The following is a 71,785-nucleotide window of genomic DNA, read 5'->3' as shown; positions in this document are numbered from 1 at the left end:
TTGAAAGATTTTTAAACCTTTGTGGTGAATGGAAAGGATATTGCTATAATGATTGGTGTAAATATGAATTTACAATTATAAATTTACAATTTATGACCTGTAAATTGAATGACCTGAGAAGCAGTGCATCCTGGTGGCTAGAGCCCGGGCCTGGCAGGCAGAAGGACCTGGGTTCTAATCCCGACTCTGCCACTTGTTTACCGCGTGACCTCGGGCAAATCACTTCATTTCTCTGGGCCTCAGTTACCTCATCTGTAAAATGGAGACTGTCAGCCCTATTGTGAGACAGGGACTGTGTCTCTTCACCCCCTCCCCCCTTCTCTCTTCCCCACCCATGCCCCATCCCAGTCCTCTTGTCCCACCGCCACCCCTCATCCCCCTCTCCCCGTCCAGGGCCCCGCCACCTCCTTCCCATCCAAACCCTCCCCTCCCCCCGCCCTTCCCCCCCTCCTCCCCTTGCACCCACAGCTACTTTCAAGTGTGGCCTCTGGAACCCCCGCTCTATTACAGGCAAGCTACCTTTCATCCATGACCTTTTCCTCTCCCGCTCTCTCCTCCTCCTCGCCCTTTCGGAAACGTGGCTCTCTCCCGAAGACACGGTCTCCGCCGCCGCTCTCTCCGGCGGAGGCCTCTCCTTCTCCCACTCCCCCAGACTCACCGGTAAGGGAGGAGGCGTCGGCTTCCTCCTCTCGCCCCGTTGCCGCTTCCGCACTATCCCTCCTCCCCCCTCCCTCTCCTTCCCCTCCTTCGAAGCCCATATCATTCGCCTCTACCACCCACTCCAGTTACTTGTCGCCGTCATCTACCGCCCTCCCGGTCCCACCTCCGACTTCTTCGACCACCTTGACCCCTTTCTCACCTTCCTCCTCTCCTTCTCTCTGCCCGCTCTGATCCTCGGAGACTTCAACATCCATACGGATGTACCCGACGACTCCTCTGCCGCCCGCCTGCTATCCCTCCTCGACTCTGTCGACCTCCTCCTCCACCATACCGCGCCCACTCACCGACTCGGTCACACCCTCGATCTCGTCATCTCCTTCCGCTGCACTATCTCCTCGAAATCCCTCTCTCTGACCATAACCTTCTCACCTGCCTCATCTCTCACACTCCCTCCCCCTGCAAATCTTCGCTACTGCCCCACAGAGACCTCCGCTCTCTCGATCCCATCCGTCTTTCCAATAGCATCTCGCCTCACCTTGCCGCCCTGTCCTCTCTTCCCACTCTCGACGAGCGGGTCTCCGCTCTCAACTCCACCCTCTCTACTCATCTCGACTCTCTCGCCCCCCTTTCCCTCCGCCGCTCTCGCGCCACTAACCCACAGCCCCGGATCACCTCCTCCGTCCGCCTCCTACGCTCCTATGCTCGAGCCGCCGAGCGCTGCTGGCGAAAGTCCAAGCACCGAGCCGACCTCACACACTTCAAATTTATCCTTTCCTGCCTTAACTCTGCCCTCTCCTCCGCCAGGCAAAGCTTCTTCTCCTCCCTCATCGACACCCATGCCCGTCACCCCCGCCGATTGTTCCGGACCTTTAACTCTCTCCTTAGGACCCCTGTTCCTCCCCCTCCCCCATCTCTCACCCCCGATGATCTGGCCACCTATTTCCTCACGAAAATCAACACGATCAGGTCTGAGCTCCCCAAAGTCACCCCTCCGCCTCTCCCCTCCCCCCCAACGACCCCCTCCCCTACTTTCCCATCCTTCCCTGCAGTATCCTCAGAGGAGATCTCCTCCCTCCTCGCAAGCGCCACCCCCTCCGCCTGCGCCTCGGACCCCATTCCCTCTCACCTTCTTAAAACCATCGCCCCTGCCCTCCTCCCTTCCTTAACTTCTATTTTTAACCACTCGATCTCCAAGGGCTCCTTCCCCTCTGCCTTCAAACATGCCCACGTCTCCCCCATCCTAAAAAAACCCGCTCTCGACCCCACTTCCCCCTCCAGTTATCGTCCTATCTCCCTACTACCCTTCCTTTCCAAAATCCTAGAACGAGTCGTCTACGATCGATGCCTAGAATTCCTTAACTCCCATTCTCTCCTAGACCCCCTCCGATCTGGCTTCCGTCCCCTCCACTCTACCGAGACTGCTCTCTCTAAGGTCACCCGTGACCTCCTTCTTGCCAAATCCAATGGCTCCTACTCCATTCTGATCCTCCTTGACCTCTCTGCTGCCTTTGACGCCGTCGACCATCCCCTCCTCCTCCATACCTTATCTCACCTTGGCTTCACGGACTCTGTCCTCTCCCGGTTCTCCTCTCACCTCTCTGGCCGATCATTCTCGGTCTCCTACGCCGGAGCCTCCTCTCCCTCCCATCCTTTAACTGTTGGAGTTCCTCAAGGGTCAGTTCTCGGCCCTCTTCTGTTCTCCATTTACACTCACTCCCTCGGTGAACTCCTCCGCTCTCACGGCTTTGACTACCATCTCTACGCAGATGACACGCGGATCTACATCTCCGCCCCTGTCCTCTCCCCCTCCCTTCGGGCTCGCGTCTCCTCCCGCCTCCGGGACGTCTCCACCTGGATGTCGGCCCGCCACCTAAAACTCAACATGAGCGAGACTGAGCTCCTCATCTTCCCTCCCAAACCCGGTCCGCTCCCAGACTTCTCCATCACCGTGGATGGCACGACCATCCTTCCCGTCCCGCAGGCCCGCAATCTCGGTGTCATCCTTGACTCGTCCCTCTCGTTCACCCCACACATCCTATCCGTTACCGAGACCCGCCGGTTTCACCTCTACAATATCACCAAGATCCGCCCTTTCCTCTCCACCCAAACGGCTACCTTACTATTACGGGCTCTCGTTATATCCCGGCTAGACTACTGTGTCAGCCTTCTCTCTGACCTCCCTTCCTCCTCTCTCGCCCCGCTCCGGTCTATTCTTCACTCCGCCGCCTGGCTCATCTTCCCGCAGAAACGATCTGGGCATGTCACTCCCCTTCTTAAACAACTCCAGTGGTTGCCCATCGACCTCCGCTCAAACAAAAACTCCTCACTCTAGGCTTCAAGGCTCTCCATCACCTCGCCCCTTCCTACCTCTCCTCCCTTCTCTCTTTCTACCGCCCACCCCGCACGCTCCGCTCCTCTGCCGCCCACCTCCTCGCCGTCCCTCGGTCTCACCTATCCCGCCGTCGACCCCTGGGTCACGTCCTCCCGCGGTCCTGGAACGCCCTCCCTCCTCACCTCCGCCAAACTGATTCTCTTTCCCTCTTCAAAACCTTACTTAAAAATCACCTCCTCCAAGAGGCCTTCCCAGACTGAGCTCCTCTTCCCCCTCTACTCCCTCTGCCATCCCCCCTTTACGTCTCCGCAGCTAAAGCCTCATTTTCCCCTTTTCCCTCTGCTCCTCCACCTCTCCCTTCCCATCCCCACAGCACTGTACCCGTCCGCTCGACTGTATATATTTTCGTTACCCTATTTATTTTGTTAATGAATTGTACATCGCCTCGATTCTATTTAGTTGCCATCGGTTTTTACGAGATGTTCTTCCCCTTGACGCTGTTTAGTGCCATCGTTCTTGTCTGTCCGTCTCCCCCGATTAGACTGTAAGCCCGTCAAACGGCAGGGACCGTCTCTATCTGTTGCCGACTTGTTCATCCCAAGCGCTTAGTACAGTGCTCTGCACATAGTAAGCGCTCAATAAATACTATTGAATGAATGAATGAATAATTACCTTGTATTTCCTCCCATGCTTAGTACAGTGCCTGGCACATAGTAAGCACTTAATAAATACCTCAGTTATTGTGAATAGACAGTTTTGCAGTGAAGTGTCACAGCCTGGACTCCATGTGGAAGAAACTGTGGAATGAGTCTTTGAATCTCTTACATGAGCAGGAAAAGGCCAGGCTAAAGTGCTAACTTTTTTTTTAATGGTGGTCGTTAAACGCTTCCTATGTGCCAGGCACTGTACTAAGTGCTGGGGTAGATACAAGCCGATCAGATTGGACACAGTCCTCGTCCGACATGGGGCTCGCGGTCTCGATCCCCATTTTCCAGATGAGGTGACAGAGGCCCAGAGAAGTGAAGTGACTTGATCGAGGTCACACGGCAGACAAATGACAGAGCCAGGATTTGAACTTGACTGAGCCCTATCCCAGACCGAGTCTCCCTTTTCCCCTGCTCCTCCTCCCCTCCCCATCGCCCCGACTCCCTCCCTCTGCTGCACCCCCTTCCCCTCCCCACAGCACTTGTATATACTTATACGTATTTATTATTCTATTTATTTTATTAATGATTTGTATATATCTATAATTCTATTTGTTTTGATGCTATTGATGCCTGTCTACTTGCTTTGTTTTGTCGCCTGTCTCCCCCTTCTAGACTGTGAGCCCGTTGTTGGGTAGGGATTGTCTCTCTCTGTTGCCGAATTGTCCATTCCAAGCACTTAGTACAGTGCTCTGCACAGAATAAGCGCTCAATAAATGCAACTGAATGAATGAATGACTGAGAGAACCTGCTCTGTTGCGGAAGTGAATGGTAACAGCTACACGGACCTGTAGAAAGGGGATGGAGAAAGTGCCCGGTTCCTGAGGATTCATTTAATTCAGTAGTATTTATTGAGCGCTTACTGTGTGCAAAGCACTGTACTAAGCACTCGGGAGAGTACAAAAGGGCAATAAATAGACCCGTTCCCTGACCACAAAACAGAGAGCAAAGCCCATCTATCAGTTGACCTGTGCACTTACACTGCACCTAGGCGGGTCACAATGTGGAGGGAGGGCCTGTCAATCAGACAGGCTTATTTTTTTATATTAAGAGCACTGTACTAAGCGATTGGGAGAGTACAATAGCACAATAAACGGACACATTCCCTGCCCACAACGAGCTTACAGTCAGAAATAAATAACTGACAGATATGGATGAGAGTGCTGTGGGGCTGAGAGCGGGAGATGAATAAAGGGAGCAAGTCAGGGCGACTCAGAAGGGAGTGGGAGATGAGGAAAGGGGGCTTAGTCAGGGAAGGCTTCTTGGAGGAGGTGGGCTTTTATTGAAGGCTTTGAAGAGAAGGACAGTGATTGCTAACCTCTAATCTTCTCACTGTCCCTCCATCTCATCTATCTCGCCACCGACCTCTCGCCCACATCCTCCCTCCGGCCTGTAACGCCCTCCTTCCTCCTATCAGGCAGATGATTGCTCTCCCCCACTTCAAAGCCTTATTGAAGTCCCATCTCCTCCAAGAAGCCTTCCCTGACTAAGCCCCACTTTCCCTCATCTCCCACTCCCTTCTGTGCCGCTCTTACTTGCTCCTTTATTCATCCCTCCTCCCAGTCACACAGCACATGCTTATTGCTCTGTGTATATCTGTATTATTTATATTCATGTCTGTCTTCCCCTCTAGATTGTGAGCTCGTTGTGGGCAGGAATGTGTCTGTTTGCTATTATATTGTCCTCTCCCAAGCGCTTAGTACACTGCTTTGCACTCAGTAGGCGCTCAATAAATATGAATAAATGAATATGAGGAGGGAGGGCGTCACTGGCCAGAGGCAAGGTCAGGGGTCGGAGGCGAGAAGGTTAGCGTTAGTGGGGCGATGCTATCTCAGTGCTCAGCACAGTGCTTGGCACGTAGTAAGCATTTGAAAGATACCATAATAATATTATTATTATTGAGAAATTAGGGTGGCCATTGTCAGCTGTATGACTGTAGGCAAGTCACTTAACTTCTCTGTGCTTCAGTTACCTCATCTGGAAAATGGGGATTAACTGTGAGCCTCATGTGGGACAACCTCATTCCCCTGTATCCCCCCCAGCGCTTAGAACGGTGCTCTGCACATAGTAAGCGCTTAAATACCAACATTATTATTATTACTGACGGCATTTAGACTCACAGTAAATATGATTGAATGCATGAATGAGTGAATGCTGGACATTTAAGATGCAAATGACATGATGTGTGCTAAATTGGACACACAGGGCAATAATAATAACGTTGGCATTTGTTAAGCGCTTACTATGTGCAGAGCACTGTTCTAAGTGCTGGGGTAGATACAGGGTAATCAAGTTGTCCCACATGAGGCTCACAGTCTTAATCCCCATTTTGCAGATGAGGTAACTGAGGCCCAGAGAAGTGAAGTGACTTGCCCACAGTCACACAGCTGACAAGTGGCCTAGCTGGGATTCGAACCCATGACCTCTGACTCCCAAGACAGGGCTCTTTCCACTAAGCCACGCTGCTTCTCTAAGATGAGGCCGTCCCATACACCGTTCTGAGGCAGTTCGCTGAGTCTCTTCTCCAGGGAGACTCCACATCTTTTGTGTTAACAATAATAATAATAATAATAAGGATGGTGTTTTAAAAGCGCTTACTATGTGTCAAATACTGTTTTAAGCCCAGGAGTAGATAGAAACTAATCGGGTTGGACACTCCTCCCCATCCCCCATCCGCCCATTCATTTATCGTATTTATTGAGCGGTTACTGTGTGCAGAGCGCTGTACTAAGCGGTTGGGAGAGTTCAATACAACAATAAACAGCCGCATTCCCTGCCCGCAAAGAGCTTATGGTCTAGAGTGGGAGAGACAGACATTAATAAAAATAAATTACAGATATGTTATTTATGACGCTTTAAGGTTCAGGGAACATTTTATTGTCCTGTGATTAATTGAAGAATGATGGCATTGATGTTTGTAAAGAGGACTTTTTTCTGGGCCTGAAATGCGTGCGAACCGTTCGGCTTTTTCACAGTATTGTTTTCTGCATTTTAAGAGGTGAAATAAAAAAGTCCCAGCGATAGGATTGCTATGAAAAAAGGGAAAATTTGGACTGGTTTGTAGACACTCCCTCTTCCCCCACCCTCGCCCCCCAGCTTTTTTGCTGTGCCCATGTCAAAAGTTTGTTGAAATAATACATTTTGGTTTTGGAAGCTTTTCAGGTGGGATTTGCATCAGAGGGAAGTCAGCGGATAATAAATATTTCTGGTTGCTCACACCATAGTTATTTCAGGAGCAGCGTAAAGGACAGGGGTAGAGAATTACTCCAACCTATGTATATGTCTATAATTCTGTAAATCGATTTTGATGGTAGTGATGCCTGTCTACTTGTTTTGTTTCGTTGTCTATCTCCCCCTTCTAGACTGTGAGCCCGTTGTTGGGTAGGGAGTGTCTCTATCTGATGCCGAATTGTACTTTTCAAGCGCTTAGTACAGTGCTCTGCACACAGTAAGCGCTCACTAAATACCACTGATTGATTCATTGTGGGCAGGGAATGTATCTACCAAAGAAAAGCAGCATGGCTTAGTGGAAAGAGCCCAGGCTTGGGACTCAGAGGTCATGGGTTCTAATCCCGGCTCCGCCACTGATCAGCTCTGTGACTTTGGGCAAGTCACTTCACTACTCTGGACCTCAGTTCCCTCATCTGTAAAATGGGGATGAAGACTGTGAGCCCCATGTGGGACAACCTGATTACCTTGTATCCACCCCAGCGCTTAGAACAGTGCTCGGCACATAGTAAGCACTTAACAAATACAATCATTATTATTACTCTCCTAATCAGTGCAGTCATTCATTCATTCCTTCAATCATATTCACTGAGCGCTTATTGTGCACAGAGCACTGTACTAAGCCCTTGGGCAAGTTTGCATTCATTCATTAATTTAATCATGTTTATTGTGCTTACTGTGTGTAGAGCACTGTACTAAGCACTTGGGAGAGTAGCATACAACAATAAACAGATATATTCCCTGCCCACAACGAGCGTACAGCCTAAAGCAGTAAGCGCTCTATAGATTGATGATGGATTGATGGATTGATGACCTTGGCGTGGCTCAATGGAAAGAGCACGGGCTTTGGAGTCAGGGGTCATGGGTTCGAATCCCAGCTCTGCCACTTGTCAGCTGTGTGACTGTGGGCAAGTCACTTCACTTCTCTGTGCCTCAGTTACCTCATCTGTAAAATGGGCTTTAAGACTATGAGCCCCACGTGGGACAACTTGATTCCCCCCTGTGTCTACCCCAGCGCTTAGAACAGTGCTCTGCACATAGTAAGTGCTTAACAAATATCAACATTATTATTATTATTATGATAATAATATTCTACAGATGAGGGAACTGAGGCCCAGAGAATAATAATAATAATGATGATGATGGCATTTGTTAAGCACTTACTATGTGCCAAGTACTGTTCTAAGCGCTGGGGTAGATGCAAGGTGATCAGCTTGTCCCACCTGAGGCTCACAGTCTTAATCCCCATGTTACAGATGAGGGAACTGAGGCACAGAGAAGTTAAGCGGCTTGTCGGAGGTCACAAAGCAGATAAGTGGCAGAGAGGGATTAGAACCCAGGTCCTCCGACTCCCAAGCCCGGGCTCTTGCCACTGAGCCATGCTGCTTCTCTTGGGGATGATGGAGTGCTTCGCCGCTCCAGAGAAAGGACCTGAAGGATGAAGAATATTGGCCAAATGTTGGCCAATTTCAACGACCCCGAAATGCAACAGTCCTAAAGCCCTCTAGACTGTGAGCTCGTGGCGGACAGGGAAGGTCACCGCTTATTGTGGCTCAGTGGAAAGAGCCCGGGCTTGGGACTCAGAGGTCATGGGTTCTAATCCCGCTCTGCCACTTGTCAGCTGTGTGACTTTGGGCAACTCACTTCACTTCTCTGGGCCTCAGTTCCCTCATCTATAAAATGGGGATGAAGACTGTGAGCCCCCCGTAGGACAACCTGATTACCCTGTAACCAGCCCAGGGCTTAGAACCGTGCTTGGCGCATAGTTAGCGCTTAACAAATCTCATCATTATTATTATTATTATTCTCTGGGCCTCAGGTACCTCATCTGTAGAATAGGGATGAAGACTGTAAGTCTGATTACTTCATATCTACCCCAGCGCTTAGAACAGTGCTAGGCACATAGTCGTGGCTCAGTGGAAAGAGTCCGGGCTTGAGAGCCAGAGGTCATGAGTTTGAATCCCTGCTCTGCCACCCTGTCAGCCAGGTGACTGTGGGCAAGTTACTTCTCTGTGCCTCAGTTACCTCATCTGTAAAATGGAGATGAAGATTGTGAGCCTCATATGGGACATCCTGATTACCCTATATCTACCACAGGCTTAGAACAGTGCTCTGCACATAGTAAGCGCTTAACAAATACCAACATTGTTATTATTATTAGTAAGCACTTAACAAATACCATCATTATTATTATTATTCTCTGGGCCTCAGTTACCTCATTTGTAGAATTGGGAAGGAGACTGTGAGCCCCACATGGGACAACCTGATTACCTTGTATCTACCCCAGCACTTAGAATAGTGCTCGGCACACAGTAAGCGCTTAATAAATACCAACATTATTATTATCGTTGTAATGTACTCTCCAAGGGCTTAGTACAGTGCTCTGCACACAGTAAGAGCTCAATAAATACAATTGAATGAATGAATAGGTGAACGAGTGAGCCGTGCGGGCCAAGGCCAGTGGGGCAGCAGCTGGCACAGATGCGCAACAAAGATGGCTTGAAGGAGAACAGGGACTTGACCCCTCTCTCCTTTTCTTCCTCCTCCTCCTCCTCCTCGGCCCAGCTCCTAAGCAGCAGCAGAAGGATTGTGGCCGAGTGAGGAATATGAGAAGCAGCGTGGCTTAGTGGCAAGAGCCCGAGCTTGGGAGTCAGAGGACATGGGTTCTAATCCTGGCTCTGCTACTTGTCAGCTGGGTGACTTTGGACCAGTCATTTCACTCCTCTGTGCCTCAGTTACCTCACCTGTAATATGGGGATTAAGACTGTGAGCCCCACCTGGGACAACCTGATCGCCTCGTATCAGATGTACATCACCCTGATTCTATTTATTTGCTATTGTTTTAATGAGATTGATTCTATTTATTGCTATTGTTCTTGTCTGTCTCCCCCGATTAGACCGTAAACCCGTCAAAGGGCAGGGATTGTCTCTATCTGTTACCGATTTGTACATTCCAAGCGCTTAGTACAGTGCTCTGCACATAGTAAGTGCTCAATAAATACTATTGAATGAATGAATGAATACCCCAGCACTTAGAACAGTGCTAGGGACATAGTAAGCGCTAAACAAATACCATCATTTTTTTTCTAATCCCAACTCCTCCACTTGTCTGCAGTGTGACCTTGGGTGAGACACTTCACTTCTCTGGACCTCAGTTCCCTCATCTGGAAAATGGGGATTGAGACTGTGAGCCTCACGTGAGACAGGGACTGTGTCCAACCGGATTAGCGTGGATCCACCCCAGCATTTAGTGCAGTGCTTGGCACATAGTAAGTGCTTAACATCCATCCATCACTAGCAGATAGAGCTTGGGCTTTGGGGTAAAAAGGACCTGGGTTTTAATCCCTCTCCGCCACTTCATTCATTCATTCAGTCAGTCAGTCAGTCAGTCAGTCAGTTGCATTTATTGAGGGCTTGCTGTGTGCAAAACCCTGTACCAATTGCTTGGGAGAGTCCACTACAACAACAGACACATTTTCTGCCCACAGCAAGCTCACATTCTAGACACACTTTACTGTGTGACCTTGGACACTTCTCTGGGCCTCAGCTCCCTCATCTGTAAAATGGGGATTAAGAGTGAGAGCCCCATGGGGGACAGGGACCAACCCGATTAGCTTGTATCTACCGCAGCGTTTAGAACAGTGCCTGGTACATAGTAAGTGCTTAAGAAATACAATTAAGGGAAAAAAAAGCAGCTTCAGAAGGCCAGGCCCTGTCCAGCTCATCTTCTCATTCATTCAGTCGTCTGTATCGAGCGTTTACGGTGTGCCAAGCATTCGTTCGTTCATTCAGTTGAATTTATCGAGCGCTGACTGTGTGCAGAGCACTGTACTAAGCGCTTGGGAGAGGATGATAGAACAAAAAACAGACACGTTCTCTGCCTACCTTCTCCATTCTTCAAGGCTGGGGGCAGAGAGGGGGAGGGACGGGTTGGCTGAGGAAATTTTGCAAATGCGGTGCAGTGGAAAAGCAAAAAAATGATTCATGGGGATGGGGATGGGAATGGGGATAAGGATGGGGATGAGGAAGGGGTGATGGGGATGGGGATGAGGAAGGGGGCTCACTCCCATCCCCCACTGTGCAACATTAGCTCCTCACCTCACCATTTGCAACTCCCACCATCTTCTGCCACCCCAGAGATTCAGCCCCCTCCCTAGCTCTTTCTGGTCACACCTCTAATTTAATCTATCAATTTATGCCTCGCAGCACTAATGGTCCCATCCATCATTTCTTTATTTATTTATACTCATTCATTCATTAGATCGTATTTATTAAGCTCTTACTATGTGCAGAGCACTGTACTAAGCACTTGGAATGTACAATTAGGCAACAGATGGAGTCAATCCCTGCCCAACGACGGGCTCACAGTCTAAACGGGAGAGACAGACAGCAGAACAAAACAAAACAAGTACTCTGGCCTAGATATCATCAAGATAAATAGAATCATAGAGATATACACATCATTAACAAAATAAATAGAGTAATAAATAATATAAACAAATATGCAAAGTGCACAGGGAGTGGAAGGGGGAAGAGCAGAGGGAGTGAGGGGGGGGGAAATGGGGAAAGGAGGAGGAGCAGAGGGAAAGGGGGGGCTCAGTGTGGGAAGGCCTCTTGGAGGAGGTGAGCTCTCAGTAGGGCTTTGAAGAGGGGAAGAGAATGAGTTTGGCGGAGGTGAGGAGGGAGGGCGTTCCGGGACAGGGGGAGGACGTGGCCCAGGGGTCGACGGCGGGATAGGCGAGACTGAGGGATGGTGAGGAGGTGGGCGGCAGAGGAGCGGAGTGTGCGGGGTGGGCGGTAGAAAGAGAGAAGGGAGGAGAGGGAGGAGGGGGCAAGGGGATGGAGAGCCTTGAAGCCTAGAGTGAGGAGTTTTTGTTTCCTCTGAAGGATGATAGGCAACCACTGGAGGTTTTTAAGAAGGGGAATGACATGCCCGGAGCCTTTCTGCAGGAAGATGAGACGGGCAGCGGAATGAAGAATAGACTGGAGCGGGGAGAGATGGGAGAAAGGGAGATCAGAGGGAAGGCTGACACAATAATTCAGTCGGGATATTATTATTATTATTATTATCATTAACAATAATAATCCTGACTCCACCACTTGTCTGCTGTGTGATCTTCGTTGGGCAAATCATTTCACTTCTCCGGGTCTCAGTTACCTCATCTGTCAAATGGGGATGAAGATTGTGAGCCCCACGTGGGACAGGGACTGCCTTGTATTTCCCCAAGTGCTTAGAATAGTGCTTGGCACATAGTAAACCCTTAACAAATTCCATGATTATTATTATGATTATAGAGTAGAGGGAGACACAGATGTTAATATAAAGAAATACCATACTCAGTCATTCAATCATATTTATTGAGCGCTTACAACATTACGTCCATATCGTAGTGGCCTAGTGGATAGAACCCGGGTTTGGGAGTCAGAAGGTCATGGGTTCTAATCCAGATCTGCCACTTGTCTGCTGTGTGACCTTAGCCAAGTCACTTCACTTTTCTGGGCCTCAGTTCCCTCATCTATAAAATAGGGATTGAGACTGTGAGCCCCCTGTGGGACAGGGACTTGTTGGGTAGGGACTGTCTCTTTCTGTTGCCGAATTGTACTTTCCAAGCACTTAGTACAGTGCTCTGCACACAGTAAGTGCTCAATAAATACGAATGAATGAATTTGCTTGTATCCACCTCAGTGCTCAGTATAGTGCCTGGCACATAGCAAGCGCTTAACAAATACTGTTATTATTATTATTGTCAATATTATTGTCTGCCGTGTGATCTTGGCCGAGTCACTTCACTCCTCTGGGCCTCAGTTCCCTCATCTGTGAAATGGGGATTTAGACTGTGAGCTCTATGTGGGACAGGGACCGTGTCCAACCCGATTTGCTTGAATCCACCCCAGCGCTTAGTACAGTGCCTGCCATAGGGCAAACGCTTAAGAAGCAGCATGGCTCAGTGGAAAGATCTTGGCCTTGGGAGTCAGAGGTCATGGATCCTAAACCCAGCTCTGCCACTTGTCCGCTGTGTGACCCTGGGCAAGTCACTTCACTTCTCTGGGCCTCAGTTCCCTCATCTATAAAATGGGGATGAAGACTGGGAGCCCCTTGTGGGTCAACCCCATCACCTTGTTTCGCCCCCAGCGCTTAGAACAGTGCTTGGCACATAGTAAGCGCTTAACAAATACCTTTATTATTATTATTACCACGATTATTATCAATATTATTGTCTGTCTTGTGATCTTGGGCAAATCATTTCACTTCTCTGGGCCTCACTTCCCTCATCTGTAAAATGGGGATGAAGACCGGAAGCCCCTTGTGGGTCAACCTGATCACCTTGTTTCGCCCCCAATGCTTAGAAGAGTGCTTGACACATAGTAAGCACTTAACAAATACCATCATTATAATTATGATTATTATCGATATTATTGTCTGCCATGTGATCTTGGGCAAGTCACTTCACTTCTCTGGGCCTCAGTTCCCTCATCTGTAAAATGAGGATGAAGACGGGGAGCCCCTTGTGGGTCAAGCCCATCACCTTGTTTCACTCCCAGCGCTTAGAAGAGTGCTTGGCACATAGTAAGCGCTTAACAAATACCTTTTTTATTATCATTATTATTATCATTATTATTATTATTATTACTACCATGATTATTACCAGAATTATTTTCTGCCGTGTGATCTTGAGCCAGTCACTTCTCTGGGCCTCAGTTCCCTCATCTGCAAAATGGGGATGAGTCCTGGGAGCCCCTCGTGGATCAACATGATCACCTTGTTTCGCCCCCATGGCTTAGAAGAGTGCTTGGCATAGAGTAAGCGCTTAACAAATACCTTTATTATTATTATTATTATTACTACTAGCATGATTATTATCAATATTATTGTCTGTCTTGTGACCTTGGGCAAGTCACTTCACTTGTCTGGGCCTCACTTCCCTCATCTGTAAAATGGGAATGAAGACGGGGAGCCCCTCGTGGGTCAACCCCATCATGTTTCACCCCCAGTGCTTAGAAGAGTGCTTGGCACATAGCAAGCGCTTAACAAATACCTTAATTATTATCATTATTATCAGGATTATTATCAATATTATTGTCTGCCTTGTGACTGTGGGCAAGTCACTTCACCCCTCTGGGCCTCACTTCCCTCATCTGTAAAATGAGAATGAAGACGGGGAGCCTCTCGTGGGTCAACCCCATCACCTTGTTTCACCTCCAGTGCTTAGAAGAGTGCTTGGCACATAGTAAGCGCTTAACAAATACCTTTATTATTATTATTATTACCATGATTATTTTCAATATTATTGTCTGTCTTGTGACTGTGGGCAAGTCACTTCACTTGTCTGGGTCTCACTTCCCTCATCTGTAAAATGGGGATGAAGACGGGGAGCCCCTTGTGGGTTCAACCTCATCACCTTGTTTCGCCCCCAGCGCTTAAAAGCGTGCTTGGCACACAGTAAGCGCTTAACAAATACCTTTATTATTATTATTATTACTACTCCCATGATTAGTATCAATGTTATTGTCTGTCTTGTGGCCTTGGGCAAGTCACTTCAATTGTCTGGGCCTCACTTCCCTCATCTGTAAAATGGGGATGAAGACAGGGAGCCCCTTGTGGGTTAACCCCATCACCTTGTTTGGCCCCCAGCGCTTAAAAGCGTGCTTGGCACACAGTAAGCGCTTAACAAATACCTTTATTATTATTATTATGACTACTACCATGATTAATATCAATGTTATTGTCTGCCTTGTGACCTTGGGCAAGTCACTTCACCCCTCTGGGCCTCACTTCCCTCATCCGTCCAATGGGAGACGGAGACGGTGCGGCCCACATGGGGCAGAGACCCCATTTCCTTGCCTCCACCTCCGAGTTCGGTCAAGTCCCTGCCCTTTAGTAAACCCTTAACAAATGCCATCATCATTACTATTATTATAAAGACAAATAAAATAAATAAGAATTCTCGCTGGAAGGGCTGGGCCCTGTCTCTTTAAGGGCGCCCCCCCCCCCGCGGGGGGGGGGGCGTTCATTTCGGTGACGTCACGACGCCCTCCCCGCCATCTTTCCCGCCCGCCGCCTTAATAGGACAATAGGGGCCGGCGCGGGGGGCGCGCACGCACGGGAGGGGGCGTGTACGTGCGCGCCGCCCCCCGCCCGACGCGCGCAGGGAGGGGGGCGTACGTGCGCGCCGGCCCCCGCGCGCACGCGGCCCGTATGCAAATGAGGCCGATGGAGGAGATTCGGGTCCTGGGAACGGCGCCTGCGCAGAAGCGCTTTCCACCTTCCAGGACCGCGGGAGAGGCGCTCTGCAAAAACCAGCGAGCTGGGAACGGGACTGGCCGGGGTGCGCAACCTTCACACCCACAACACGCCCACCCAGCACGTTCCTGAGCCTGGAGAGCAGCTCTTTAAAAGGTGAGTGACTTTCCAACTCCCCCCCTTCCTCCCCCAAACCTCTTCCCCCTGCTCCCAGCTTGCTTTTTTTGGAAAATCCAATGCCCCTTTTCCCACTCCCAGGCAGGAAGTTTTGCTGGGAAAAGCGGGGATTTATTGATTTTTTTGTTTTTCCTCCTCCACTCGAGCTTTTTTTTCCTTGGGTGTGGAATTTTAGCAGTCAGAAAGTAGGGAGGGGGAAGTTTGCAAAGAATAAAATAAAGAGGGGGGGGTCGCAGGACTTCAGGAGGCGCTTAGGCAGTAGGAGGAGGAGTAATTGAGGAGTATTCGTGCATGCAGTGGTGTTTATTGAGCGCTTCTTGGATGCAGAGAGCTTGGAAAGGACAGTTTGGCAGCAGAGAGGGACGATCTTTGCCCTACAAGGGGCTCACACTAGTAGTAACCACCAGGGCCACGTTGAAGGGGAGCTGCAGAGGCGTTGCAGAAAGGAGCCTCCGATTGGACTTTGCAAGCGCTCAGTACAGTGCCCTGCACCCAGTCGGGTTCAGTGTACACGGTTGCATGAATGAGTGAAGAGTCAGGGCTTAATAAATCCCGAATGCACCCCCAAACCGGTCCTTTTTGGGGGGGAGTTATTTGGGGCAGGATGGTCTTTGGGTGAGCTGGGGCTTGAGGGGCGGGCTGGGGTGCAGAGATGGGGGGTGGACAGTGTGTCTGGTGGGGGGGAGGAGAGTTTGGGGGGGAGCCCCGAGTTGTGGGTGTTTTTTGGGGGGGTTGGAATCCCTGACACGCGGTGTGCGAGGCCTCATCCGCTCAACTCCGGACAGATGCGGGGCCCACAATGAGACGCAACACGCGGCCGCTGCAAAACAGAGCTGCAGTGCCAACCCCCCCGGGCCCTGCATGCACGCATGCAACTATGCATGCATGCACAGATGCATGCACGCATGCAACAACGCCCTCCCCTTTATTTCCCCCCCAACACCGGGCTGCATACACCTGTAGCTTTTGCATCCAGGACGCAGCCACGACAGGGGGGGGGTTTGCAGAGGGAGAGGGGGTGGGGGGTGCGCAGTTGAGAAATGCACCGGGATTTAGGGGAAAATTGGGTTCTTTTCCCGCTTTTGAAGGCGGGGGCGTCCCCAACGTGGTCGGGAGCGGGGGAGACTCCCCACGCTGGCAGGGTGTCTGACGTGACACGTGCCCCGAGAGCTCCCCAGCCTGCAGTTTTGCTTTGAGTTTAATCCTCGGGCTTGGGGGGGGGGGGGGGGATCGGAGGCAGGTTTTGGGGGGTGCATTTTGCAGGTGGGTGGGCAGAGATTTGGTTTAATTTTATTTTTTGGCGGGGGGGGGGGGCGCGTCTTAGACGTTCTCCAAAAGCGAGAAAGAAACTTGTGCCTGGATGCACCGGATCTTCAGGACCGGCTGCAACGGGATTGCAACTTGCAGGAAAATCCTGCTCCCTTGGAGCAAGAAGGGGGAGGGGTGGAAGGGCTTCTTTTTTGGTGGGGGGATAAAGGAGGGGAAGGGCGTCAGACCCTGAGCGAAGCGTTGGCCGTGTCCCCGATGGTGCACGTAGGCAGAGCCCGGCCGGACAGAAAACAAAGAGAGCTGGGCATGTGCTGGGAGCCAGCTCAGCTTGCAAACTGCTGGCTTGGCCGGAGATGCAGCCGGGAAGCATGCGGTTCATTCATTCCCTCCTATTTATTGAGCGCTTACTCTGTGCGGGCCACTCTATTGCGAATAATGACGATGGTGGTATTAGTTAAGCGCTTACCGTGTGCCAGGGACATACTATTGATTGAGCACTTAATGTGTGCAGAGCATTCTAATAATGATGATGGTGTTAAGCGCTTACTATATGCCAGGGACAGAGTATTTATTGAGCACTTACTGTGTGCAGAGCACTGTAATAAGGATGATGGTGTTAAGCGCTCACTATGTGCCAGGGACATAGTATTGATTGAGCACTTACTGTGTGCAGAGCACTGTAATATTCATGATGATGATAAGCGCTTACTATGTACTAGGGACATACTATTTATTGAGCACTTAATGTGTGCGGAGCACTGTAATGATGGTGTTAAGCGCTTACTATGTGCCAGGGACATAGTATTGATTGAGCACTTACTGTGTGCAGGGCACTCATAATAATAATAGTGGTGTTTGTTAAGCGCTCAGTATGTGCCAGGGACATAGTATTTATTGAACACTTACTGTGTGCAGAGCACTCTAATAAGGATGATGGTGTTAAGCGCTTACTATGTGCCAGGGACATAGTATTGATTGAACACTTACTGTGTGCAGAGCACTCTAATAATGATAGTGGTGGTGTTAAGCGCTCACTATGTGCCAGGGACATAGTATTGATTGAGCACTTACTGTGTGCAGGGCGCTCTAATAATAATGATGGTGGTGTTTGTTAAGCGCTCACTGTGTGCCAGGGACATACTATTTATTGAGCAGTTACTGTGTGCAGGGCACTCTAATAATAATGATGGTGGTGTTTGTTAAATGCTTACTGTGTGCCAGGGACATAGTATTTATTGAACACTTACTGTGTGCAGAGCACTGTAATAAGGTTGATGGTGTTAAGCGCTTACTATGTGCCAGGGACATAGTATTGATTGAGCACTTACTGTGTGCAGGCCACTCTAATAATAATGATGGTGGTGTTTGATAAGCGCTCACTGTGTGCCAGGGACATAATACTTATTGAGCACTTACTGTGTGCGGGGCACTCTAATAACGATGGTGTTTGTTAGGCACTTACTATGTGCCAAGCGCATAGCATTTAATAATAATAATGTTGGTATTTGTTAAGCGGCGCTTACGATGTTCCAGGGACATAGTATATATTGAACACTTACTGTGTGCAGAGCACTGTAATAATCATGATGATGGTGTTAGGCACTTACTATGTACTAGGGACATAATATTTATTGAGCACTTAATGTGTGCAGAGCACTGTAATGATGATGATGGTGTTAAGCGCTTACTATGTGCCAGGGACATAGTATTGAGCACTTACTGTGGGCAGGGCACTGTAATGATGATGGTGTTAAGCGCTTACTATGTGCCAGGGACATGGTATTGACTGAGCACTTACTGTGTGCAGGGCACTGTAATAATAATGGTGGTGTTTGTTAAGCGCTTACTATGTGTCAGGGACATAATACTTATTGAGCACTTACTGCGTGCAGAGCACTCCAATAATAATGGTGATGTTTGTTAAGCGCTTACTATGTGCCAGGGATATAGTATTTATTGAGCAGTTACTGAGTGCAGGGCACTCAATAATGATGGTGGTGTTTGTTAAGTGCCTGCTATGTGCCAAGCGCATAGCATTTAATGATAATGTTGGTATTTGTTAAGCGCTTACTATGTGCCAGGGACATAGTATTTATTGAACACTTACTGTGTGCGGGGCACTGTAATAATGATGATGGTGTTAAGTGCTTACTATGTGCCAGGGACATAGTATTTACTGAGCACTTACTGTGGGCAGAGCACTGTAATAATAATAATCATGGTGTTTTAAGTGCTTAGTATGTGCCAAGCACATAACATTTAATAATAATAATAATGTTGCTATTAAGTGCTTACTATGTGCTAAGGACATAGTATTTATTGAGCACTTACTGTGTGCAGAGCACTGTAATAATAATGATGGTGGTGTTTAAGTGATTACTATGTGCCAAGCACATAGCATTTAATAATAATAATAATAATAATGTTGCTATTAAGTGCTTACTATGTGCTAAGGACATAGTATTTATTGAGCACTTACTGTGTGCAGGGCACTGTAATAATAATGATGGGGTTTAAGCACTTACTATGTGCCAAGTGCATAGTATTTAATAATAATGATAATAATAATGTTGGTATTTGTTAAGCACTTACTATGTGCCAGGGACATAGTATTTACTGAACACTTACTGTGTGCAGGGCACTGTAATAATGATGACGGTGTTTAAGCGCTTACTATGTGCCAAGTGCATAGTATTTAATAATAATAATAATGTTGGTATTTGTTAAGCACTTACTATGTGCCAGGGACATAGTATTTACTGAACACTTACTGTGTGCAGGGCACTGTAATAATGATGATGGTGTTTAAGCGCTTACTATGTGCCAAGCGCATAGCATTTAATAATAATGTTGGTACTTGTTAAGCGCTTACTATGTGCCGAGCACTGTTCTAAGCGCTGGGGGAGATGCAGGCTAATCAGGTTGTCCCACGTGGGGCTCGCAGCCTTCATCCCCATTTTCCAGATGAGGTCCCTGAGGCCCAGAGAAGTGAAGTGACTTCCTCAAAGTCACCCAGCTGACAAGTGGAGGAGCCGGGATTAGAACCCATGACCTCTGACTCCTAAGTCCGGGCTCTTTCCACTGAGCCACGCTGCTTCTCTGTGTGCAGGGCACTGTACAAGTAATAATGATGGTGGTATTTAAGTGCTTACTATGTGCCAAACTCATAGTATTTATTGAGCGCTTACTGTGTGCAGGGCACTGTACTAGTAATAATAATGATGGTATTCATTAAGCGCTTATTGTGTGGCAAGTGCATAGTATTTATTGAGTGTTTACTATGTGGTAAGTGCATAGTATTTATTGAGTGCTTACTATGTGGTAAGTGCATAGTATTTATTGAGTGCTTACTATGTGGTAAGTGCATAGTATTTATTGAGTGCTTACTATGTGGTAAGTATCATAGTACTTATTGAGTGCTTACTGTCTGCCAATCACATCATAATATTTATTGAGCACTTACAATGTTCAAGACCACTATAGCAATAGTGACGATGGTATTTGTTAGGCACTTACTATGTGCCAAGCACTCCTCCAAGCACTGGGGTGAATACAAGGTAATCAGGTTGTCCCACGTGGGGCTCACAAGCTTCATCCCCATTTTGCAGATGAGGTCACTGAGGCACAGAGAAGTGAAGTGACTTGCCCAGAGTCACCCAGCTGACAAGCGGCGGAGTCAGAATTAGAACCCATGACCCCTGACTCCCAAGCCCGGGGTCTTGCCACTGAGCCACGCCGCATTTCAAGTGTACTAAGCGCTTAAACCATCCCCAGCAGGGCAGGGGGTGCCTGGTCCCGGGTGGGTAGGGGGGAGATTCTCCCGGAGAAATGATGGGGAGAAGCTCAGGGCGTTCCGGAGTTGGACTCCAGTTTATTTTGGGGGGTTTTTCTTTAAGGTGTTAAGCGCTTACAACGTGTCGGACACTGTACCGAACGCTGGGAAGTTATGAGGTTGGACACAGTCCCTTGGGTCACGTGAAGCCTGGTCTTCATCCCCGTTTTAATAGTGATTATTATGATATTTTTTAAATGCTTACTGGGTGCTAGGAACTGGGGTGGATGCAAGAAAATCAGGTAGGACACTGTCCCTGGCCCACGTGGGGCTCACAGGCTCAATCCCCATTTTGCAGATGAGGGAACTGAGGCACAGGGAAGGGAAGTGACCTGCCCAAGGTCACACAGCAGACAAGTGGTGGAGTCGGGATTAGAACCCGTGACCGTCTGACTCCCAGGCCTGTGTTTTATCCCCAATCACTATCCACTGTGGCATGTGGCTTCTCTGCTGTTTTGCAGAAGAGGGAACTGAGGTGCAGAGAAGTGACCGGACCGAGGTCATCTTGCAGATGGGGTGGCCTGTCTCTGTACTGAGCGCTGGGGCGGAGAGGGGGTGCGGGGGGGGGGGGGTAGGTACAAGGTTGGACACAGTCCCTCGTCCCACGTGAGGTTCGGTCTTCACCCCCATTTTACAGAGGAGGGAACCGACCGGACCGAGGTCGTCCGGCTGGCAGGATTAGAATTCAGGTCGTCGCGTGTCCGGGGCCGTAGTAGCCGCCAGGCCACGCAGCTGGTGTAAAGTTTCTGGGTGGGAGGCGGGGGGAGACTTGGGGGCTGCACACGCTTTAAGGGCCAGGCATGGGTGGAGTGGGGGGGTCTCTGAGTGTGTCTTTGTGTGTGACTGGGGGGGTCTATTATACTTTCCGGGGGAGAGAAAGGGCGTCCCTCCCATCCCTTCCCTATTTAAACAGCCCCTCAGCGGGGCGGGGCGGGGGGGACTGCAAAACCTCAAGGGGACGTTGGGTTTGGGGGTTCATCTGTGGGTTTCCCGTGTGTGGGGGGGGTGGTGATGCATGTGTGTGCATGCATGTGCAGGCACGTGTTCATGTGCGCGCACGTGTGCACACATGCATGGGAGGTCTGTGGGTGGTTTTTTTTCCCCGCTTTGAAGTGTTGCCACGCTCCCATTACGTCAGGGTGAAGCCACGAGGAGGAACAGGCCCCAGCGGCGCCGCACGCTGTGGGTCTGCGGCTGTGTGCCCGTCCGGCTGTGTCAGTGACACACGGCCTATGGGGTAGACGCTCCCCTGCCAGTCCGCCCGACTTACTGAGCGCTTAATAATAATAATAATAATAATAATGTTGGTATTTGTTAAGCGCCTACTATGGGCCGAGCCCTGTTCTAAGCGCTGGGGTAGACACGGGAATCAGGTCGTCCCACGTGGGGCTCCCAGTCTTGATCCCCATTTTCCGGATGAGGTCACTGAGGCACCGAGAAGTGAAGTGACTCGCCCACAGTCACACAGCTGACGAGTGGCCGGGCCGGGAGTCGAACCCATGACCTCTGACTCCAAAGCCCGTGCTCTTTCCACTGAGCTTCCTGGGGGCGGAGCACTGGACTGAGTCTTCCGGGGAGTAACGAAGCGGTCGTCTCCCCCGATTAGACCGTAAGCCCGTCAGAGGGCAGGGACCGTCTCTATCTGTTACCGATCTGTCCATTCCAAGCGCTTAGTACAGTGCTCTGCACATAGTAAGCGCTCAATAAATACTATTGAATGAATGGTACTTGCTGTGGGCGGAGCACTGGACTCAATGCTAGGGAGAGCAGACGGTCATTTATAATAACGTTGGTATCTGTTAAGCGCTTACTATGTGCAGAGCACTGTTCTAAGCGCTGGGGCAGGTACAGGGACATCAGGTTGTCCCACGGGAGGCTCACGGTTAATCCCCATTTTACAGATGAGGGAACTGAGGCCCAGAGAAGTGAAGTGACTGGCCCACAGTCACACAGCTGACAAGCGGCAGAGCCGGGATGGAGGGCCCGCTGTGTGTGGAACACTGTACTAAGCGCCCGGGAGAGGAATCGGTCAATCAGGAGTATTTATTGAGCGCTTACTGGGTGCAGAGCGCTGTAGTAAGCGCTTGGAAAGTACAATTCGGCAACAGAGACCATCCCTACCCAACGGCGGGCTAGGCGGGGGGAGACAGACGACAAAACAACTAGACGGGCATCCGTGGCATTGATATAAATAAATAGAATTATAGCTATTTATTAATTAATAAAATAGAATAATAAAATAATGAAGATGTACAAATATACCCAAGTGCTGTGGGGCGGGGAGAGGGGTAGGGCAGAGGGAGGGAATTGGGGCAATGGGGAGGGGAGGAGGGGCAGAGGGAAAGGGAGGGCTCAGTCTGGGAAGGCTTCCTGGAGGAGGTGAGCTCTCGGTAGGGCTTTAAAGGGGGGGAAGAGAGTTAGTTTGGCGGAGGTGAGGAGCCCGGCGTAGTGGCTCGAGCGCGGGCCTGGGAGTCGGAAGGTCCTGGGTTCTAATCCCAGCTCCGCCACTTGTCTCCTCTGTGACCTTGGGTAAGTCACTTCACTTCTCTGGGCCTCAGTGACCTCATCTGGAAAATGGGGAATTGAGACGGTGAGCCCCACGTGGGACTGTGTCCAACCTGATCTGCTGGTATCCACTTCAGCGCTTAGTTAAGCGCTTAAATACCGTATCATTATTATTATTAGGACGTGGGCCAGGGAGTCACTGTATGAAATGCCTGGGAGAGCAAACAATCCTATTCGTTGAGCTCCTACTGTGAGCAGAACACTATACTAAGCTCCCGAGAGAATAATCAGTAAATGGTATTTATTGAGCACCTACTGTGAGCAGAACACCATACTAAGCTCCCGGGAGAATAATCAATCAGTCAGCGGTATTTATTGAGCGCTACCGGTGCGCTCGAGAGAGAACAGTATAACAGAGGTGGCAGCCTCGTGCCATACCCACAACGGGCATCCAGTCCAGAGGGGGTGGGAGGGATAGTTTAGACTCCTCTGGGCTCAGGGTTGGGGGGGATGGAAGAAAGGGGGTGGGAGGGATAGTTTAGACTCCCCTGGGCTCAGGGTTGGGGGGGATGGAAGACAGTGCGCCGAGGAACTTTGGCAACTGGGACTCTCTCTGGAGCGCTCAGTCCAGTGCCCTGCACACAGTGAGCGCTCAGTAGATAGGAGTGATAGAGGAAGAAGCTGAAGGAAAGAGGGGGGATCCAGACAGGACCCCTCCCCCCGCTCCCGGCCCCAGCCCCTCGGCGGAAAAAAATGTGAATTTCAATATTTCCGGCCCCATGGCAGCCCTTGGATTTCCTCGCGCCCAGCGTGTAGCACAGTGTGCTCTCTGCACCGAGCGTTCAGTAAGGTCCGTCGATCGATCGCAGTCGGAAGATGCATCTGGTGGTTCAGGGCTGGATGGCAACCTGAGCGGATTATCATGGGGAGGTTTTATGCTTCCATTCATTCATTGTCGTATTTATTGAGCGCTTACTGTGTGCGGAGCACTGTACTAAGCGCTTGGAAAGTACAGTTTGGCAACAGAGACAGTCCCTGCCCACCAACAGGTTCACAGTCTTGCAGCTACAGGGAAGTGAAAAAGGAAGATGTGCGTGTCACTTTTTTCTTTTGTGTGCCTCTGTGGGATTGGGATAGATGGTCAGTGGTATTTACTGAGCGCTTCCTATGTGCAGAGCACTGTACTAAGTGCTTGGAAAGTACAATTCAGCAATAGAGACAATCTGCCCACAGTGGATTTTACAGAGAAGCAGCACGGCTCGGTGGAAATTGCCCGGGCTTGGGAGTCAGAGGTCGTGGGTTCAAATCCCGGCTCCGCCTCGTGTCAGCTGTGTGACTTTGGACAAGTCACTTCACTTCCCTGTGCCTCATCTGTAAAATGGGCATTAAGACTGTGAGTCCCACGGGGGACAACCACGTGACTCAGTGGAAAGAGCCCGGGCTTGGGAGTCAGAGGTCATGGGTTCGAATCCCGGCTCTGCCACTTGTCAGCTGTGTGACTGTGGGCAAGTCACTTCTTGGTGCCTCGGTTCCCTCATCTGTAAAATGGGGATTAACTGTGAGCCTCACGTGGGAGAACCTGATTCTCCCCCTGTATCTACCCCAGCGCTTAGAACGGTGCTCGGCACATAGTAAGCGCTTAACAAACACCAACATTATTAACCTGATCACCAACACTTAGAACAGTGTTTTGCACGTAGTAAGCGCTTAACAAATGCCATTATTATTATAAAACAGTCTAGAGGATGCAGGGAGGAGAGCAGAAAAAGGAAAAATGACAGATTTTTGGGGGGGGGGGGTGGAAAATCAGTCCTGTCCATGTGACCTCAATCTGTGTCTTTTGTATGTTGTCTCCCTGCCTCCCAACCCCAAGATTACTACCAGCTCGGAGGAGATTAGGAGATTATCGCTTATCGAAATGTGTCCCCTTTTCTAAGGCAGCTTTGCTTCAGCGATCCCTCTTGATGGTGTCTGTCTTGGGAATGGTTAACAATTGCTCTTTATTCCAAAAAAATATATATTTTTTCTGTGGAATCTCCAAGGAAAAGTACAGGGCCTGAGATAGCGATAGATTCGGGAGATGGATTGGAAGGTGGCCTTGGCGGAATTCTTGCCAACGGTTTTAATAATTTATTTTGCAAGATTGCCCGAGCCTCGCTGCCTATAAAGGAGGAGTCGAAACAGTTTCCATAAAAATCGATCCCTGATGGTATTTGAGGCATTTCTCATATCCTCTCCAGGGGTAAAGGGTCTCGTCTTTAAAATGACTGTGTGCTGGATGAAAACAGGTTGAATTCCTGTGCTGGGTCTCTGATGTTTGAATATTTGCTTGACCGTCATGGCTGTTTTTAAAAATAAAATGACTTTAGGAGAGAGAGGAGTTGCGGGGAGGTGAAGTCTTTTTGAGAGAGGGAGAATGTCTTTGTTCCAGGCAGTTGATTTCTTCCCAGTTGTGTCTTCTTGTTGTTTTTTTATTATTATTTTTATTTCTCTGGGCTTCCCTTTCTAGTGAACCTCTAGTGCCGGTCCAGGTCCTGTTCAAAAACTGTAACTTGGACTCTTTACCGTTCTTTTAATATTTGCAGGGACTAGACTGCATTCTAGAATTCCAGTAGCCAACGGCAAATGGTGTTTCTGCTTCCGTTTTCCCTGTTTCGCCTTTTTTGGAATATTGGTTTGGTGCTCTGTTGTACTTTCCCAGCGCTTAGTACAGTGCTCTGCACACAGTGAGCGCTCAATAAATCCAATATGAATGACTGATAGTTTTAGAGCATGCCCCGAGGGTTGTGAGGTTACTAGAAAGTGATGAGGTGGATTTTAAAGCTTTTTAGCTCTTGGGACGTTGTGTCCTGTTCCCCCCGAAATAGCATTAGAATTAATTTGGTGCTTTTCGTTGCTCTTACCGTCCCTTGGCTATTTTTAACTGGAAGTACCAGCTCCCAGCAGAAGTTGTCATCGTCAGTATTTATTGTGGGCCTACTTAATAATAGTAATGATGATATTTCACTCGTTCATTCAATAGTATTTATTGAACGCTTACTACGTGCAGAGCACTGTTCTAAGCGCTGGGGTAGATACAGGGTCATCAGGTTGTCCCACGTGAGGCTCACAGTTAATCCCTATTTTACAGATGAGGTAACCGAGGCACAGAGAAGTTAAGTGACTTGCCCACAGTCACACAGCAGACAAGGGGGGAGCTGGGATTCGAACCCGCATCCTCTGACTCCCAAGCCGGTGCTCTTTCCACCAAGCCATGCTGCCTCTATTTGTGTGCAAAGCGCTGTGCAGGAAGTTGGGGATCCCCAATAAAAACAGAAGACAGTGATCTCTGCCCCAGGCGGTTTACAATCTAAGGAGGAACTTGTAAATTAGAAGATCTGTTTTAGATTGTGTGCTAAAATATACATCTGGATTTAAAAGGGCATCGAAATGGCTGCACTTTATAAAATAATAATAATAATAACTGAACAGCATTTTAAGGGAATAGAAAAATCACACACACAACACAGACCCGCAAGATAGTGGCTCAGTGGAAAGAGCACGGGCTTTGGAGTCAGAGGTCATGGGTTCGAATCCCCGCTCGGCCACTTGTCAGCTGTGTGACTTTGGGCAAGTCACTTCACTTCTCTGTGCCTCAGTTACCTCATCTGTAAAATGGGGATGAAGATTGAATTGAGAAGCAGCGTGGCTCAGTGGAAAGAGCACGGGCTTTGGAGTCAGAGGTCATGGGTTCGAATCCCCGCTCGGCCACTTGCCAGCTGTGTGACTGTGGGCAAGTCGCTTCACTTCTCTGTGCCTCAGTTACCTCATCTGTAAAATGGGGATGAAGTCTGTGAGCCCCACGTGGGACAACCTGATTCCCCTGTGTCTACCCCAGCGCTTAGAACAGTGCTGTGCACATAGTAAGCGCTTAACAAATGCCATCATTATTATTATTATTATTCGCTGTTGGGAGTCTTGGCTTTTAGTTTGGCTGGCATTTTCATTCATTCATTCAATCGTATGTGTTGAGCATTTACTCTGTGCGGAGCACTGTACTGATCACTTGGGAGAGGACAATACAATAGACAGACATCGCCTGCCCACAATAAGCTTACAGTCGAGAGAGGGGGAGGGAAGCAGGCCCATTCATGAGGAGAGTCCTCACTAGAACTTTGTCATTTGTGCATTAGCAAAGCGCTTAGTACAGTGCTTTGCACACGGTAAGCGCTCAGTAAATACGATTGATTGGGTGAGTGTATGCTGCTTGCCCCTCAGACTCCCGCTCTCTGTCTCTTCTCGTTTTATCTTTTGCTTCGGCAGTGGAAGAGAAGCAGCGTGGCCTAGTGGCAAGAGCCCGGGCCTGGCAGTCAGAGGTCGTGGGTTCTAATCCTGCCTCTGCCACTTGTCTGCTGCGTGACTTTGAGCAAGTCACTTAACTTCTCTGGCCCTCAGTTACCTCATCTCTAAAAGGGAGATTGAGACTCTGAGCCCCATGTGGGACAATCTGATGACCTTATATCTACCTCAGCTGTTAAAACAGTGCTTGGCACATAGTAAGCACTTAACAAATACCCAAATTATTATTAAGAGAATCAATCTAGTGGCCAATTGAGTCAATTGGCTTTTCATCAAAATGGATGAATTGGGGGTGATTTGGTGAGCAAGGACTTTGAATATGTGTCCCTGGTTTTTAATTTTTTTTCGGGAGTGCGCGAGGGGGAAATTGGGGGAAAAAATCCCTTTTGAGACTTTGATTGTTCTAATCGACTTGGTGAAGGTATTTTATCATCCTGTGTCTTGGAGTTCTTATTTTTATTTTTCTGGCTTTTACAATCCTGGATGTAAAATCCTTGAGGGTAGGAATCATTTTTACTCCATTTAACTCTCCCAGATTCGAACTCTGCCACTTGCCTGCTGTGTGGCCCTGGGCAAATCACTTAACTTCTCTGTCTCTTAGTGACTTCGACTGTAAAGTAGGGGTTAAATACCTTCCAATCAATCAATCAGTGGTATTTAATACATGCTGACTGGGTGCAGAGCACTGTACTAAGTGTTTGGGGAGAGTTCAGTATTGCAGAGTTGGGTGGGCGTGTTCCCTGCCCACAGTAGAGTTTATAGTTTAGAGAAGGAGAAGGACATTAATAGAAATAAAAGTGCTATGAGGCAGAGAGGGGTGAATAAGGGAATTCCTTATTAATAAATCCAAATGCAAGGGTGATGTAGAAGGGAGTGGGAGAAGAGGAAAGGAGGGCTTAGTCAGGGAAGGCCTCATGGGGGAGATGTGCTTTGAAAGTGAGGACAGTGGTCATAATAAAATAATAATAATAATGATGATGGCATTTGTTAAGCACTTAGTGCCAAGCACTGTTTTAAGCTCTTGGGGGGGGGGTTACAAGGTAATCAGGTTGTTCATTCATTCAATAGTATTTATTGAGCGCTTACTATGTGCAGAGCACTGTACTAAGCGCTTGGGATGAACAAGTCGGCAACAGATAGAGACAGTCCCTGCCGTTTGACGGGCTTACAGTCTAATCGGGGGAGACGGACAGACGAGAACAATGGCACTAAACAGCGTCAAGGGGAAGAACAAGGTTGTCTCACATGGGGCTCATAGTCTTCATCCCCCTTTTACAGATGAGGGAACTGGGGCCCAAAGAAGTGAAGTGACTTTTCATTCATTCATTCAATTGTATTTATTGAGCGCTTGCTGTGTGTGGAGCACTGTACTAAGCGCTTACCAAGTGCTATAATTCTTACTATTGGTATTATTAAGTGTTAAGTGCAAAGGAAGGAGTTCAGTGGAAGCAGCCTGGCTTAGTGCAGCATGGCTCAGTGGAAAGAGCACGGGCTTTGGAGTCAGAGGTCATGAGTTCGAATCCCAGCTCTGCCACTTGTCAGCTGTGTGACTTTGGGCAAGTCACTTCACTTCTCTGTGCCTCAGTTACCTCATCTGTAAAATGGGGGTTGACTGTGAACCCCACATGGGACATCCTGATTCCCGTGTCTACCCCAGCGCTTAGAACAGTGCTCGGCACATAGTAAGCACTTAACAAATACCAACATTATTATTATTATTATTATTAAGCGCTCTCGTTCACCCCACACATCCTATCCGTTACCAAGACCTGCCGGTTTCACCTCTACAATATCGCCAAGATCCGCCCTTTCCTCTCCACCCAAACGGCTACCTTACCGCTACGGGCTCTCGTTATATCCCGGCTAGACTACCGTGTCGGCCTTCTCTCTGACCTCCCTTCCTCCTCTCTCGCCCCGCTCCGGTCTATTCTTCACCCCGCCACCCGGCTCATCTTCCCACAGAAACGATCTGGGCCTGTCACTCCCCTTCTTAAACGACTCCAGTGGTTGCCTATCGACCTCCGCTCCAAACAAAAACTCCTCACTCTAGGCTTCGAGGCTCTACGTCACCTCACCCCTTCCTACCTCTCCTCCCTTCTCTCTTTCTACCGTCCACCCCGCACGCTCCGCTCCTCCGCCGCCCGCCTCCTCGCCGTCGACCCCGGGTCGCGTCCTCCCGCGGTCCCGGAACGCCCTCCCTCCTCACCTCCGCCAAACTGATTCTCTTTCCCTCTTCAAAACCTTACTTAAAAATCACCTCCTCCAAGAGGCCTTCCCAGACCGAGCTCCTCTTCCCCCTCTACTCCCTCTGCCATCCCCCCTTTACCTCTCCGCAGCTAAAGCCTCATTTTCCCCTTTTCCCTCTGCTCCTCCACCTCTCCCTTCCCCTCCCCATGGCACTGTACTCGTCCGCTCAACTGTATATATTTTCGTTACCCTATTTATTTTGTTAATGAATTGTACATCGCCTCGATTCTATTTAGTTGCCATCGTTTTTACGAGATGTTCTTCCCCTCGACGCTGTTTAGTGCCATCGTTCTCGTCTGTCCGTCTCCCCCGATTAGACTGTAAGCCCGTCAAACGGCAGGGACTGTCTCTATCTGTTGCTGACTTGTTCATCCCAAGCGCTTAGTACAGTGCTCTGCACATAGTAAGCGCTCAATAAATACTATTGAATGAATGAATGAAAGAAGCACCGTGACTTAGTGGCAAGAGCACGGTCGTGGGTTCTAATTCCGGCTCTGCCACTTGTTTCCTATGTGACCTTGGGCAAGTCACTTCACTTCTTTGTGCCTCAGTTAGCTCATCTGTAAAATGGGGATTAAGACTATGAGCCCCATGTGGTACAAGTTGATTACCTTGTATCTACCCCACTACTTAAAACAGTGCTTGGCACATAGTAAATGCCTAACAAATGCGATACTTATTATTATATCCAACCTCACAAAATTCCTACCAAATATAGGATAAAGTCAAGACTCGTGACAGCTTTAGAGATGGAGAAACAGGTACTGAGGTTAATAATAATTGTGATATTTAAGTGCTTACTATGTGCCAGGCACTGTGGTAAGCACTGAGTTGGGTACAAGCAAATTGGGTTGGACACAGTCCCTGTCCCACGTGGGGCTCAATCTCAATCCCCCTTTTACAAATGAGGGAACTGAGGCCCAAAGAAGTGAAGTGGCTTTTCCTTCATTCATTCAATCGTATTTATTGAGCACTTACTGTGTGCCGAGCACTGTACTAAGCGCTTGGAATGTACAGTTGGGAGAAGCAGCGTGGCTCAGTGGAAAGAGCCCGGGCTTTGGAGTCAGAGGTCATGGGTTTGAATCCCGGCTCTGCCACTTGTCAGCTGTGTGACTGTGGGCAAGTCACTTCACTTCTCGGTGCCTCAGTTACCTCATCTGTAAAATGGGGATGAAGACTGTGAGCCTCACGTGGGACAACCTGATTCCCCTGTATCTACCCCAGCGCTTAGAACAGTGCTCTGCACAGAGTAAGCGCTTAACAAATACCAATATTATTATTATTACAATTTGGCAACAGATAGAGACCATCCCTGCCCAACAACGGGCTCACACGCTAAACGGGGGAGACAGACAGCAAAACAAAACAAGTAGACATCAGTACCATCAGACTTGCTCAAGGTCAAGAGGTGAAGCTGGGATTAGAACCCATGACCTGAGTCCCAGGCCCGGGCTCTGTCCATTACACCATGCTGGGGTCTGAGGTGACTCATTCCACCCTTCTTTTTCCCTTCTGGTTTCTTGTCCCTTGGGCCCATCGTCTGGGTAAGTTCATTCATTCATTCAGTAGTATTTATTGAGCGCTCACTATGTGCAGAGCACGGTACTAAGCGCTTGGAATGTACAATTCGGCAACAGAGACGATCCCTGCCCATTGACGGGCTCACAGTCCAGAAGGAGGGAGACAGACAGACAAAAACAATAGCAATAAATAGAATCAAGAGGATGTACATCTCATTAACAAAATAAAAAGGGTAATAAAAATACATACAAATAAGGGCAAGTGGCTGAGGTGAGGAGGAGAGAGGTGGGATTGTGAGCTCTTCACCACCTTCCTTCAATATTCAGTCGTATTTATTGAGCGCTTACTATGTGCAGAGCACTGTACTAAGTGCTTGGATTGTACAATTTGGCAACAGATAGAGACCATCCCTGCCCAATGACGGGCTCACAGCCTAAAAGGGGGAGACAGCAAAGAAAAACAGAACGAAACAAAAACAAGACATCATCAAGATAAATAGAATCAAGGAGATATACTCCTCATTAACAAAATAAATAGGGTAATAAATAATATATACCAATGAGCACAGTGCTGAGGGTGAGGGGAAAGAGCAGAGGGAAGGGGAGGGCTCCATCTGGGAAGGTCTCCTGGAGGAGGTGAGCTCTCAGTAGGGTTTTGAAGAGGGGACGAGAGTTAGTTTTTTCCCTCTTTGCCCTCTTTTACCCCTTTCCCTCTGCTCCTCCCCCTCTCCCTTCCCATCCCTTCAGCACTGTACTCGTCCGCCCAACTGTATATATTTTCATTACCCTATTTATTTTGTTAATGAAATGTACATCGCCTTGATTCTATTTAGTTGCCATTATTTTTACGAGATGTTCTTCCCCTTGACTCTATTTATTGCCATTGTTCTTGTCTGTCCGTCTCCCGTCAAACTGCAGGGACTGTCTCTATCTGTTGCCGACTTGTTCATTCCAAGTGCTTAGTCCAGTGCTCTGCCCATAGTAAGCGCTCAATAAATACTATTGAATGAATGAAGGAATGAATTAGTTTGGTTAGTTGGCCTTCTGGTTCCTGATGCTCAGTCTTCCAGCTTGGCTACTTGCTGGACCCACCCCAAAGCCGGGCTCTGGGCCGCAGAGGCTACCTTTCATTCATTCAATAGTATTTATTGAGCGCTTACTATGTGCAGAGCACTGGACTAAGCGCTTGGAATGAACAAGTCGGCAACAGAGACAGTCCCTGCCGTTTGACGGGCTTACGGTCTAATCGGGGGAGACGGACAGACGAGAACAGTGGCAATAAATAGAGTCAAGGGGAAGAACATCTCATAAAACAATGGCTACCTGAAGGCCCGATCGAGCCGTCAGACAACTTGGCGGAGCTCCGGAGCTGCAGTCTGAACAAGCTCATCCTTAGAGTGAGCTCTCTCCCAGTTGGTTGATTTTTCTTATCGTTCACTTATTATCGGTGATAATGGCAATAATTGCCCTGTGCCTTCGGCACTTACTGGGTGCCGAGCACTGTACTAAACGCTGGGGTGGGTAAAAGACCCTCAGCTCCCACCTGAGCCTCGCAGTCTAAGTAGGAGAGAGAGCCGTTATTGAATCCCCTTTTTGCCGGTGAGGGAATTGAGGCCCAGAGAAGTGAAATAACTTGCCCGAGGTCACACAGCGCACATGTGGCGGAGCTGGGATTCGAAATCAGGTCCTATGACTGTCAGGCCTGGACTCTTTCCACTAGGCCATGCTGCTTTGTTGGTTGGGCACTTATTCTGTGCAGAACACTGTACTAAGCACTCGGGAGCATACAAATCCAATCCACGGAGTACTTCTCTATCCCTCAGTTTCCTCATCTGTAAGGGAGATTAAATTCTGTTCCCTCTACAGAGCCCGTGAACCCCATGTGGGAGGCAGCGTGGCCTAGTGGATAGAGCACGGGCCTGGGAGTCAGAAGGTCTTGGGTTCTAATTCCGGCTCTGCCTTGTGTCTGCTGGGTGACGCCGGGTAAGTCTCTTCACTTCTCTGGGCTTTAGTTCCCTCGTCTGTGAAATGGGGATTAAAACTGTGAGCCCCACGTGGGACAGGGACCACCCCAGGGCTTAGAACTGTGCCTAACACACAGAAGCAGCATGGCCTAGTGGCAAGAGCCCGGGCTTGGGAGTCGGGACCTGGGTTCGAAACCCAGCTCCGTCACTTGTCTTTTGTGTGGCCTTGGGTAAGTCACTTTACTTTTCTGGGCCTCAGTTACCTCATCTGTGCTTAGAACAGTGGGGGAAACAGCGTGGCTCAGTGGAAAGAGCCTGGGCTTCGGAGTCAGGGGTCATGGGTTCGACGCCTGGCTCTGCCACTTGTCGGCTGTGTGACTGAGGACAAGTCACTTCACTTAACTGTGCCTCAGTTCCCTCGTCTGTAAAATGGGGATTAAGACTGTGAGCGTCACGAGGGTCAACCTGATTACCCTGTATCGACCCCAGCGCTTAGAACAGTGCTGTGCACATAGTAAGCTCTTAACAAATACCATCATTATTATTATTACTACCTAGGACTCCTTAATGATTACCATGATAATAATAATAGTGATGGAATTTGTTAAGCGCTTAATATGTGTCAGGCACTGTAGCAAATTGACATTACAATCTTGATGTGTCAGTTGTCCTCATGGGAAGGCGCACGGCCTAGTGGAAAGAACACGGGCCTGGAAAAAGGCCTGGGTTCTAATGCAGCCCCACTGCTTATCTGCCCTGTGGCCTTGGACAAGTCATTTAACTTCATCCTGCCTCGATTTCCTCATCTGTATAATGGGGATTCACTACCCAGTCTCCTGCCTACTTAGACCGTGAGCCCCAAGTAGGACGGGGACTGTGCTCAGCCGGATTAGTTCGTATCTACCCCAGCACTAATATGGTGCTTAACAAATACCCTAATTAAATTCATTATAAATCTCTGCCAGTGAGGGCAGGTAACATAGAATGCTGCCGGGGAATGAAGGAAGCATCTGGCTAGAGCGTGATGTGATGTCATTCAGTCGTTCAATCATTCAATTGTATTTATTCAGAGCTCACTGTGTGCAGAGCACTGTACTAAGTGCTTGGAGAGTACAATTCCAAGCTCAGTGGCTCAGTGGAAAGAACCCGGGCTTGGGAGTCAGAGGTCATGGGTTCGAATGCCGCCCCTGCCACTTAGCTGTGTGACTGTGGGCAAGTCACTTCACTTCTCTGTGCCTCAGTGACCTCATCTGTAAAATGGGGGTGAAGACTGTGAGCCTCACGTGAGACAACCTGATGACCCTGTATCTACCCCAGCGCTTAGAACAGTGCTTTGCACATAGTAAGCGCTTAACAAATACCAACATTAATATTATTATTATTACAATTAAGCAATGGATAGAGACAATCCCTGCCCGACAGCGGGCTTCCGGTCTAGAAGGGGGGAGACAGACAACAAAACAAAGAAACGGTATGGCCTAGTGGATGGAGCATGGGCCTGGGAGTCAGAAGAACCTGAGTTTGAGTCCTGCTGGGTGACCTTGGGCAAGCTACTTGACGTCTCTGCCCCTCAGTGACCTCATCTGTAAAATGGGGATTGAGGCTGTGAGCTCCACGTGGGACAAAAAAGTCTGGCTGAAGCAGCAGCGGGATCGGTCTAGGCTTGACTACCCTAATTTTGGAATTTTTCGAGAACCTCGATATAAGAGAACAGATAAACAGCTTCAAAGGAGAGATGGCTCTTTCTTTCCTGCTCTTAGGTGCCCTGAGGCAATGGAATAGATTGTTTCACTCCAACTCATTCAGTAGTATTTATTGAGCGCTTACTATGTGCAGAGCACTGTACTAAGCGCTTGGAATGGACAGATCGGCAACAGATAGAGACAGTCCCTGCCCTTTGACGGGCTCACAGTCTAATCGGGGGAGACGGACAGAGAAAAACAGTAGCAATAAATAGAATCGAGGGGATGAACATCTCATTAAACCAATGGCAAAAAAATAGAATCAAGGGGATGTACATCTCATTAACAAAATAAATAGGGTAATGAAAATATATACAAATGAGCGGACGAGCACAGTGCTGAGGGGAGGGGAAGGGAGAGGGGGAGGAGCAGAGGGAAAGGGTGGGGAAAGGGGTCTTAGCTGAGAGGAGGTGAAGGGGGGGAGAGGGGGAGCAGAGGGAAAAGGGGAAGCTCAGTCTGGGAAGGCCTCTTGGAGGAGGTGAGCTCTAAGTAGGGCTTTGAAGAGGGGATTTAGTTTGGCGGAGGTGAGGAGGGAGGGCGTTCCGGGACCGCGGGAGGACGTGGCCCCGGGGGTCGACGGCGGGATGGGCGAGACCGAGGGACGGCGAGGAGGTGGGCAGCGGAGGAGCGGAGCGTGTGGGGTGGGCAGTGGAAAGAGAGAAGGGAGGAGAGGTAGGAGGGGGCAAGGGGATGGAGAGCCTCGTAGCTTATAGTGAGAAGTTTTTGTTTCGTGCGGAGGTCGATAGGCAACCACTGGAGGTTTTTAAGAAGGGGAGTGACAGGCCCAGAGCCTTTCTGCGGGAAGATGATCCGGGCAGCGGATGGAAGAATAGAGTGGAGCGGGGAGAGACAGGAGGAAGGGAGATCAGAGAAAAGGCTGACACAATAATCCAGCCGGGATATTATGAGAGCCTGTACCAGCAACTCTGCAGTTAGAGTGTGAGCAGGTATGAAGTATTAGAGATCCAGAGTTGGGATAAATATGGTGGGATGCTTTAGTAGCACTGAAGGTTGTACTGTCAATTTGCAATAGCTCAAAACTTCCCTAGTCATGAATTTTTTATTTGAAGGCAATTTCTTGCTTTCTGGATCCTGTAGCGTGAAGGTAAGAGGACATCAGAAAAATCGCATTAACTCATTTTAGAATTGCCTCTAGTTGCCCTGTCTGTCTGGCTTTTAATCACTCCACCATTTCCTTCCCCTTTAACTCTCCCCATTGTTTCTGTGGCCGCTGGAATTTCCACTCTCTAATTTTGCTCTCTTCTTCATTCAGTCATATTTATTGAGCGCTTACTGTGTGTCAATGGTATTTGTTAAGCTCTTACTGTGTGCCAAACAGTGTTCTAAGCGCTGGGGTAGATTCAAGGTAATGGGGTTGATCCAAGTGGGGCTCACAGTCTTAATCCCCCTTTTCGTAGATGAGGTAACTGAAGCGCAGAGAAGTTAAGTGACTTGCCCGAGGTCACACAGCTAAGTGGCGGAGTCGGGATTAGAACCCACAACCTGTGGCTCCCAAGCTCGGGCTCTCTCCACTACGCCATGCTGCTCCCCGAGTACATTTTGGCCATTGTCAAAATGCCATTGTTATTGTCTTTCTCCCCCAGTTAGACTGTAAGCCCGTCAAAGGGCAGGGACTGTATCGGTTACCGATTTGTCCATTCCAAGCGCATAGTATAGTGCTCTGCACATAGTAAGTGCTCAATAAATACTATTGAATGAATGAATTTTGGCAACAGAGACAATCCCTACCCAACAATGGGCTCTTCTTGAGCCCTCCCACCTCTTGCATTTTAATACTTCTGGTAGTAGAGAAGCAGCATGGCGTAGTGGATAGAGCACGGGCCTGGGAGTCATGAAGGTGCTGGGTTCTAATCCTGACTCCGCCACTTGTCTGCTGTGTGACTTTGGGCAAGTTGATTCACTTCTCTTTGCCTTAGTTCTGTCACCTGGAAAACGGGGATTGACACTGTGAGCCCCATGTGGGACAGGGACTGTGTCCAACTCGATTTGCTTGTCCCCACCCCAGCGCTTAGTACAGTGCCTGGCACATAGTAAGCACTTAACAAATACCGTTATTATTGTTTGCTAAGTACTTACTACGTGCTAAGTGCTGGAGTAGATGCAACCTAATCAGATTGTACTCAGTCCCTGTTAGTAAATCAATCATTTATTGAGCATTTACTGTGTGCAGAGCACTGTGCTAAGCGTTTGGAAGAGTACAGTATAATAATATAAGACACATTCCCTGCCCACAGTGAGCTTGCATTTTAGAGGGGGAGATGGACATGAATATAAATAAATTACAGATATGTGCATAAGTGCTGGGGGGCTGGGAGGGGCTCACGGTCTTAATCCCCATTTTCCACATGAGGTAACTGAAGACGGAGAGGTCAAGTGACTCACCCAAGGTCACACAGCAAACAAGGGGCAGACCTGGGATTAGAATCCAGGCCCCGAGCTCTTTCCACTAGGCTACGCTGCTTCTTTTGACACTTCTGACCTTGCCATTTGCAGCAGACTGTGGAAATAAAAACACTGCCTTTCAAGTTCACCCGATCAATCTGCAGGAGGAGAAGCATTGAATCAATCAAGTATTTTATGGTAGTGCTGACCTCAGAGTGGCTGGGAACTATTTGGGAATTGCCGCTCCTGATGGGAATTCTTCAAAGACTGGTGGAGTGGAGATTACATTCCCTGTGGCTGTGGGATCAGAGTAATGGAAGTAAGCTTTAGAATTAGGGATTTTTGACCCTGTTAGTCTACTAAGGTCGTCTTGGTAATCGATGCTTCATTTAGTGGTGGAGTAGAAATTGGCTGTCTGTTCAATAGATCTATTTTTCCCATTCTTTACCCACTAAGCACTTGAATATTCAGCCACCCCACAACACTTAATTTACATCTCCTTTTACTCTGCTCCTCCTGTTATTATTAAGTGCCATCGAGTCGTTTCCTCTTCATAATGACTCTGTGGATATACTTTCTCCAGACCGTCCTGTCCTAACTGTAATTTATTTTAATGTCTCTCTCCCCCACTAGACCGAAAGCTTCTTATGGGCGGGGAATACATCTATTTATTGTTATATTGGACTCTCCCAATAGCTTAGGACAGTGCCCAGCACACGGGAAGTGTTCAGTAAATACCACTGATTGATGGAGGGATCACAGTCAAATTGTAAGCTCCCTAAAAGGCATCCACCACATTCTGTCGAAATGTGCTCCGTTGTAAACTTAATAATAATAATGTTGGTATTTGTTAAGCACTTACTATGTGCAGAGCACTGTTCTACGTGCTGGGGGAGATACTTTTCTGTGGACAAGGATTTGTGGGCACTTACTTCGTGGTGCTTACCTAGGCACTGGGAAAGTACAATCCAGTAGAGTTGGTAGACATGACCCCTGTAGCTTGTAGTCTCCAGGAGGAGACAGACATTAAAATAAATTACTGATATTGAGGTCAAGGTAAATATTATCATTCTTTAATTTTATTACCCCAATTTGATTATTAAAGGAAACTATCACTGTCCTCAGCCTTTAAGAGACATTTGAGGGAAAGCTTGCTGAGTGCTCTTAAAGACAAGCAATGCAGAAATAATGGAGTGATGTAATGCTTTTTTATACCCTATAGAAAAAGAATATTGACTCTAAACTATCTAGATTGACTCTAAACTAACTACCAGGGATTGTCAGGGTAGACTGTCTCAAACATTACAGTTTTCTACACACCATAAGCACTTGAGAAAATCCCATTGAGTGGTTTGAAACCCTGAAGCATCTTTGTAACAGCATCTTCAGCTGTTACAAAATTTCAGTGTTAAGCCTTAAATCAGAAACTTGGTTTGAACTCTAATTTAAGGAGACAAGAACCTCATTGGTAATTGATTAAAAAAAAAAAACTTTTCTAGTCCTTGGTTTTAGGTTCATTTAGGTTCATTTCTTTCCTCAAGAAGTCTATTAGTGACCACTTTATTTTTTTTGAGAATCCAAAATGATTGAGTCCCACTATCTTCTGGATTTTAGAGCTATGGGATAATAATAATAATGATATTTGTTAAGTGCTTACTATGTACCAGGCACTGACTGTATTAAGCACTGGGGTAGATACAAGCCAATCGGGTTGGATACAGTCCGCAATACCACAGTTTATTATTATATTATTATTGTAATTCATTCCCAGAGTCTATCCACTATACCACACTGCTTCATTCCATTTCATGAGTTCGAATCCCAGCTCTGCCACTTGTCAGCTGTGTGACTTTGGGCAAGTCACTTCACTTCTCTGTGCCTCAGTAACCTCATCTGTAAAATGGGGGTGAAGACTGTGAGCCCCGCGTGGGACAACCTGATCATCTTGTACCCTCCAGCGCTTAGAACAGTGCTTGGCACATAGTAAGCGCTTAACAAATACCACCATTTATTTTTTTTTAATTTTTATTTATTTTTAATGTCTCTTTCCCCTGTGAATTCATTGTGGGCAGGGAATGTGTCTGTTTATTGTTGTACTCTCCCATGCGCTTAGTACAGTGCTCCGCACACAGTAAGGGCCCAATAAATTTGACTGACTGCCGGCAGGAACTTCACACAGTAAGCGTTCAGTAAATGCAGTTGAATGAAAGGAACTTCTCAGACTCTTCTCTGTGCACTCAAATGCAACCCAATCAGGCAGCAGCCACGATCCGAAAATGGAGTTGCTGTAAACAAGGCTCAAAATAAAACTGTGTGTTAGCTACGAATTCCCCGGGGTCTTGAGGATGGCAAACTCAGGAAAGGTTTAATAGGTTTGCCGAGGAGTAATCCGTTTAAAGCTGCATGTCTTGGGTCTGTGTGTGTTTGTGTATGGCATCCTGACAACACTTTAGCACCCTAGAACAAGCCTGCACAACCATCTCAGAGGAGCAGCATGGCCTAGTGGCAAGAGGTTGGGCTTGGGAGTCAGAGGATGTGGGTTCTAATCCCAGCTCTGCCCCTTTGCCATGTGACCTTGAGCAACTCACTTCACTTCTGTGCCTCAGTTACCTCATCTGCAAAATGGGGATAAAGTGAGCCCCAAGGGGGACGGACTGTATCCAACTGATTACAATGTATCTACCCTAGTGCTTAGAACAGTGCCAATTCCACCTAACAGTGCTTCTAAGCACCTAACCAATACTGTAACAATTATTATTATTATCTCAGCCACCCAAAATGACCATATTCAACTATTTACCATGGATTGTAAGGGTGCCGTGCCACATTGATATACCTTGATTCCCCTCAGGTGCAGGTAAATCAGTCGATCAGTCGTATTTATTGGGTGCTTACTGTGTGCAGAGAACTGTACTAAGCGCTTGGCAGAGGACAGATAGAAGAGTTGGCATTGAGAATGTTGGTTCAGGAGTCATTTATCGCAGTAAGCGGATACGACTGATTATTCTATAATAATGGTATTAAGTACTTCGTGTTAGCCACTGCACTAAATGTTGGGATAGATTCAGGTAAATCAGGTGAGACCCAGTTCCACATGGAGCTCAGTTTAAATTGTAGGTTCTGAGATGTCTGTGTGTGTGTGTGTGAAGCTCAAGGCTGTGATAGGAATCTGAAATGTCATTAAAGAGCCATTGTCCAAATATTGGGAAGTAGTTTGGCTTAGTGGATAGATCCTGGGCCCTGGGGATCAGGAGGACCTGGGTTCTAATCCCAGCTCTGCCGCTTGTCTACTGGGTGACTTCTCTGTGCCTCAGTTCCCTCATCTGGAAAATGGGGATTAACAGTGGGAGCCTCATGTGGGGTATGGACATACCCCAGCCCTTAGTTCAGGGCCTAGTATATAGGAATATATATAGTATATAAGAAGCAGCGTGGCACAGTGGAAAGAGCACGGGCTTTGGAGTCAGGGCTCATGAGTTCGAATCCCACTTGTCAGCTGTGTGACTGTGGGCAAGTCACTTCACTTCTCTGTGCCTCAGTTCCCTCATCTGTAAAATGGGGATGAAGACTGTGAGCCCCACGTGGGACAACCTGATTCCCCTGTGTTTACCCCAGCGCTTAGAACAGTGTTCTGCACATAGTAAGTGCTTAACAAATACCAACATTATTATTATTAGGAAGCGTTTAATAAATAGCTTTTAAAAAGGGCGGGAGGAGTCAGGAAGTAGCGCTTCGTAGGATTCCAAGACCGAGTTTGTATATAATCTGTGTGAGCAGGTTCTTTGCTCCTGGGAGATTGGAATCCTCACTGTTTCTCCCTCCTTCTCCACCTTAGCTGTTTAAAAATTATTTCTAGGAAGTTGGGCAAATCATTTATTCAGTCGTATTTTTTGAGCGCTTACTGTGTGCAGAGCACTGTACTAAGCGCTTGGAAAGTACAGTTTGGCAACAGAGAGAGACAATCCCTACCCAACAATGGCTTCACAGTCTAGAAGGGGGAGACAGACTTCTAAGGCACATTTTATGGGGAATCAATTGTACTTATTGAGCGCTTACTGTGTGCAGAGCACTGGACTGAGCATTTGGGAGAATACAGTATATGATGGGAACGGGCCTTGTCTGTCTTCATGACTTTCGTCGCCTCATCTTTTTCCTTTTTTTATAGTGTTAAGTGCCAGGCACTGTACTAAGTGCTGGGATAGATACAAGGTAATCAGGTTGAATACATTGCATGTCCCACATGGAGCTCATAGCATTCATCCTCATTTTATAGAAGAGGCACAGAGAAGCAAAGTAACTTGCCCAAGGTCACGCAGCAAACAAGTGGCGGAGCCAGAACTAGAACCCAGGTCATTCTGACTCCCTGGTAGCTCCCTCCCTGACATTTTTTTCTGTCCTTTTGTTTCACCAAATCAATTTGTTTTAAAATGTTCCCAGAAATTTATTTTGATGAGATTAAAAATTAAGATTGAGCTGCCTCATTCTCATTTGAGTAATAATTATGGTACTCGTTAAGCGCTTACTGTGTGCCAAGCAGTGTTCTAAGCATTGGGATAGATACAAGTTAATCAAGTTGGACACAGTCCCTGTCCCACATGGGGCTCACAGTCTTAACCCCATTTTACAGATGAGGTAGCCAAGGCACAGAGAAGTGAAGTGACTTGCCCGTGGCCACACAGCAGACATGTGGCAGAGCTGGGATTAGAACCCAGGTCCTTCAGACTCCCGGGCCTGTACTCTACCCACTAAGCCAAGCTGCTTTCTTACAGCACACAGTTGCCATTCATAGGCCGTTTTATCTCTTGGATGATCTTTTTTTAACCAGTCAGATAAAAGCAATAGTCCCTTTACCCAGCCTTTGTTCTTAAAGAAGAATCTTAGAGTTTAGTTAAATATTTACCAAATTAAGGTGCAGTTGAAAGGCATATCCAAAACAGATTGGAGAACAATTGTCAGTGGATTGTTTGCTTCCATTTTACTAGGTTTTTTTCCCATCTGAATTCAGACATTGGAATGACAGCTTCCATTGTTAAAAATAATAATAATAGCACTCATTAAGCCCAGACTATATGTCAAAGCACTGTGCTGAGTGTTGGGGGATAGATACCAGGTCAGCATCTGTCCCATGTGGGGTTCACAATCTAAGAGATTTGTGGAGGGCAGGATTCTTATCCCCAATTTTCCAGGTGAGCAAACTGAGCTACAGAGACTCAACCGTCTAAACCGTACTTTGCTCCACCTTCCCGCCTCCTGTTGGCGTTTGATCCCCTGGCCTGGAACTCCTTTCTTCGGAAAATCCAGCAGTCCAAAGCCCTCCTCCCCCATCCAGTCTTCCATGATTGATTCCCAGCATCCCACATCATGTAAGCCTGCCTCAGCCCTTTTTAGCGCATGTATATCCATTGGTCTTCATCTTCAACGGTGATAGAAGTAAGTTTAATTATTTTGTCCTTCCCTAGTGCCGAGTGCAGCTTTTTGCTTCCGGGGGATGCTCAAATAATAATGATGGTATTTGTTAAGCGCTTATTATGTGCCAGGCACTGTACTAAGTGCTGGGGTGGACACAACAAGCAAATCAGGTTGGACATAGCCCTTGTCCCACGTGGGACGACTACTACTATTACTGAAGAAGCAGCATGGCCTAGTGGATAGAGCCCGAGCTTGGGGGTCAGAAAGATCAGGCTTTTAATCCCAGCTCCGCCACGTGTCTGCTGTGTGACCTTGGGCGAGTCACTTCCCTTCTCTGGACCTCAGTTACCTCATCTGGAAAACGGGGACTAAGCTTGTGAGCCCCACGTAGGACAGGGACGTGTCCAACCCGACTGACCTGCATCCACCTCAGCGCTTGGAAGAGTGTGTGGCACATAGTACGTGCTTAACAGATACCAAAATTATGATTTTTATTACTACCACTGACTCACCCAGGGCCACACAGTCAGGTGGCATCTTCAGAGACCTCCTGAAAATGGCATTTTCCCTATCTACCCACCCTTCTGGTAGCTTATGCACTTAGCTTAAGAAGTTGGATACTTATCCCAGCCCCACAGCACTTATTTATCAATCCATCAATTAATCGTATTTATTGAGCACTTACTGTGTGCAGAGCACCGTACTAAGCACTTGGGAAAGTATAATAGCACGGAGATGATAGACATTATTCCCTGCCCACAAGGAGCTTCCAGTCCAGAGGTGGAAACAGATGTTAATATAAATAAATAAATTAGGGCTGTGTGTTTAATTGCTGGTGGGCTCAGGGACGGTCAGTGCAGGGCACAAATATAAATGCAAAGGTGACGCAGATGATAGTGGGAGAAGAGAAAATAATAATTGTGGTATTTATTAAGCGCTTACTCTATGCCGGGCACTGTGTTAAGCGCTGGAGTGAATACAAGCGTATCAGATTGGACATAATCCCAGTGCCGCAAGGGGCTCACAGTCTTAATCCCCATTTTACAGATGAGGAAACTGAAGCCCAGAGAAGTGAAGTGACTTGCCATAGGCCACACAATGGTCAAGTGACGGAGCCGGGATTAGAACCCATGACCTTCTGACTCGCAGGACCTGGGCTCTATCCACTATACTCTGAAGGCTTAGTCAGCGAAGACCTCTTGGAGGAGATGTGCATTTTCAAATAAGGCTGTGTTTTTTTATTATTATTATTAAGTGCCGTCGAGTCGTTTCCGATTCATAGCAACTCCATGGATGTACTTTGTCCAGGACGTCCTGTCCTCTGCCATAATCTGCAGCTTTTCCAACGGTGCTTCCGTTATCGTTGTTATGGTGTCTAACCATCTAGCCGCCGATCTGCCTCTTCCACGTTTTCCCTGGATTTTTCCTAGCATTAGTGACTTCTCCAGAGAATCAGTCCACCTGATTATGAGTCCAAAATATGCTCATCTAAGTCGAGTCATTTGGCCTTCCAAAGACCACTTTGGTTCTCCATTAGCCCTACCTGTGATGAATTTTAGCATATGTTAATGAGATGTACATTCATTCATTCAATAGTATTTATTGAGCGCTTACTATATGCAGAGCACTGTACTAAGCGCTTGGGATGAACAAGTCGGCAACAGATAGAGACAGTCCCTGCCGTTTGATGGGCTTACGGTCTGATCGGGGGAGACGGACAGACGAGAACGATGGCAATAAACAGAGTCAAGGGGAAGAACGTCTCGTAAAAACCGATGGCAACTAAATAGAATCGAGGCGATGTACAATTCATTAACAAAATGAATAGGGTAACGAAAATATATACAGTTGAGCGGACGAGTACAGTGCCCTGGGGAGGGGAAGGGAGAGGTGGAGGAGCAGAGGGAAAAGGGGAAAATGAGGGTTTAGCTGCGGAGAGGTAAAGGGGGGATGGCAGAGGGAGTAGAGGGGGAAGAGGAGCTCGGTCTGGGAAGGCCTCTTGGAGGAGGTGAGTTTTAAGTAGGGTTTTGAAGAGGGAAAGAGAATCGGTTTGGCGGAGGTGAGGAGGGAGGGCGTTCCGGGACCGCGGGAGGACGCGACCCGGGGGTCGACGGCGGGATGGGTGAGACCGAGGGACGGTGAGGAGGTGGGCGGCGGAGGAGCGGAGCGTGCGGGGTGGGCGGTGGAAAGAGAGAAAGGAGGAGAGGTAGGAAGGGGCAAGGTGACGGAGAGCCTCGAAGCCTAGAGTGAGGAGTTTTTGTTTGGAGCGGAGGTCAATAGGCAACCACTGGAGTTGTTTAAGAAGGGGAGTGACATGCCCAGATCGTTTCTGCGGGAAGATGAGCCGGGCGGCGGAGTGAAGAATAGACCGGAGCGGGGCGAGAGAGGAGGAAGGGAGGTCAGAGAGAAGGCCGACACGGTAGTCTAGCCGGGATATAACGAGAGCCCGTAATAGTAAGGTAGCCGTCTGGGTGGAGAGGAAAGGGCGGATCTTGGCGGTATTGTAGAGGTGAGACCGGCAGGTCTCGGTAACGGATAGGACGCATGGGGTGAACGAGAGAGACGAGTCAAGGATGACACCGAGATCGCGGGCCCGAGAGACGGGAAGGATGGTCGTGCCATCAACGGTGATAGAGAAGTCTGGGAGAGGACCGGGTTTGGGAGGGAAGATGAGGAGCTCAGTCTTGCTCATGTACATCACCTTGATTCTGTTTATTGCTATGGTTTTAATCAGATGTTCATCCCCTAGATTGTTTATTGCTATTGTTTTTGTCAGTCTCCCCCGATTAGACTGTAAGACCGTCAGTGGGCAGGGACTATCTCTATCTGTTACCGATTTGTACATTCCAAGCACTTAGTACAGTGCTCTGCACATAGTAAGTGCTCAATAAATACTGTTGAATGAATGAACGAATGGAGACTGTAAACCCCTTGGAAGCAGGGATCAAGTCTACCTAGGAATTCTCTTTTGCTTGCCGTAGGGCTTAATGCAGGGTCCTGCACACAGTAAGCACTCAATAAACATTGTTGGTTGATTAAACATTGTTGATTGGTTGATTATTTGACAGACCCGGGATTCGCCCTCAGATCTCCTGACTCCCAAGGTCACTGCTCTGTCCATGAAGTTTTCGGTTTAATCCAAGTCCATTTTTAAACAGTAAATTGACCAAATACTGGTTCGTTGAACTATCTCTAATTCCTCATCAGTCTTGTTAGATAATCCACTGATGCCTGTCTACTTGTTGTATTGTCTGTCTCTCCCCCCTTCTAGACCGTGAGTCCGTTGTTGGGCAGGGATTGTCTCTTTCTGTTGCGAAATTGTACTTTCCAAGCGCTTAGTACAGTGCTCTGCACACAGTAAGTGCTCAATAACTACGAATGAATGAATGAATGAACCAAGAGTTACAAGCGACTGGCTGTAGGGTTGCCTAATGGCTAGAGCCTGCATCTGTGTGACCTTGGATAAGTCACTTCACTTCTCTGAACTTCAGTTCCATCATCTATAAAGTAGGATTAATACTGTGACTGTAGGATCTGAACTTCAGTTCCATCATCTATAAAGTAGGATTAAGACAGGGACTGTGTTTACCTCAGTGCTTAGAACAGTGCTTGGCACACAGTAAGCGCTTAAGAAATACCACAATTATCATTATTATGCATGGCTCAGTGGAAAGAGCGTGGGCTTCGGAGTCAGAGGTCATTGGTTCGATTCCCGGCTCTGCCACTTGTCAGCTGTGTGACTGTGGGCGAGTCACTTCACTTCTCTGGGCCTCAGTTACCTCATCTGTAAAATGGGGATTAACTGTGAGCCTCACGTGAGACAACCTGATTACCCTGTATCTACCCCAGCGCTTAGAACAGTGCTCTGCAAATAGTAAGCGCTTAACAAATACCAACATTAGTAGTAGTAGTAGTATTAATGCTCTGCAGTGCAAACCCATCCTGCAGGCCTTAGCTTTTCATATCTTCTTCAATCTAAATAGCAAAAGGAAAAACAGGGAGTTAAGTTGTGACCTTGAGAATTTAGGTCTGGACCTTTCTATTTCTGTTGGCTAGGTAGGTTGAAATTTTCTCTGCCCTGGGTTCAGATGCTCAACTGACACATTTTAAATCCCCACATGCTGGGTGTTTTCATGGCCTGTGCTTCCTTGTAAAACTTGGCAGAGATGTTTGGAGGGATATGGTGAATTCAGCTTTCTCCGGCCCTTCACGAGGTCTTTTCTTTTTGGATGTAATGTTTAAAAGAAGCACCATGACCTACTGGATAGAGCTCGGGTCGTGGGTTCTAATCCCAGCTCCCCCACTTGTCTGCTGTGTGACCATGGGCAAGTCACTTCACTTCTCTGTACCTCAGTTGCTTCATCTGTAAAATGGGGATGAAGACTGTGAGCCCCAAGTGGGGCAACCTGATTACCTTGTATCTCCCCAGTGCTTAGAACAGTGCTTGGCGTATAGTAAGCGCTTAACGAATGCCGTCATCATTATTATTATTATTATTATTTAAAAAAAAATCAGCACCTCTGTTTTCTTTCCTCTCCGCTTTCTCCCTTTCTTGGATTTTTCTCAACTTGAAGTCCATTTTAATGGTTTCAGTTCAGAACGGAACTTGTCTGTTTGGAACTTCCCATTTTTAAGAAACCCCCGTTCTGTTTCCTGTCGAGCAAGTGGTTTAGTTGGATCTGGTTGGGTCTGTAACAGAATAAACAAGGCTCAGCTTGTGAGGGGCAAGATGAAAAAAATCCCTGTTAGTGGGAAGATAAATTATGAAAAGCAGCTTGTCCTAGTGGATAGAGCCCGGGCTTGGGAGTCAGAGGTCATGGGTTCTAATCCCCGCTCCGCCACTTGTCTGCCATGTGACCTTGGGCGAGCCACTTAACTTCTCCCTGCCTCAGTTACTTCATCTGTAAAATGGGGATTAAGACTGTGAGCCCCACGTGGGCTGATAACAACCTGATAACCTTGTATCTATTCCAGTGTTTGGAACAGTGCTTGGCACATAGTAAGCGCTTACTATAATACCATTATTATTATTATTGAATCTCCATTTTACTGAGGAGCAGAGAAATGAAGTGGCCTGACCGGGATCGCGCAATAGGCAAGTGGCAGAGCAGGGATTAGAACTCAGATCTTCTGACTCCCAGGCCTATACTCTTTCCACTAGGCCATGCTGTTTTAACAAACCAACATCAGACAAGTCAGAGATGGCATGAATAGGCAAAGGGCAAAAGCATCAGACTGTGAGTAATTTTGTTGCACTAACGAATTACGGTGTGTGTTGATGTGTGTGTTTCTGCATTGCTTGTATTTTTCCGTCTTTAGTTCACCATAGCCACCCCTGTGACATTATCTATCTCCACAGATCTAATCTGCCTGTGTGTGTATATGTGTACATATATATATATTTAAACATTTAAATGAAGTTTACTAAGTGCTTACTATATGCCAGACACTGTACTAAGCGCTGGGGTAGATTCAGGTTGATTGAGTGGAACAATCCCTGGCCCACATAGGGCTCACAGTCTCAATCCCCATTTAACAGATGAGGTAACTGAGATAAAGGATTTGTCCAGGGTCACCCAGCAGACAAGTGACAGAGCCAGGATTAGAACCAGGTCCTTAATAATAATAAAAAAAAAAAACTGTGATATTTAAGTGCTTCCTCTGTGCTGGGCACTGTACTAACCGCTGGGGTGGATACAAGAAAATCAGGTTGGACACAGTCCCACATGGGGCTCACAGTCTCCCCATTTCAGAAATGAGATGACTGAGGCCCAGAGAACTGAAGTGACTTGCCCAAGGTCACACAGCAGACAGGTGGCGGAGCTGGGTTTAAAACCCATGACCCGACTCCCAGGCCCGTGCTCTATCCATTATGCCATGCTGCTTCCCTATGTATTATTTACTTATATTGCTTATGTAAGTACCGTAAGACAGACCTAGTACTGACTTGAGTTTGTAATTTTAATTGGCACCCTGATAAGTCTTGGGGTTTTGTTTTTTTTCTTTTTTCACTTTCTTTGGCTGTTTGCATGCCGTTTCAAGTAGGCGGTAATATTAAACATGGCTAGTATGGGGGAGCTTCACTTGGAGTTTTAAAAACAGAATTGTAGGTAGAAATAGGGTGAAATTGGGATTTTAAAAACTCCATCTCTGAATTATTTTGAGTTGCTTTTCAGAGGTTCAGTGTACTTGTTTTTTTTTAACCAGCTGAATAGTCTCTTCCCGCCTCAGAGCTAAGGCTGCAAAGCCATCCAAATACCTCAGCAAAATTGCCCCTAGGGGGGAGAGAAACATTTGGTAAGGGGGCACGTGATGGGGTGTGAAGGGCTGCAGAAAAGCTCCATGAATATTCTGTGCAAGACCTGTTTTGCTTATGTAATTTGAATTCAGGTTTGTTGGAGTGTGACCTGATATTGTCATAAGTTCAGTGTGTGGCCAGATTAGAGATTTGAGGCGGTTCCTGTTTAAATATAAGAAAAATGCTTGGGAAGTCATTCTTCTTACAAAAGGTGAAAGCTGTTGAAGTTGTGTGATTTTTGTCTATTTTGTCACACTGCTGTGCGAAGGCCCCTTCACAGTAAGCATACTATAATTGTCAATATGCATTGAGCGCGGAGTGCACAGCACTGTACTAAGCACTTGGGAGAGTAGTGTGGCTTAGTGGGTAGAGCATGGGCCTGGGAGTCAGAAGGACCTGGGTTCTAATTCCAGCTCTGCCCCTTGTCTGCTGTACGGCCTTGGGCAAGTCACTTCACGTCTCTGGGCCTCAGTTTCCTCATCTGTAAAATGGGGGTGAAGACTGTGAGCCCCAAGTGGGACAGGGACTGTCCAACCTGATTAGCTTATTCGTACCCTGGGCTCAGAACAGTGTTTGACATATAGTAAATATTTAAAAAATACCTTTATTATCATTGTCATTAGTATTATTATTATTGTGTCTTGGTCTGGTTGGGCCATTCCGTGAGGGGATGGGTTAGTCAGCGTCCCACTTCCGTGGCTTTTTGCAAGGTCGCCTGAACCCCCCCTCCCCGTGACCATTCCCGTTTGCTCTTCCAGGCTCCCGCCGAGCAGAGAAGATGTTTGGTTTTCACAAGCCAAAGATGTACCGGAGTATAGAAGGCTGTTGCATTTGCAGAGCTAAGTCATCTAGTTCCCGTTTCACCGACAGTAAACGCTACGAGAAGGATTTCCAGAGCTGCTTTGGGTAAGATCGGATGGGAATGGCAGATTCCCTGTTGCTCTGGAAAGTGAACTTTGCCGGGGAGTGAAATGATGGGAAACAAAAGGTCCGGGGCCATTGGGTTTCTCTGACTGCTGGTGGTTAGATCACTCTTTTTTCCATATGAGCTTGGCTGGTTCCTTCTGCTCCTTGGGATACAGTCAGTCAAATATGTCTGTTAGATTGTCTCCCAAGTGTTTAGTGCAGAGCTCTGCACGCAGTAAAAGCTTAATAACTGACTATTGAGCTCTTATCGTATGCAGAGCCCTGTACTAGATGTCTGGGAGAGTACACTATAACCGAGTTCATTCATTCGGTTGTATTTATTGAGCACTTACTGTGTGCAGAGCACTGTACTAAGCACTTGGGAAAGTACAATACAACAGACACATTCTCTGCCCACAGTGAGGTTAAAGTCTAGAGGGTTGGCAGATATGTCTTAAAAATTCGGACCAGAGTGCCACCCCTCTCCCTCCTATAATTGATATTTTCTTATTAAGTGCTTACTGTGTGGCGAGTGCCGGGGTAGATACAAGCTACCCGATTAGCAGGCCTGGTGATACAGGCCCTGTCCCACATGGGGCTCACAGCCTAAGTAGGAGGGAGAACAGGGATTAAATCTCCATTTTGCAGTTGAGGAAACTGAAGTCCAGGCAAGTTGAAGTGACTTGCCCAAGGACACCCGACAGACAAGCGGCACAGCAGGGATTTGAACCCAGGTCCTCTGGGTCCCAGGCCCGTGCTTTTATCCACTATTACACTGCTTTTAGTTGATAAGAGTGTTTATTGAGCACTTACTGTGTGCGGAGCACTGTACCAAGCACTGGGAAAGAGTACACAAGTGGGAATGAGGAGATATAAAGTAGAGCTAAAATAAAGAAGTAAAAACATGGTTTCAAATGCCACCTCATAATTATTGTTGGGGGTTTCCTGAAGACAGTAGGTTTTCACTGTCCAAAAGCAATGGAGATTTAGGTAATTTCAGATTGATTTGCTCCACAGAAACAGTCCATCTGATAGGAATAGTGTTCATTAAGCATTTATTATGTGTAGAGCACTGAACTCACTGCTGGGAAAGAATGAACAGGTGGGAATTTGATGAGGTCTATCATGGGTAGGTCCACTTTGCTATCCTCCAAGAAGAAAGTCGAACAAATAACTCGCTCAATTCTCTGGTGGTGGTATGCACACCTAATAAAAAGAATAATAATTGTGGTGTCTGAGCACTTACTGTATGCTAAGCACTGCAGTTGCTAGGTGATAATCAGGTTCCTTGTGCTCACAGTCTTAAGAGGGCGAACAGGGGTTGGATCCCCATTTTACAAATGAGGTAACTCAGGCATAGAGAAGTGAAGTGATTTTGCTCAGGTCACACAGCGGACAAGTGGCTGAGCTGGGATTAGAACCCAGGTCCTTCTGACTCCCAGGCCCCTCCTCTTCCCACTAGGTCACACTGCTTCTCATGGTAGGGTGAGAGTTTTTACCAATACCATAGCATAAGGACACTGAAATCGATTTTCCCCCATCGCCCCCTTTCTCTTCTCAGTTGCCTGGAGGCAGTAGAAGAAAAAACAAGTAAAACTGGGTTTTCATTGGATTTGGTGAGGTGTTTCAGCCTTTAAAAATCCCTTTTTTTAACCACCCTAAAAGGGCAGATGGCAGGGACTTGGATTTGTTCATTGATTCAGTCGTATTTATTGAGCGCTTACTGTGTGCAGAGCACTGTTCTGTGCAATTTGGCAACAAAGACAGTCCCTACCCAACGGGCTCCATGACTAGAAGTGGTGAGACAGACCATAAAACAAAGCAAGTGAACAGGTATCAATTGCATTAATATAAATAGAATTATAGATATATACACATCATTAATAAAATAGAATAAGGATTAAGATTGTGAGCCTCACGTGGGACAACCTGATTACCCTGTATCTACCCAGCGCTTAGAACAGTGCTCCGCACATAGTAAGCACTTAACAAATACCAACATTATTATTATTATTATATGTACATATAAACACAAGTGCTGTCGGGCGGGAAGGGGACGTAGAGCAGAGGAAGGGAGTCGGGGCGATGGGGAGGGGAAAGGGAAGAAGCGGAGGACAAGGGGGTCTCAGTCTGGGAAGGCCTCCTGGAGGAGGTGAGCTTTCAGTAGCTTAGGGAAGCAGCGTGGTCTAGTGGATAAGACCTGGGAGTCCGAAGGACCTGGGTTCTAATCCCGGCTCCACCCCTTGTCTGCTGTGTGACCATGGGCAAGCCACTGCACTTCTCTGGGCCTCAGGTATTACCCTATTTATTTTGTTAATGAGGTGTACATCCCCTTGATTCTATTTATTGCTATTGTTTTTGTCTGTCTCCCCCGATCAGACTGTAAGCCCGTCCCTGGGCAGGGATTGTCTCTATCTGTTGCCAAATTGTACATTCCAAGCGCTTAGTACAGTGCTCTGCACATAGTAAGTGCTCAATAAATACTATTGAATGAATACTATTGAATCTGAAAATGGGGCTCAAGAAGGTGAACCCCATGTGGGATGGGGACTCTGTCCAACCCTATTAGCTCGTATCTCCTCCAGTGCTTAATACAATGCCTGGCACACATAGTAAGTGCTTAGCAAATACCATTAAAAAAATCCAACAAAACCTGGCCTCCTTCTTTGTGTTTTGCCCCCAGTGAAGAACCAGCAATTCTACATAGCTCGTTAGCAACATACACCAAGGCGTTTTGGCTTTTTTTGTTTTGTTTTGTTTTGTTTTTTGTGATGTTTGTGAAGCGCTTTACTATGTGCCAGGCACTGTACTAAGCACTGGGGTAGATACGAGCTAATTCGATTGGACCGGATTCCTGTTCCAGGTAGGGCTCAGTCCTATTCCCCAGGCCCAGAGAGGTGAAGTGACTTGCCCAGGGTCACAAAGCAGGCAGATGGCAGAACTAGGTTTCGAACCCCAGTCCTCTGGTTCCCAGGCCCTTGCTCTTGCCGCTAGATCACACTACTTTTAGTGGTAATAGTATTCAGTGCTTAGAACAGTGCTTGGCACATAGTAAGTGCTTAACAGATATCGTCGTTGTTATTATTAAACACTGACTGTATGCAAAGCGCTCTATTAAGCACTGGGGAAGAGCACACAGGTGAGACTCGGCCATGGTCCCATCCATCGTGGGAGCTTGCAATTCTCAGACCGCCTCATGAGAGGCGTACCCTCCAATTTGAAACACTCCTTCCTTCCTTCAGTCGTATTTATTGAGCGCTTACTATGTGCAAAGCACTGTGCGAAGCGCTTGGGAGAGGACAAGAGAACCATAAACAGACCACAAGGGCCCTTTCTGGTTGCCAAGCCAGGCTGCTGGCTGCCTCTTAGGCACCATTTCATTCCTTGTTAAAATGTTTTTTTTTTTGGCCCAAGCCAAAAGTGATTTTTGCCTTTCTCTTGGGGATTTGCAGCTGGCACTGACCACTGCTGGGCTGAAGCGTCGCCTCAAGCTTCTTCAGTTCACTGAAACAAATCATGTTATGCACGGCGATGGAGCCCTTCTGGATAAGGCTAGAAAGAAGCCCCTCACCCTGGAGTTTATTTTCATTTTCACACCCACTGGGTCATTTTTCACCATTCTGTGTCTTTCACCCACAACCTTTGTTTATATCTGTCGCCTTCCTGTTTGTCACTTGTCGGGTCTTTGAAAACTTGTTGCCCACAACACAGTTTACATTTTTGTCCTGAAGCTGGACATTACTCTCTCCTCCTTGGAGGGTGGCCTAGTGGATAGAGCACGGGCCCAGGAGTCTGAAGGACCTGGGTTTTAATCCCAGTTCTGCCACTTGTCCGCTGTGTGACCATGGGTAAGTCACTTCACTTCTCTGTGCCTCTGTTACCTCTTCAATAAAATGAGGATTAAGACAAGGAAGCCCCATGTGGGGTAGGGACTGTGTCCAACCTGATTAGCTTGTATCAATCCCAGGGCTTAGTACAGCGCCTGGCACATAGTAAGCGCTTAACAGCATTAAAAAGAAAGTTTTAAGAAGAGCTCATCTCATATTTATTTGGGGTATATTGACCAAGTGTAGTGACAGATTTTTTTTGTCTGATTGTCCTTGAAAGTTATTTTTTGCCTTGTAGTTTTAAAATTTCAATTTCATATTATATCTGCTAAATTGTAGGCAGAAGACATGATTAGATCAAGGGGTTCATCGAATTTTAAAAAAAGAAACATCAATCCCGTTTTTGAAATAAAATCCACCCAGTCTTAAAGGTCAGAATCAGATCGGGCTGGAGAGTTTGAAGTTGCATTGTCAAGGGATTGGGCTTGTTCTTTAAGAAATGTGTTTGTGCATGAATTCTTTGGGTTAAAGGAAGCTTAATGAGGATTTTTCTCTTGTCAGGTTGCATGAGACTCGATCAGGAGACATCTGTAACGCATGTGTGCTTCTGGTGAAAAGATGGAAAAAGCTGCCAGCGGGATCCAAAAAAAACTGGAATCATGTTAGTGACCGGTTCCTCCCTTTTGTACTTCTTATGCCTTGTGAAAAGCGGAGCTTCCTTTTTTTCCTCATCAGAAGGAAGATCGCTTCAAGAACTCTATCGAGAATATTAATTTTGGTTTTTTGCCAAACGCTCAGTTCTCGAGAAGCAGCGTGGCCCGGTGGTTAGAGTGTGGACCCCGCAGTCGGAAGGACCAGGGTTCTAATCCCACCTCTGCCACTTGTCTGCTGGGTGGCTTTGGGCAAGTCATTTCAGCTCCCCGGGCTTCAGTTCCCTCATCTGCAAAATGGGGATTAATACCATGAGCCCACTGTGGGACATGGACTATGTCCGGCCTGATTAGCTTGTATCTTCTCCAGCTCTTAGTAGAGAGGTACGTAGTCAGCGCTTAATAAATACCATTTAAAATAAAAAACCCTCGCTTTTAACAGCATGTTAAGTAAGGGAGAAGGAGGTATGGGTTTGCTTTTTGCTTTCGTGCAGTGGTCAGACCTCTATCTGTTGTACCTACCACAATGGTGTTGAAGATATTTAGAAGGTCCCGAATGGCTGCTGACTTAGAATTTCAAATTTCATCTTAATTTAAAAGCCCTCAGAGGAGGGAAACAAGCAAATCTTTTCATAAAAGGTGGCTCCCTGCTTTTAAACTTGGGCTGGCTTGCTGAGGTCTTGACTGTCACGACAGGCCATTCTGGTGGAGCTGGGCCCACGATTCATTCAGTCAGTCGTATTTATTGAGCACTAACTGTGTGCAAAGCACTGTACTGAAAGCTTTGCCAACGTGTGGTGTTTGCTCAGCATCATGTAGAGCTTGGTGTGGTCCTTACTGGTGTTTAGGTAGTTAACAGAGCCAAGGGATGGGTTCTTTTGGCCGTTCTGGGGGTGACGTTGAACAGTGGAGCGAACATTTCACCATAATAATAATTTCTCTGGTGTTTAAGCGCTTACTATGTGCCAAGCACTTGTTCTAAGTGCTGGGGTAGATAGGTCATCAGGTCGGACACCATCCCTGTCCCACATGGGGTTCACAGACTGCACTTAGTACAGTGCTCTGCACATAGTAAGCGCTCAATAAATACTATTGAATGAATGAATGAATAATCTCCATTTCACAGATGAAGGAATGGAGGCAGAAAGAAGAGAAGGGACTTGCCCAAAATCACACCACAAAATGGCAGAACCGGGATTAGAACCCAGGTCCTCTCACTCCTGGGGCCCATGCTGTATCCACTAGGCCACGCTGCTGCTCTGTTGTTGGCAGTGTAATATAGTTACCTTTTTTAATTTTGTGTTTTTTATGGTATTTCATTCATTCAGTCGTATTTATTGAGCACTTATTGTGTGCAGAGCACTGTACTGAGCGCTTGGAAGAGTACAGTACAAGAATAAACTGACATTCCCTGCCCATGATGAGTTTACAGTCTAGAGAGGGGGAGACAGTCATCAAAACAAAGAAATAAATTTGCAGATGTGGACATAAGTGCTATAGGGCAGGGAGGGGGAACGAGCAGAGGGAGCAAGTCAGGGGCAACGCAGAGGGGAGTGGGAGATGAGAAAAAGTGTGACTTAATCTGGGAAGGCGTCTTGGAGGAGATGGGCCATCAATAAGGTTTTGAAGTTGGGGAGGTAATTTTCTGTAGCATTTGAGGAGGGAGGGCATTCCAGGCCAGAGGCAGGAGGTGGGCCAGGGCTCGGTGGCGAGACAGGTGAGACTAAGGCACATTAAGGTGGGCAAGTCACTTAACTTCTCTGTGCCTCAGTTCCCTCATCTGTAAAATGGGGATTAACGCTGAGCCTCACGTGGGACAACCTGATTACCCTGCATCTACCCCAGCGCTTAGAAAAGTGCTCTGCACAAAGTAAGCGCTTAACAAATACCAACATTATTATTATTAAGAAGATTAGCACCAGAGGAGCAGAGCGTGCGGGCTGGGTTGGAGGAGGAGAGAAGTGAGGAATAGGTAGAAGGGGGCAGGGTAATGGAGAGCTCTAAAGCCAATGGTGAGGAGATTTTGTTGGCTATGGAGGTGGATAGGCTACCACTGAAGATTTTTGAGGAGGGGAATGACGTGTCCTGAACGTTTTTGTAGAAAAATGATCCAGGCAGCCGAATGAAGTATGGACTGGAGTGGGGAGAGGCAGGAGGTGGGGAGGTCAGCAAGGAGGCTGATACAGTAATCAAGGCGGGATTGAATGAGGGATTGGTTTAACTTGGTAGCAGTTGGATGGAGAGGAAATGGTGGACTTCAGCATTCATTCATTCAGTAGTATTTATTGAGCGCTTACTATGTGCCAAGCACTGTACTAAGCGCTTGGAATGTACAATTGGGCAACAGATAGAGACAGTCCCTGCCCATTGACGGGCTCAAAGTCTCATCGGGGGAGACGGACAAAAACAGTGTCGTGAAGGTCGGACCGACAGGATTTGGTGCCAGATTGAATATGTGGGTTGAATGCCGGAGAGGAGTGAAGGATAACGCCAAAGTTATGGGCTGGTAAGACAAGAAGGATAGCGATGCTGTCTACAGTGATGAGAAAGTCATGGGGAGGACAGGGTTTGGGTGGGAAGATGAGGAGTTCTATTTTGGACATCTTAAGTTTGAAGCAACTGAAGGACGTCCAAGTAGAGATATTTTGAAGGCAGGAGGGAATGCAAGTCTGGAGAGAGAGAAGTGATCAGGGCCGGAGATGGAGATTTGGGTTTCATCTGCTTAGAGGTGATAGTTGAAGCCAAGGGAAGGAATGAGTTCTCCAAGGGAGTGGGTGTAGATGGAAAATAGAAGGGGACCCAGAACTGAACCTTAAAGCACCCCCACAGTTAGGGGGTGGGAAGTAGAGGAGTCCGGGAAAGGGACTGAGAATGAATGGCCAGAGAGATAAGAGGAGAATGACAGCGGGTGTAGACAACTCGCTCAAGGTTTCGGAGAGGAATGATAGGAGGGAGATGGGGCAAACGCTGGAGGGAGCCAGGTGGTCAAGGGAGGGTTTTTTTTAGCATAGGGGAGACGTGGGCATGTTTGAAAGCCAATGGAGAGTGAAAGGTTTTTAAGCACTAATAATAATGTTGGTATTTAAGTGCTTACTATGTGCAGAGCACTGTTCTAAGCACTGGGGTAGATACAGGGCAATCAGATTGTCCCACGTGAGGCTCACAGTCTTCATCCCCATTTTACAGATAAAGGAACTGAGGCCCAGAGAAGTGAAGTGACTTGCCCACAGTCACACAGCTGCCAAGTGGCAGAGCTGGGATTCGAACCCATGACCTCTGACTCCCAAGCCCGGGCTCCTTCCACTGAGCCATGCTGCTTCACACACACTGTTCTAAGATCTGGGGTAGGTTCAGGTTAATTAGGTCAGATTCAGTCCCTGTCCCACGTGGGACTTACAGTCTAAGTAGGAGGGAGAGCAGGTATTTCATTTTCTAGTTGGAACCGAGGAGTTCAAGTGACTTGCCCGAGGTCTCCCAGCCAGCAGTTGGCTGAGCCGGGATTAGAAACCAGATCCTCTGACTCCCAGGCCCATGCTCTTTCCACTAGGCCGTGTTGAAGCAAGAGTGGACTGGCCTTCTTAGAAGTTATTCAGTCTTCATTGTTCTCTTCCAGGTGGTGGATGCCCGAGCAGGGCCCAGTCTGAAGACGACACTGAAACCAAAGAAAGTCAAAACTCTCTCTGGAAGCAGAATAAAAAGCAACCAGATCAGCAAGCTACAAAAGGAATTCAAACGCCACAGTAAGTTGGCCATCAAGCTAAATGGGTTGGGTGGACACAGTCCCTGTCCCACATGGGGCTCACAATCTTCATCCCCATTTTACAGTGGAGTGAACTGAGGTCCAGAGAAGTGAAGCGACTTGCCCAAGGTCACACAGGAGATGTGGTAGAGCCGGGATTAGAACCCAGGTCCTTCTGACTCCCAGGCCCGGACTCCATCCACTAGGCCAAGCTGCTTCGATGGCTTCGGACCATCAGGTTTTGTGGTGGGAGAGAAGCTGTGCTGAGGAGGAGATCATTTTTGTCGCCATGAACCTTTTAATATTAAAACCCCCCCACACAAATGACTTTAATTCTTTACTTTTTTGAAAGGCCTACTCTATTTGTTTCACTCATTATCTCCTCCTCTTCATGTATTTTGCTTTCCTAAGCAGTTTTTCGTGGGTTCATACCAGTTGGCACATTGTGGCCTTGATTTTTCTCAACGCCACACTTGAAATTTTGGAGGAGGGACATGAGGAGCCACTTTCCAACATGGCACTCTCATCTTTAAAATTGGCTTGGCAGCATGTGTTGGGTTCTGGCAATCTGGAGACTGCGCTAATGAGCTGGTGCTAGCCCCTAAATTGTAAATACTTAGCCTCCCTATTGTTATTTTGTGTGTGTGTGCGCGCACACACATATATACATATAGAAATGATAAATTATGTCCATCTGGCTGAGTATTCTGGCCCAGAACTTGGTGGTGTTTTTTTTTTGTTGTTGTTTTTTGTTCGTTTTTGTTTTCATGGCATTCGTTAAGTGCTTACTTTGTGCCAGGCACTGTTCTAAGCACTGGGGTAGACACAAGCTAATCAGGTTGGACACAGTCCATGTCCCGCATGGGATTCACAGTCTCAATCCCCATTTTACAGAAGCGACTTGCCCAAGATCACTCAGCGGACAAATGGAGGAGCCGGGATTAGACCCCATGACTGACTCCCAGGCCCGTGCTCTACCCGCTACGTCATGCTGCTTCCCGCATCCACCCCAGCACTTACTACAGTGTATGGCACGTGATAAGTGTGTCACCCATACCACGGTTACTATTATTTATATGGGAAGCAGCGCGGCTCAGTGGAAAGAGCCCGGGCTTGGGAGTCAGAGGTCGTGGGTTCTAATCCCGGCTCCACCACTTGTCTGCTGTGTGACCTGTGCAAGTCATTTAACTTCCCTGTGCCTCAGTTCCCTCATTCGTAAAATGGGGATGAAGACTGTGAGCCCCACATGGGACAATTTGATTAGCTTGTATCTACCCCAGCATTTAGAACGTAGTAAGCGCTCAACAAATATCACTATTATTATTTATAAAACGTATAATGCGTTTTCCTCCCTCTTCTCAGATTCCGACGCTCACAGCACCACCTCAAGTGCCTCTCCGGCTCAGTCCCCGTGCTACAGTAACCAGTCGGATGACGGGTCTGACACAGAGATGGCGTCGGGGGCCAACAGAACACCAGTCTTCTCCTTCTTGGATCTCACCTATTGGAAAAGGTACAAACCAACCGGCAGTGGGTTCCGCAAGTTGCCAACTGTCGTAAGGATAGACCGCTGCAGCCCGTTTCCTCAGCAATTAAATGGCTTTTCGGAAACGGGTGGTGATGCACACGGCATTTGTGGAACGGGATAATAATGGGGGTGGGAGTGGGAGTTCATCCTGACAAAAGAATATTTGAAAATTTTTTTTTATCCAGTTTCAAGCATTGATAGGCTCAGTGGTAAAGTCACTATGTGAGCCCCAATGGGACAACCTGATTATCTTGTATTCTCCCCCCGCCACCCCCTCCAGCACTTATAATAGTGCTTGGCACATAGTGTTTAACAAATGCCATCATTATTATTATTAAAGTCACAACCTAGGCAGCTGATTCTAATAGTAATAATGTTGGTATTTGTTAAGCGCTTACTAAGTGCAGAACACTGTTCTAAGCGCTGGGATAGATACGGGGTAATCAGGTTGTCCCACGTGAGGCTCACAGTCTTAATCTCCGTTTTACAGATGAGGGAACTGAGGCACAGAGAAGTTAAGTGACTTGGCCACAGTCACACAGCTCACAAGTGGCGGAGCCGGGGGTTTTATAGTGGCCTCCACTTTAGACTGTGAGCCCCGTGTGGGACAGAGGGACTGTGTCCAACCCGATTTGCTTGTACCCACCCCGGTGCGTAGTACAGTGCCTGACACTACGTCATTGTTGTTGAGCTGATTATCTTGGATCCGTCCCAGCGCTCAGTACAGTGCTTGATACATAGTATCATAGAGAAGCAGCATGACTCAATGGAACGAGCCCGGGCTTGGGAGAGGTCATGGGTTCTAATGCCGGATCTGCCACTTGTCAGCTATGTGACTTTGGGCAAATCACTTAACTTCTCTGTGGCCTCAATTACCTCATCTGGAAAATGGGGATTAAGACTGTGACCCCCATTTGGGACAACCTGATTACCTTCTACGCCCCCGGTGCTTAAAACAGTGCTTGGCACATAGTAAACACTTAACAAATGCCATCATCATCATAGTAAATGCTGAACAAAAATACCATAATCATTATTGCCATGAGCCCCATGTGGGACAGGGACTGTGTTCAACCTGATTGACTTGTGTTCATTCACTCAGTTTTATGTATTGAGCACTTAACTGTGTGCAGAGCACTGTACTAAGTGCTTGGAAAGTACAGTTTACCCCAGCACTTAGAACAGTGCCTGTTACATAGCACTGAACAAATACTATAATTAATAAGTAAATCTTTTTTGAAGGTAGTTTCTCCTAAGTACACCCCAGTTTAATTTCCAGCAGAGGGTGGGAACATTTCCTTCAGAGGTGGCTGGTGCACACCGGGGTATAATTTTGAGGAGAAGCAGTGTTGCTTAGTGGATAGAGCACGGGCCTGGGAGGCAGAGGACCTGGGTTCTAATCCCGTCTCTGCCCCTTGTCTGCTGTATAGCCTTGGACAAATCACTTCACTTCTTTGTGCCCCAGTTACCTCATCTGGAAAATGTGGATTAAGACTCTGAGCCCAGTGTGGGACAGGGACCGTGTCCAACCTAACTTGTATCTACCCCAGCGCTTAGAACAGTGAGTGACACATAGTAAGCGCTTAACAAATGCCATCGTGATGAATATTGACTTCTTGGCAAATATATTTAAAAAAAAAAAGGATGAAATCATGGAAATGCCACTGGTAGTTGACGACAGATTGCTTTTTCGTCGCATCCCATGTGTGTTCCCGTCTGATTTTGCTTTCGTTTTTCCTTCCAGACAAAAAGTGTGCTGTGGGATCATCTATAAAGGGCGCTTTGGGGAGGTCCTTATAGACACACATCTCTTTAAACCTTGCTGTAGCAAGAAGGCAGCGGCCGAGAAGCCAGAAGAGGAATCCCCGAAGGCCCTGCCCATCGCCTCTCAGGAGGAATGGTGATGGTCCTTTGAAACTCTGGAAAGGCAACGCCGAGAGAATCTGCTAATCTGCCAAAAGACCGTCTCTCTAATTGTTTGGGTTTTTTTTTTCTACAGTTTTACAAACTCCCCAGCCAGCGTCTGTCTTAGGATAAAGGATTGTACATACTATTTAAGATGCTAAGTATTTCATAGGGAAGCTGTTTGCTGCTGTAAAGTGCTCTTTAAGTCTTTTTTTATGATCTTTTTCAATTCGTTCTCCTAATGAGTCAGCCTCGGGATTATCGGGGGTGGGGGTGGGGGTGGATCTGTTGTACGATACGTAGTTTAGTCTTCCTGTATTGAGAAGCGGTGGTTGTTGGGTATTTTTTCGGTTGGCCAGTAGCAATTCTTTTCCCCCCGGCAGCAGAAAGTCGATCAGAGCTCAGCCAGAGAAACTTCCCCGAACGGATATTTAAAATTTATCGTGAAACACGCCAGTCTTGCAAAGATTCTTAGGGCCCAGACCTGTACTACTGACATTTCGAAGCAAGACCAAGTGTTATTAGCCCGCCAAGCGTCACAGGGGAAAAGAGTTGCAATTATCCAGCGGGGAGTCGGCGGAATTAAGGATAAGGGTAAAACCACCCTAAAGTGGAGTTGAGTTCTGTCGTCTCCTTCCTCAGATCTAAGAGGGGGTAAGAGTAAGCTGTTAAATTGAAACCCCAGATCTTGCTGGGGAGGTCTTTAAGACTCGAGCCTCCTGTCCTTCCTTCAGCTCCTGCCAAGGTAGGGAACATAGTCTATCTATTGATGGGCTGTGAAAGAAACAGCAAACCCTCTTAGGGAAGCAAATTACAAATGTTCAGGGAGCTTGGAGCAAAACGAAAACGTAATGTTTAAGTGCATTTTCCTGTGGGATTTACATGGATGTAAATAATTCATTCAGTCGTATTTATTGAGCGTTTACTGTGTGCAGAGCACTGTACTGAGCGCTTGGGAGAGTCCAATATAACAGTCAACAGATGTATCCCCTGCCCACAAGGAGCTTACAGTCTCTTCTGTTTATTTTGTGACCGTTGCCTGCAGCGTCGGTGACTATTTTACGAATACCATGGATTGATGTCCTCGAGGACGCGTTCGATTCCGTTTTAGCTCTGGATTTCTTCGGTCGATCTTCGGTGTCACCTACGGGTGCGGCCATTTGACTTGTTTCGACCTCTTGGGATGGGCAGCACCGTCCACTGCTATGAGTTTATTCGTTGTGTTTTACTTGTATGTTTAATGTCACATTTCACAAGGAAGGGAGGTTGGGATACGAGCGAGGTGTGGTTTTTTTTCACATGAGTTTAGAAAGCGGAGACTTTGAGATCAAATAAATGCTACACGCGTAGCTATACGGTTTTAAATACGTTTTAAGAAAATTCTCTACCAATTAAAGTAGGACCAACTTATTCTGGGGGCAAGTTCACAACTCTTCTTAGAGAAGCGGCACGGCGTAGTGGGTAGAGCACAGACCTGGGAGTCGTCAGAAGGTCATGGGTTCTCATCCCGGCTCGTCTAATTGTCTGCCGTGGGACCTTGGGCAGGTCCCTTCACTTCTCCGGGCCTCAGTTGCCTCATCCGTAAAATGGGGAGTGAGACTGTATCCAACCCGATTTGCTCGAATCCACCCCAGCGCTTAGTACAGTGCCTGGCACACAGTAAACGCTTAACAGATGCCACAATGATTATTACTATTATTTTCTGAAAGTTTGGGATTGAGGGAGGGGCTATTCAAACCGAAGATAGGGAGGAATCGATCCTTTTAAGGATGAATTTGGAGAAGTGGGGACAAGAAGTCCTACTAATAATAGTCGGGGTACTTGTCAAGCGTTTACTCTGCGTCAAACACTCTGTCAAGCTCTCGGGTCGATAGAAGGTAATCCGGTTGGACACAGTTCCCGTCCCGTGTGGGGCTCATGGTAGAAGTGGGTACTTCACCCCCGTTTTGCGGAAGAGGAAACGGCGCCGAGAAGCGAAGCGACTTGCCCAAGGTGAGCAAGCAAGCGGTGGAAGGGGGATTAGAATCCAGGTCCTCTGACTCCCTTGCCTGCCTGCAATCCAGAAGACCACACTGCTCTGTAATAAACCAGTGCATTACCAGTTGTCCAGGAATCCAACCGTTTGAATTGGGAGCCTGCCATCTTCTTGCTAAGGAGAAAGCACCAATCTCAAAACTTTCGCACGCACGTACTGCACAGCGAAAACGGAGAGTTAAGAGTCGTCAGCCCTGACAAAACCGTGATCTTTAAATTGCATGCCAGAACTTTCGTTTTATCATCTCCTAAGCATCTTCTCCTGAGTTACTGTTTAAATGTCACTGTGGTTTTTGTACATTTATGGCTGCAGTATTGGTGGTAGAATATACTATATACTATGGATCATCTCTACTTCTGTATTTATTTATTTATTGCTGGACCTCAACCGCAGACTTCTTCCCTCCCCTTCCCCCCCACCTCTTCCTTTGCCTATAGGTTGTGTACTGTATGTAGTTATGCACTTTGTATTAATGTATTAGAAATCTACAGATCTGTTTTGTACTTTTTTATACTGTTCATACACTTATAATCAAAACTTTTCTTAGACAATTGAATAAATTTAGTCTTATTTAGAAAAAAAGGTACATTTTCCTTTGGTGGTTTTTTTGTATCACTGTGTCATTTCCCATTTGAAGAAGGGGGCTCAGAACAGTGGCAGAGTCTGGAAGGGTTAGAATCTCCTGGGGGTGACACAAACAGACCCATTGTCCGTCCGTCTCCCCCGATTAGACCGTAAGCCCGTCAAAGGGCAGGGACTGTCTCTATCTGTTTTGTACAGATTTGTACATTCCAAGCGCTTAGTACAGTGCTCTGCACATAGTAAGCGCTCAATAAGTACTAATGAATGAATGAACTATTAACACAACTGATCTGGCCATTCATTCATTCGTATTTATGGAGCGCTATCTGTGTGCAGAGCACTGTACTGAGCATTTGGAAAGTACAATTCGGCAACAGAGACAATCCCTGTCCACACAGGCTCACAGTCTAGAGCGGGGGAAGACAGGCATCAAAACTCTAGGAAGGAGAAGAGGGATCGAATCCCCATTTTACAGGTGAGGAAATTGAGGCGCTGGAGAAGTTAAGTGACTTAACCAAAGCCAGCAAGCATTTGGCAGAGTTGGGATTAGAACCCTGATCCTCTGAATCGCAGGCACGTGCTCTTCGTACTAGGGCGTGCTCCTTCCGCGGAGCGCTGTACTAAGCGCTGGGGAGAGTACACTGTCAGAGTTGGAAGACGTTCCCTGCCCACAATGAGCTTACAGTCTAGAGATGGAGCCAGACAATACAAGTAAATAATATGTAATATATATAGATATCCCCTTCGACTAAGCTCGTTATGGGCAGGGATTGTCACTGTTTATTGTTTTACCGCTCCCAAGCGCTCAGTACAGTGCTATGATAATGGTGTTTGTTAACCACTTGCTATGTACTGAGCACTGAAGTTAGTACAGAAGTTCTTCACAAATAATTATTAATATAAGTTAAATAGGCCAGATGCAGCCCCTGTCCCATGTAGAGCCTGCAGTTCAGGAGGGAGGAAAGATATTTGATCCCCATTTTACAGATGTAAAAATTGAGGCACAGAGAAGTTAAACGACTTCCCCAAATGTCACACCCAAGCATCAGCTACTCCCTTCCTGATGGACGTCTTGCTAAGTATTGCACCTTGGGTGGGGTTCTTGGCCTTAACTTTTTCTGCCTCATTCACATGTTTGCATACTATTTCTTCAACCTTTTGTCAAGCTACTCCTCGCAACCACCTTCTACAACATAAAGTGGTTGTGAATGTAAACTCAAAAACAGGGACCCTCTTCAAACTTTCACTCTCTGCTCCAAGCACTTTAAATATTGTCCTTTTACACCCGATAAGGACTCGATAATAATTGTGGTATTTATTAAGCGCCTACTATGTGCCAGGCACTGTACAAAGCGCTGGAGTAGATACGAGGTAAGAGGGTTGGACACAGTCCCTGTCCTGCAGGGCCTCAGTCTTAATCCCCATTTTGCCGACTTGTTCATTGCAAGCGCTTAGTACAGTGCTCTGCACATAGCGCTCAATAAATACTATTGAATAAATGAATGAAATCAAGTAGGCACAGAGAAGTGAAGAGAATTGCCCAAGGTCGCACAGCAGACGGGGCAGAACTGGGATTGGGACCCATGACCTGACTCCCCAAGCCTAGGCTCTATCCACTAGGCCATGCTGTTTCTCTGATAAATACCAATTTTTTCATTTGTATAATCAAGGAAATAGAGATCCAAAGAGCTTTAGCAGCTTGCTTCAGATCATCAATGACGGAAGTCCAGACTGGACCTCGTATCGGTCTTTAAATCTCTTCTCGGGATGACACGTGATCCGATAGATGAATTCACCGCCAGGACTGGTGAAATCACTAATTAGATTTATTGAGCACCTATTGAATAGAGAGAACTGGTCTAAGCGTTAAGAAGGATGAAGTTCAAAGAGATGAATCTCTGCTTTCTATGAGTTTTGTTTACTTGGCGGAGGAAGAAACAAGTAAGATGTTGTGGGAGGAGGAAGGTGATATATGAATGTCAGTAAATAAGAGAATGTCTTCTCTCATGCTTTTGAGTCGTCTCTGACCCGTAGCGATATCATGGATGCATCATGGCATAGTGGATAGAGCCTGGGCCTGGGAATCAGAAGGTTATGGGTTCTAGTCCCAGCTCCATCATTTGTCTGCTGTGTGACCTTGGGCAAGTCACTGCATTTCTCTGTGCCTCAGTTTCCTCATCTGTAAAATGAGACTGCGAGCCCTATGTGGGTCAGGGACTGTGTCCAATCCAATTTGCTTGTTTCCACCCCAACACTTAGTACAGTGCCTGGCACATAGTAAGCAATCAACAAATACCATAATTATTATCATTCATAAAATCCACCCCCTCCACCTGTGCTTCCTACCCCATCTCCCTTCACATTTTATCTTAAAACACTTGCCCTCTCCCTTCTTCCCTCCCTGACCACCGTCTTCAGCTGTTCACTCTCCAGTGGCTTCCTTCCCACTGCTTTTAAGCATAGTCATGTCTCCCTATCCCCCCCAAAAAACCCTCCCTCGGCCCCACAGCTCCCTCCAGTTATCGCCCCGTCTCCCTCCTACTGTTTCTCTCTAAGCTCCTTGAGTGAGTTGTCTACACCGGCCGCCTCCACTTCCTCTGCTCCAATTCGCTCCTTCATCCTCTCCAATCTGGCTTCCATCCCTGTAACTCCACGGAGACCGCCCTCCCAAAGGTCACCAGTGTCCTTCTTCGTGCCAAAGCTGACGACCTCTACTCCATCCCGAGCTTCCTTGACCTCTCAGCTGCCTCGGACACTGTGGGCCACCCCCTTCTCCTGGAAATGTTATCCAACCTCGGCTTCACTGACACTGTCCTCTCCTGATTCTCCTCTTTTCTCTGGCTATTCCTCCCAAATTTACATCTCTAGCGCCCTGATTTTCTCCTCTGCAGTCTCACGTTTCCTCTTGCCTCGAAGACATCTCTATTAGGATTGTCCCACCAACACCTCCAACTTAGTATGTCCAAAACAGAACTTCTCATCTTCCCACCCAAACCCTGTCCTCCCACTGACTTTCCCGTCACTGTAGACAGCACCACCATCCTCCCTATCTCACCAGCCTGTAACGTTGGCATCCTTGACTCGTCTCTCACACAACCCGCATTATTCAATCTGTCACCGATTCCTGTCATTTGAACCTTCACAACATTGCTAAAATCCATCCTTGACTCTCCCTTCAAACTGTTACTACGTGAATCCAAGCACGTATCCTATCCTGCCTGGATTACCGCCTCAGCTTCATTCATTCATTCATTCATTCATTCATTCAATAGTATTTATTGAGCGCTTACTATGGGCAGAGCACTGTACTAAGCGCTTGGAATGTACAGGTCGGCAACGGAGATAGTCCCTGCCCTTTGACGGGCTTACAGTCTATCACCGACCTCCCTGCCTCCTGCCTCTCCTCATTCCAGTCCATACTTCATTCTGTTGCCTGACTTATTTTCATTCATTCAGTACAATCGCATTTACTGAGCACTTGCTCCGTGCAAAGCATTGTACTAAGCGCTTGGGAGGTTACATTACAACAACAGACACATTCCCTGCCCACAACGAGCTCACAGCCTAAAGGGGAAGACAGACACTAATATAAATAAATAAATGAATGACAGGTCTATACATATGGGCTGTGCTGATGGGAGGGAGGATGAACGAGGGGAGCAAGTCAGGGCGACGCAGAAGGGAGTGAGAGGAGAGGAGGGCTTAGGGAAGGCTTCTTGGAGGAGATGGGCCTTCAATAAGACTTTGAAGTGGGGGAGAGACATCTGTCTGATTGGAGGAGGGAGGGTGTTCCCGGCCAGAGGCAGGATGTGGGCGAGAGGCGGATGGCCATAGATGAGATTTTATTTTAATTAAAATCCTCTGAGTCCATGTTTCTCCTATCTTCCAGAATCTTCAGTGGTTGCCCATCCACCTCCACAACAGATGTTTTAAAAAACAGTCTATCAGCCTGCCCCCTCCTACCTCACCTCGCTGATTTCCTCCTCCAACCCAGCCCGCTCACTCCGCTCCTCTGATGCCAACCTACTCGCCGTACCTCCATCTCGTCTATCTCGCCACCGGCCCCTCGCCCACATCCTGCCTCTGGCCTAGAGCTCCCTCCCCCCTTCATATCTTAAAGACCGCCGGTCTCCCCACCTTCAAAGCCTTATTAAAATCACATCTCTGCTATGAGGCCTTCCGTGACGAAGTCCTCGTTTCCCCTCCTCCCTCTCCCTCCCGCCTCACCTTTACACTTGGGTATATATCTGTCACTTCTTTTAATGTCTGTCTCCCCTTCTGGATCGTAAGCTCCTTGTGGGCAAGGATAATGATAATGTTGGTATTTGTTAAGTGCTTACTATGTGCAGAGCACTATTCTAAGCGCTGGGGTAGATACAGGGTCATCAGGTTGTCCCACGTGAGGCTCACAGTCTTCATCCCCATTTTCCAGATGAGGTAACTGAGGCACAGAGAAGTAAAGTGACTTGCCCACAGTCACATGGCTGACAAGTGGCAGAGACGGGATTCAAACCCATGACCTCTGACTCCCAAGCCCGGGCTCTTTCCACTGAGCCACGCTGCAAGGATCATATCTACCGACTCTCTTGTATTGTACTCTCCCAAGCCCTTAATACAGGGCTCTGCACACAGTAAGTGCTCAATAAATACGATCGATTGATCAGTACAATCTGAGGTGGCAAATTCAGGGGAAGCTTCCTGGAGGAGGGGGTGTTTTCAGGCTTTGATTATTAATAATAATAACAAAAGTATTTGTTAAGCACTTAACTATGGGCCAGGCACTGTACTAAGCACTGGGGTGGATACAAGCAGATGGGGTTGGACACAGTCCCTGTCCCACATGGGGCTCATGGTCTCAATCCCCATTTTACAGATGAGGTCACTGGTCTGGAGGGCTTGAAGTGGTCAGAGCCCGGGCCTGGGAATCAGAAGGTCATGGGTTCTAATCCCAGTTCTGTCACTTGTCTGCTGTCCGACGTGGGGCAAGGCACTTCACTTCTCTGGGCCTCAGCTCATCTGTAAAATGAGATTAAGACTGTGAGCCCCATGTGGGATATGGACCGTGTCCAACCTTGTGTCTATTCCAGCGCTTAATACAGTGCCTGGAACATAGTAAGTTCTTAACAAGTACAATTTTAAAAAAGAAGAGGGTAGGGGAAAAGGCAGCAGTGTTGCCTAGTGGAAAGAGCATGGGCCCGGGAGTCAGAGGACCTGGGTTTATTCTTTTAGTGTACTCTCCCATGTGCTTAGTACAGTGCTCTGCACAAAATAGGGGAAGCAGCGTGGCTCAGTGGAAAGAGCCTGGGCTTCAGAGTCAGAAGTCATGGGTTCGAATCCCTGCTCTGCCACTTGTCAGCTGTGTGACTGTGGGCAAGTCACTTAACTTCTCTGTGCCTCAGTTCCCTCATCTGTAAAATGGGGATTAACTGTGAGCCTCACGTGGGACGACCTGATTATTCTGTATCTCCCCCAGCGCTTAGAACAGTGCTCTGCACATAGTAAGCGCTTAACAAATACCAACATTAAGCGCTCAATAAATACTGAACTGGCTGACTGACTGAAATGCCTAGGTGGCATTGCAAATTTAAGATTCTCCTCTAAACACTTCGCTTGGATCCGAAGCACGGTGTCCTTTAACCGTGTAAATCTGAGTTCACCGCACACTGTTTCTCCTGAAAGCACGTTCCACCAGAGATTCAGGCCGGGCAATGCCTGAATCCCCAAGCCGTTGGGAAACCGATTTAGTAAGACTTTAAAACCGGGACTGCTGATTATCAATCAATCAGTCAGGCAATGGGATTTATTATTACTGTTATCATTATTATTAATAGTGGTATTTAAGTGCTAACCATGTGCCAGGCACTGTACTAAGCACTGGGGTGGGTACAATGGGTTTGAATCCCAGCTCCGCCACTTGTCAGCTGTGTGACTTTGGGCAAGTCACTTAACTTCTCGGTGCCTCAGTTCCCTCATCTGTAAAATGGGGATTAAGACTGTGAGCCCCACGTGGGACAACCTGATTCCCCTGTGTCTACCCCAGCGCTTAGAAAAGTGCTCGGCACATAGTAAGCGCTTAACAAATGCCAACATTATTATTATTATTATTATTATTGTTACAAGCAGATCAGGTTGGACACAGCCCCTGTCCCACAAGGGGCTCCCAGTCTCAATCCCCATTTTACAGATGAGGGAACTGAGGTCCAGAGAAGAGAAGTGACTCACCCAAGGTCACATAACAGACAAGCGGTAGAGCCGGGATCAGAACCCAGGTCCTTCCGACTCCCAGGCCCGTGCTCTATCCACCAGGCCACACTGAGCGCTTACTGTGTGCAAAACACCGTACTAAGCTCTGGTAGGAAGTAAAATTAATAATAACTATAATAATAATTATGATATTTGTTAAGCTCCTATTATTTACCAAGCACTGAATTGGGAGCTGGGGTAGATATGAAATTAAGTCCCACATGGGGTTCACGTTCCAAGTCGGAGGGAGAACAGGTCCCATCGTGCAGATGAGGGAACTGAGACATAGAGAAGTGAAATGACTTCCCCAAGGTCATACATTAGGAGTTAGACTCCCCGGCTTGTGCTCTTTCCCCTAGGCCATGCTGCTTCCCTGCTTGCTCCGAGGAGGCTTCTTTTTGTCTTCGACTCACGGCTACGCAGCAGTCAAGGGTGAAACGACTTCCCCGAGGTCACACAGTAGATAAGTGGCAGAATCAGGACTAGAACTCGGGTGCTTCTGACTCCCAGGCCCGGGCTCTATCCACTACGTCAAAAGATTCATGTTTTCATAAGCCTTTTCCTCATAAAGTCTGGGGAATAAGGAACAGACCCCACAGCAGATCAGGATTTGACTCATTACGGGCAGGGAATGTGTCTGCTAATTCTGCTGTATTGTTCCCTCCCACACGTTTAGTACAGTGCTCAAGACTGTGAGCTCATTACGGGCAGGGAATGAGTCCGTTTGTTGTTATATTGCCTTCTCCCAAGCGCTTAGAACAGTGCTTTGCACACAGTAATAATAATGTTGGTATTTGTTAAGCGCTTACTATGTGCAGAGCACTGTTCTAAGTGCTGGGGGAGATACAGAATAATCAGGTTGTCCCACGTGAGGCTCACAGTTAGTTCCCATTTTACAGATGAGGTAACTGAGGCACCGAGAAGTTAAGTGACTTGCCCACAGTCACACAGCTGACAAGTGGCAGAGCCGGGATTTGAACCCATGACCTCTGATTCCCAAGCCTGGGCTCTTTCCACTGAGCCACATAAGCTCTCAATAAATACAATTGAATGAATGAATGAATGCTCTGCACCTAGCACTCAATAAATATACTTAATCGACGGCAGAAAACACACTCTCTAGACTGTCAGCTCGTTGTGGGCTGGGAATGTGTCTGTTTACCGTTGAAGTGTACTCTCCCGACCGCTTAGAACAGTGCTTTGCATACAGTAAACGCTCAGTAAATATGACTGAATGAATGAATGCTCTGTACATAGTAAGTGCTTAATAAATACAATGGAATAAATGAATAGTAAGTACTCAATTAATACACTTGATTGATGGCAAGAAATCACACACTCTTTAGACTGTCAGCTCGTCATGAGCAGGGATTGTGTTTGTTATTGTTATAGTGTAGTGTCCCAAGCGCTTACAACATTGCTTTGCACACGGTAAGCGTTCAATAAATACCATTGAGTGACAGAACATTCCTTTCGAACGGCTTGCCCGAAATCTAACAC

The 71,785-nt window shown here is 47.5% G+C and overlaps 1 protein-coding gene across 2 annotated transcripts; it reads left to right on the top strand.

Moving 5' to 3' along the window:
• Positions 1-15,168: 15,168 nt before the first annotated feature.
• SINHCAF (SIN3-HDAC complex associated factor) lies at positions 15,169-61,507 on the top strand. Of its 2 annotated transcripts, XM_029048370.2 has the most exons (7): positions 15,260-15,322; positions 47,734-47,809; positions 49,629-49,776; positions 54,165-54,264; positions 57,867-57,993; positions 59,355-59,505; positions 61,265-61,507. In XM_029048370.2, the coding sequence occupies exons 2-7, from the start codon at positions 47,779-47,781 to the stop codon at positions 61,422-61,424; spliced, it is 717 nt and encodes a 238-aa protein (XP_028904203.1). In that variant the 5' UTR covers positions 15,260-15,322; positions 47,734-47,778; the 3' UTR covers positions 61,425-61,507. The 2 variants fall into 2 exon arrangements, with proteins under 2 accessions (XP_028904212.1, XP_028904203.1); XM_029048379.2 differs by lacking the exon at positions 47,734-47,809 and having other exon boundaries at positions 15,169-15,322.
• The last annotated feature ends 10,278 nt before the right edge of the window (positions 61,508-71,785 follow it).

Source organism: Ornithorhynchus anatinus, chromosome 2 (genome assembly GCF_004115215.2).
Source record: "Ornithorhynchus anatinus isolate Pmale09 chromosome 2, mOrnAna1.pri.v4, whole genome shotgun sequence".
NCBI lineage: Eukaryota > Metazoa > Chordata > Mammalia > Monotremata > Ornithorhynchidae > Ornithorhynchus > Ornithorhynchus anatinus.
The sequence above is the reverse complement of the archived record's forward strand: the minus strand, read 5'-3'. Positions and strand labels throughout refer to the sequence as shown.

Bases quoted from the DNA above. Each gene is read 5' to 3' on its own strand.
- SINHCAF (XM_029048370.2), top strand. From the start codon at position 47,779: ATGAATAGGCAAAGGGCAAAAGCATCAGACT. The intron at 47,810-49,628 runs GTGAGTAATTTT...TTGCTCTTCCAG, and splicing joins AAGGGCAAAAGCATCAGACT to GCTCCCGCCGAGCAGAGAAG. The intron at 49,777-54,164 runs GTAAGATCGGAT...TTCTCTTGTCAG, and splicing joins GATTTCCAGAGCTGCTTTGG to GTTGCATGAGACTCGATCAG.